The 72,089-nt window shown below is 37.5% G+C and overlaps 2 protein-coding genes and 1 long non-coding RNA gene across 5 annotated transcripts; 2 read left to right on the plus strand and 1 right to left on the minus strand.

Annotated features, from left to right (window-relative positions):
• Window positions 1-589: 589 nt before the first annotated feature.
• LOC109102824 (GTPase IMAP family member 8-like) lies at window positions 590-55,996 on the minus strand. 3 transcript variants are annotated; one of them, XM_042722404.1, is made up of 5 exons: window positions 55,843-55,996; window positions 37,137-37,731; window positions 32,332-33,627; window positions 25,883-25,942; window positions 590-1,369 (listed from the first exon to the last, which is right to left on the minus strand). In XM_042722404.1, exons 2-3 carry the CDS (start codon window positions 37,708-37,710, stop codon window positions 32,660-32,662), a joined length of 1,542 nt encoding a protein of 513 aa, XP_042578338.1. In that variant the 5' UTR covers window positions 37,711-37,731; window positions 55,843-55,996; the 3' UTR covers window positions 590-1,369; window positions 25,883-25,942; window positions 32,332-32,659. The 3 variants fall into 3 exon arrangements, with proteins under 3 accessions (XP_042578338.1, XP_042578337.1, XP_042578339.1); XM_042722403.1 differs by lacking the exon at window positions 590-1,369 and adding an exon at window positions 24,025-24,485; XM_042722405.1 differs by lacking the exons at window positions 590-1,369; window positions 25,883-25,942 and adding an exon at window positions 30,718-30,776.
• LOC122137224 (E3 SUMO-protein ligase ZBED1-like) lies at window positions 46,781-50,039 on the plus strand. The gene is made up of 2 exons (XM_042722977.1): window positions 46,781-47,681; window positions 49,006-50,039. The coding sequence occupies exons 1-2, from the start codon at window positions 46,781-46,783 to the stop codon at window positions 50,037-50,039; spliced, it is 1,935 nt and encodes a 644-aa protein (XP_042578911.1).
• Window positions 55,997-67,826: 11,830 nt separating the features above from the next.
• Window positions 67,827-68,125, plus strand: LOC109093358. Its single transcript, XR_006154573.1, has 2 exons — window positions 67,827-67,960; window positions 68,088-68,125. It is a non-coding gene; the product is annotated as an uncharacterized LOC109093358 (long non-coding RNA).
• Window positions 68,126-72,089: the final 3,964 nt, after the last annotated feature.

The following is a 72,089-nucleotide window of genomic DNA, read 5'->3' on the forward strand; positions in this document are numbered from 1 at the left end:
AACATACCAAAATTTTATTTCAAAGTGAACTATTCCTTTAAGAACCACTCATTTCCATTGCTTCAAAGTCTCCTAATCAAATTCTTCATGGTCCTCCAGTATCTCCTGGGGCCCATCCTCTAGCAGAGAAGCCGTGTAAAAAGTGGATACACAGTGGATCTCAAAGTGAGTGTGCTTTTATTGTCGTATTTGCTATTCTCTGATCATTCAGTTGATCCATGACTTTTTAATCACTAAAGGACAAAGGAAAGTAATTTGAGAAAGTAGTAAAAATCCTGAAATCCTGTGCTTTATGGAGACTTTTGTAGCCCTAATTATAAAAACCAATTTCAAGTCTCTAGGCATTTGGCTGTTTTTCACCTTTTTTTCTCTCTTTGTCAAATTTTGACCCAGAGAAAATAAAATAAAAAAGACACATTAATCAAATGACTACGTTCATAAAAAGGATATATAAGAGTAGTCTCCCCAAAAGCTTCACACAGCAAGAAGGTATAAGAAAAGTTAGTTTCTTCCCACTGTTTCTGCCAGAAGATTTCATGATGTTCCCAGCCAGCTTTCTGAGGTAGGTGCAGTGCTGTACTCATCTCCCTCATCACAGTCATTCTTTCCTCTTGAAGCCGCACTTTTGACATGTACACATCAAACATCATCTTCGTGGTAAGGAACATAAATAACATCTCTTCAATACAAATTTGACCTGTACATTCTGAACAGCAGGCGTGTAAAACAGAAGTAGTGTATGTACCTCCCAAATCCTGGTGAAAAACAGATTTAAAAAGTCAGTATATTAAGGTATAAGACGTTAAGAAGGCCCCCACATACTAAAGATCTCCCTTGTTCTTTATTTCAAGAACGCCTCCTCAGCTGATTAAGTCTTTAAACACATCAGTCTACCTCACAAGTGGTGTAGGCCTGATGAAGATCTGCTGGTCAAAATGACTTGTCCTAATAATGAGTAATCCTTAGTGTAGCACTGTCACAAACCACTATGGAGACGGAGGGATAAGTGCAAGTGAACAGTTTATTTACTATTGTTTCAGTGACAAGGTGTTGTTGGGTTGTTGAGAGGTTAACATCCAGAGCTCTGGGGATAATCAGATGGAGAGTCAGCTTATGTAGTTCACAGGAGATCATCGTGAGAATATCTGAGGACATAGCAAAGACAGGTCAGTAGAAACCAGTCGGGCACCAGTTCAATGGGTAGTTAAATGTAGACCGGACACCAGAGTACTGAGGTGAAGGTGTCTTTATCCTGGTGAGTGAGTGATTACTGGGTGCAGGTGCAGGTGCTCAGTACTCCGGTGATTGGAACCGTGCTTGATGAGAATCAGGTGCAGGTGATGATTGGGGTGGCTGTGACGGTGAGTTCCTGACAAGCAAAATGTAAACAAAAAACTGATTAACTAAAAATACACGAAATCTGTCCTGGAGCAATCTATAAAAGTAATGGGTTGAAAGTCAAATGTCTCATGAGTTTCTATTTCAAATCTGTAAGGATCCACCCGCCAGCCCAAAAAGAGAAAACCAGCGGCCTGGTCAAAGGTTTAATGGATATTCGGTCTTTTATTTGCGCTTCTGAATTTATCAGGATTTAGTTTGAATTTTAGTCTAGCTCCATGTTTAATCTGACTCCAATTTCACATGATCATTAAATTTGGGCAATATTTCTATCAAAAGCTGATCACAGATATCGATTGTTTATTAATTTAGATATTTGAGTATTCTGAAAATCCCATACTTTCGATTATTCGTTCACTGCAGACCCGGTATCGCTTTAGAAGTAGCATTTCGGCCGACTGAATGCTCTTCCCGGACACAAACTCGTCAGTTCTGATCTTTAACATTGGATCCAGGGTAAATATCTACCTTTAAGTCGGTCGCGCCCTGCTTACTCGTAACAAAAAGCATAGTTTTTATACATTTACGAAAACTGCAACTTATTTAAGACAGTGATAGTCAGAAATCGAAATGGACTCAATTGATGTGCCCCATGCTCCATCTATTAAACCTTTCATATGAACAATCCTGAACACAGATTTGAGGTAATACCTTCGCTTTAATCTATCTCTAATGTAATCTATTAATCTCTAATTTATCATGCCAATTACATAATGAAAATAATTAGAAGCCAATTTAGAAAGGATAGTGTAATTGTAAATCACATTGTAGTTGTGTTGCAACTTTGCTCCTTCACAAAGACACTGTAGCCATATTGGGAATGGCCAAGTGATCCATGCAGGAGGCACACAAATTTAACATAGTCACACATGTAACAGTTATCCTAATTTAAGACACATGGTCTAAAATGCATAGCAAAGCACTCAGGTGTTTTAGAGAATAAACTTAACTAGCCAATGTGTACATGTAGTAGCACAAAACAACTATACAGTGTGCTCTGTAGGCACAATGTGTTTAACACAATTACATTTTTGAATAAATAATAGTATACCTGACTTCAGAAAGATACATAGTATGGAGCATATGAAATACACTCCACACTATGGGCTTTCTGGCTACAGAATCGTGCAGTAGTGTTTTGTCACTTTCCTTAAATACTCAGACCAGACAACAAAGAAATCTTCAAATCAGCTGTAAAAACATAAAAGACCTTCTGGTTTTTTTAGGTTCCCGTGGTCACATCAAATCAACACAACACAATACAACAAAATTCTCAAATACCCCTAAAAATACAAACAACCACCTCAGCAGAACACAATTCTACAAAAGTTTTCAATCTTTCTTATAATACAAGTGACTACTTTGAAATTGAGACCATTTTACCAATCGCACAAAGACCTTTAAAATGACACCAAACATGAAAAGTTTACAATCATGAATCCTGAAGATATAGTAAATGTTTTATGTGAGCGTAACAACTTTTAGTTGCTTGGACCATGTGCCCTGGGGGGAAGGATGGGTGAAGGTACCAAAGAGCAAATGGTCTTTCTTCCAGATCTTCCTATCTGTTTGTTTGGCTCCACGAGGAGATCAAAGCCCATTGTCTTGTTGCATTTGCATTTGCATTGCGGGAGTTCCTGAATGTTTGTCTTCACAAAGAATTAATTTCATAAGGAAATAATTTCACTCCTTACAAATCTGAAGGAGATACCATGAAAAATGAGATTCCTGCAACCATTTTTCTGAGACTATGTCTAGTCCCCCCCCCCCAGAAAAAAAACATTTACCAACTGTATTGAAGGGTTCTACAAACTATTTTAGTCATTAAACATACCACTGCATAGTTTTTTCAATTATAAAACAATAGACAGAAACTTAGACATCAAATAAGTGATTTATTTGAGCACTAGAAAGCTACAATAAGAATAATTTGAGTAAGAAAAATAAGAAAAATAAAAAAGATTTAACTATGTATGCCAATTACAGAACATCCTGAGATTGCTAGAAATGCAGCATTTACAATGAATTCTGGTCATATAGTCAATTATCACGTGCTGATGGCCAGTTATAGAGATGGTAATCATATAAATGCGGCATAAAGTCAATAAATCGCACTCTATTCATATAGACGGCGTTCACATCGATACCCGTGATTACACAGCAATAGCGAGCTGATTTGCACTCAAACAGATGGTAATCATGCAGATACAGGCACATTCAACATAAAACACACTCACACATATATAAAAAATGTTGAAAAATAAAAAAAATTAAGAAAAAGGCGATCGCTAAGTTCCGCCTCTGTCGGGGGTGGCGGGTTGATGGTTTCCCTGTCCGGTAGTAGTTGCAAAACAGACAGAGGTGTGTGGAGTGGAAAGGAGAAGCGGAATTTGAAGGATGTTGAGCACGACTGTTCCGTGAATGGATTAGAGGTAGGTGGGCAGAATAATATGGATTATAATGAAGGGGAAGAAGATGAATGGGAAGAAAATAGGAGACGGGTGGATGACAAAAGAGCTAAAGGGAATAAAAGAGTAAGAAATGAGCAAGATGATAGCGCAGAAAGTGAGGATGGACAAGCTATGGTCCAGAGAGAAAGAGAGGAAAAATATGTAGTCATTATCAGATTTAATGAGAAGAACCAGGGGAGCATGAAGAAGGTTAACCCACTGGTGTTAACAACAACTCTGGCTAACAAGATTGGGGATATAGAATATGCAAAGGTTCTTAACGATGGCAATCAATTGGTGAGGTGTGCTGATCCAATGCAAATGGAGATAGTGCTAAAAGTTAAAGAAATTGGAAAATGCAAGGTGGAAAATATGGGAAGAGTGGGAGCTCGGATAGGAGGCGGAAGCACTGGAGTGATAATAGGGGTGCCAATAAGTGTTAGTATGGAAGAATTAAAAAGAAATATAAAAGGAGGGAAAGTACTTAATGTACAAAGACTGAAAACAACAAAGGAAGGAGTGATGAGAGACAGTGAATCAGTGTCTGTAGAGTTTGAAGGAAGTGTTGCAGCTGTGGAGGAGCCCACAATGTGGCATATGGAGGATGTGAAACTATGAAACAGGAGACTAGAATTCAGAAGTTAAAAATGAAGAGAAGGATATCCTATGCTGAAGCTGTAAGTGCATCAAAAGAGAAAGAAAATGGTGTAAGAGAGATAGAAGGTATGGTAGCGCAAGAACAAAATCAGAGAACCAATGAAAGAATGTACGTGGAAAAAAGAGATTTAGTTACATTCATAGCAGGGGTGATTAATAGTACGGCAGAAGTTAAATCAAAAAATGAAAAAATTCAGTTGGATAGTTAAAAGCTGCAGTTAACCACTTAGGACTAGTAGGACTGACATGGGAAGAAGTGAGAGAGAACCTCACTATTCAGTCAAGCCAAGAAGCACCATGGGTTGGGTAATAATTCTAATGGTAATTATTTTACAATGGAATGCTAGAAGCTTAATGGCCAATGGTCAAAAATTTAAGCATTTCATAAATGAATTAGAAGAGAAACCAGATGTGTTATGTATTCAGGAAACATGGCTTAAACCAAATCTTGATTTTGTAATACATGGGTACACAGTGTTAAGGAAAGATAGAACTAATGGAGTAGGAGGAGGAGGATGTGCTACATGTATTAAAATGGGATTGCCATATAGGTTACTAGAAATTGGGTGTAAATCAGGAATACATAGTGGTGGAGGTGTGGGAAAAGGGGGAAGCGTTATCAACTATTATAATCCATGTAAAAGGTTGTTCCTTGATAACTTATTAAGCATTCAAGGTCAGGATAGACAAAAAGTAATTTGGTGTGCAGATTTCAATGCTCATAGCTCTATGTGGGGGGGTGTACAAACAGATGCAAATGGTAAGACTATAGAAGAACTGGTGGATGAAAGAGGACTGGTCAGTTTGAATGATGGAAGTGGAACTAGGATAAACTTAGTAACAGAAATGGAATCTGCATTAGACTTAACTTTAGTGTCTAACACTTTGGCTGGAAGGAGTAAATGGGAGGTCTGGACATCAAGTACACTGTGTAGTGATCACTAACCAGTCCTATGCAGAGTTGTTGGGAGACAAGAAGTAAGGGTAGAAGAATGAATCCCAAGGTGGATATTTGGAAAAGCAGACTGGGATAAATTTAAGAAGATAAGTGAAGAAACAATGACAAGGATTGATATAGCTGGAAATATAGAAGATGTAAATAAGCAAATTACATCAGCAACTATTATGGCTGCAGAGAAAGCTATTCCTAAGGGGAAAAACAGAGGTAATCGAAAACAGGTGCCCTGTTGGAATGCCACAAAGCGGTAAGAAAACGAAATAAAGCATTCTGACTAGTAAAAGGGAATCATAACATGCAGAGTCTAATTCAGTACAAGAAGGCACAGGCATAAGTGAGAAGAACTATACGACAGGCAAAAAGGGTAAGTTGGAAGAATTTTTGTAATGAAATTGGAAGATCAACACCTGTGGGCGAGGTATGGTCGATGATAAAGAAGATGGGTGGATATAGGAGGCAGTGGGAATATCCAGTGTTGATATTAGAGGAGGAAATGAGTGTCACTAATCTGGAAAAGGCAGAGATTATGGCAAAATCATTTACAAAGATACACAGTTCAGAAAATTTGTCAGAAGATGAGAGAAGGAGAAGGTCAGTAACTTTGAGCCAACATGTAAATGCTCTAAATAGGAAAGAAGAGATTGGTGGCATTATTGATGAGCCTTTTTCTCTGGCGGAAATGGTTAGAGCGATTAGTAGAGCAAAACCTACTTCCCCAGGGAAAGATCAGGTGTGTTATGTAATGTTAAAACACTTTGGGGAAGGATCACTGTTAAAGTTGCTTGAGTTATATAATAAAGTGTGGAATGAGGGAAAACTGCCAATTGCATGGAAAGAAGCAGTAGTGATTCCTATAAGGAAACCTGGCAAAGATCCAACTAAACCCACAAGTTACAGACCAATTGCCCTTACATCTAACTTGTGTAAGATAATGGAGGGTATGATAACAGATAGATTGTCATATGTAATGGAGAAAAGAGAGGTTTATTGGTAAACTGTCAGAGTGGTTTTAGGCAGAGGCGTGTCTACGTGGTGGCCAGGGGTGGCACCGGCCCCCCCTGAAATTTGGCTGGCCACCCCAGGTGCCCCCCCACCAGATGTCTTGCGATAGACTTGTTTTTAGTAAATTTCTAACTGCATCAGGCAGTGGCGGATCCTGGCATGTGTAGCTGCCTAGGGCCGCTTTCTTCTCCTCTTTATACTTAATTTTAGGCGGTTTCTATAGTGTGATATTTGACATATCGAGAGCGCATAATGTTACGTGATCCATGTAATGCGCGAGCACGAATCTCCACTCGCAAGTGGATTTCCTTCACTCACACAAAACTGGATGTGTGCTTTTAAATATACATTGTTCTTCTATGAATTGGCTCTGCTTTTGCTCAGAGATTACGTGTATGCTCAAACGTTCTTGCATCACTGAAGACTAGAAGCGCTTTTTTTTTCTAATTCAGATGAGGAGTAGGCTTATCTCATTAAATGGAAGCAAGCTGATTATAGTCAGCCTTCACTAGTTATTTATTTTATTAATAGCCTACTTATTTTAGTTAAGTGCTTAACTTATAAATATGCATTTATTCAATTGTTTTATTAAGTGCATTTATATTTTGTTGTTTTTGTATATAGTTTTGCAATAAAAGCGTATTAATCAGGTTCCATGAATAATCACTGAGGGTGCTTTTAAAATTAGCAAGGGTGCTCTACCCAACAAACATGAGACGTCTATACGACGTGCAGATCAAGTCTAAATTGCGTCGGTCATCTGAACAGGTTCAGGAAATCGACATAACTTTTTTTATATACATATAAACTCGACAAAGCAATCCTTTGATTTCTGATTTAAATATCACATGTACCCTATACTCTTAAAATGATGTAATATATAAATGTTTAAAAACATTAAACATTTATATATATAATTACATAATGTGACCCCCCCCCCCCCCCCCGGCCACCCTCTTTTCAGCCAGTGCCCCAGACTGGCCACCCCATTTAAAATGCTCTAGACACGCCCCTGGTTTTAGGAAGGGAAGGAATACAATGGATTCAGTAGTAAGATTAGAGACTGAAATAAGGAAGGCACAAACTAATAAAGACACCGTAGTGGCAGTATTTTTGTGATATTGAAAAAGCCTATGATATGATGTGGAAGGAGGGGTTATTAATCAAGCTAAATAAAATGGGGATAGGTGGGAAATTATTTAATTGGGTAAAATGCTTTCTGTTTGGCAGGAAAATTCAAGTGAGAATTGGGGCAGAAATGTCAAGCCAATATGAGGTTGGGAATGGAACACCCCAAGGAAGTGTAATAAGTCCACTGTTATTTATTATTATGATAAATGATGTCTTTGTAAATGTTACAGAAGACATTGGAACATCTTTGTTTGCAGACGATGGAGCAGTGTGGAAAAGAGGAAGGAATACAGAGTACATAATTAGGAAGGTTCAGAAAGCAATTGATAAAGTGGTAGAATGGGGATATGAATGGGGATTTAGGTTCTCAATAGAAAAGACTCAGACAGTCTTTTTTACCAGAAAAATAATTCAGGAAGATAGATGGTTAAGAATGTATGGCAGAGAATTAGAGAGGGTAGGATCCTTTAAATTTTTAGGCTTGACATTTGACTCGAGGTTGACATTTGCAGAGCAAATAAAGAAAAATTGAGGATAAATGTAAAAAGGTAATTAATATGATGAGATGTTTGACAGGAAGAGAGTGGGGAGCCAGTCGTTCATCTCTTAAAAGGGTATATGTGGCCTTGATAAGATCGGTGTTGGATTATGGGAGTATAGTGGTTGGGTCTGCAGCGAAGTCTCTTTTAAAGAGATTAGAGGTCATTCAGACTCAAGCACTAAGAATTTGCTGTGGTGCTTTTAAGACTTCTTCAGTACCTGCTTATACAAGTGGAAATGGGCGAAATGCCACTGGAATTAAGGAGGATTCAACTGATGGCAAATTATTGGACAGGACTGCTGGGACATGATGACTCTCATCCCACAAAAGCAGTACTGCAGGACTGCTGGAAAAATGGAAGAAATTTTAAGGAAAACTTTGGTCGAATTGGAAACAACATAGCAAAAGAGTTAGAAGTGTTTAACTTGCAAATAAGCCCTACAGTAGTTTGTCCTGAGATTGCCCCTTGGAAGATTGCATGGCCTGAGGTAGACTGGTTTGTGCTTGAGGAGAAAAAAGAAAGCAAAGGATGAAATTAATTTGAAAAGTATATTTAACAATCGAGTAGGAGGTAATTATAGTGAATTCATACAAATTTATGCAGATGGTGCAAAAAAAAAAAAAAAACAGAAACAGGAAAAACAGGGTTTGGGGTGGCAATTCCAGGAAAAGAAATAGAAATTAGCAAAAGAACATCTTATAAATTAGGGGTATATACAGTAGAGATGATGGCAATTTTAATTGCTTTTGCAATGGGTGGAAAGGGAAGGGCTGGGAAAGGTATTGATATGCTCTGACTCTTTATCAGTTTTAGCGAGTTTAAGGTCATTCCATTCAAAAGCTCGGCAAGATATCCTGTAGGAAGTGCTTCAATCAAACACAAGAATAGTTAATAAGGAAAATCAGGTAAGATATATGTGGGTCCCAGCACATGTTGGGATTAGGGGTAATTAAAAGTCCCACAATCATGCTAAAAGGGCACTAACAAAAGAGAACATCGAGATGCAGGTTAATATAAGTAAAACAGAGGTCAAATGCATAGTATGGGAGAAAATCAATAAAAGGTGGCAAGATAGGTGGGAAAGAGAGGAGAAAGGGAGGCATTTATATCAAGTTCAGAGAAATGTTAAAGAGGAAAGGGTGGAAATTGGAAATAGGAGAGAAGATGCTGTGATGACTAGGTTAAGGTTGGGACATTGTTTACTGAATAAAACACTAAAGATGATAGGGAAGCACCAGACAGGATTGTGTGAGGGATGTCGAGAAGAGGAGTCAGTGGAGCACATAATCATGACTTGTAAGAGATATGAAACACAGAGACAGGTAATGAAGAATAAACTAAGGGAGATTGGGGTCCAGGAGATCACATTACAGGGGTAACTAAGCACAGTAAGTAGGGCATAGAGTAGAATATTGATTACCTTTTTAAGGGAAGCAGGGGTTTTAGGCAGGATTTGATGCATGGTGTGTGTGTGGATATTAATGTTAGGGGACAATGTGAGTGATACGTTGTAGTACGAAAACCTATAATCTGATCCACACTCCGGAACAGAAGGGGGCGGTAATGCACCAATAAGCTGGATGCCAACCACCGTTAAACTGAAAAGAAGAGAAGAAGAAGTTCCGCCTCCATCAGCTGACAGGTGCGTCAGAGCGAGCGTCACGAGCTGTCACGAGAGAGCGCCAGAATTCAAATAAACAATCTTCCGCCTATCTTTCACTTTTTTCTTTGTGGATCGTCTCATTCTTTTTGTGACACTGTACGCTACATAACCATGCCGTTTTTTTACTACAAAGGCGCAGTTTCTGAGCGTGAGTTATTCCATAATGGACACAAAACAATTCTGTCCCTGAAGAACTGAAATGTAAACAAAGGAATTATCATCTATATTACAACGTTATTACTCCGTTGGACTAAACGTGCTCCATGAGATTTCGTTCAGTGGACCATTACCTTTCTAACTGAACCAGGATTTACAGCTGTGGATGTGTTTATGACTCGTTATTACAACGAATCCAGTATGTACTGTGTTTTTATTCTTCATGTTTTGATGTGAACTGCTTACACAAATTTAGAAAATACATTCTTTAAAAGCTTTCCATTGAAAAACAGCGATCTGTCGTTGATGCTTGAGGCTTAGATCTTATTAATGATATATAGTTTGTCGAGATTACATTTGTCCCATTTCATTTAATCTTTTCGTAAATATTTACACGTGCAAACAAGGGGAGTTGAGGACGCTGGCATCTAGGTGCAGGCTAACAGGTTTTAAAAGGCATAATCGGCTTAATATCTGTAAAATGAAGAGGAAGACATTTTAAAGTTAAGGACCTGAAAATATGTTAATTCCAAAATAATCCAGATAATACATCTGCAAGTCATACACATAACAAATATATTAGATGAATTGTCAACATACCAGTCTGATTATAAAGACTGGGTTTTTTTTTTTTTGATGAACACCAAGAAACATTTGCTCAGTTGATTTCTGAAGGTTATGTTGGTCATTAATCTGGTACCTACAGAATCTTAAAGCAACAATAATACAAGTACACTGTAAAACCCGACAAGTAACTTAACTCAAACCGTTTGAGTCATTCATCTAAGGCCGTGTCTAAAGTCAGTTTTTTAAAACTTTGCAATTAAGTAATCAAGTGATTAACTAAGTGCTGATTGTGAATTAGTGATGAACAGCTGCTGTTAACAAACAGAATCACTGAAGAAAAGAGAAACACAAGAACTACTACAACTGACTTCAGACACAGCCTTAGATAAAATAAACTGAAATAAAATACATTAAATCTCTCAAGATCTGATTAAACAACCCCACAAACAGCATCACCAGCTCCACTTATTAATAACCAGACTGACTTTATTTCTGTCAGACGTCTACAGAAGATCTGATTAAGAATTAACTAAGGTTTAGATGTTGATTTATTGTTTCATTTGAAGTAACCATGTTAGAGATCAGTGTTTGCTTTAGTAGTATTTTTTCTCTGGTTCTTGTAATAGTGGTTGGGTCTGTAGCGAAGTCTCTTTTAAAGAGATTAGAGGTCATTCAGACTCAAGCACTAAGAATTTGCTGTGGTGCTTTTAAGACTTCTTCAGTACCTGCTTATACAAGTGGAAATGGGCGAAATGCCACTGGAATTAAGGAGGATTCAACTGATGGCAAATTATTGGGCAGGACTGCAGGGACATGATGACTCTCAACCCACAAAAGCAGTATTGCAGGAGTGCTGGGAAAATGGAAGAAATTTAAAGGAAAACTTTGGTCGAATTGGAAACAGCATAGCAAAAGAGTTAGAAGTGTTTAACTTGCGAATAAGCCCTACAGTAGTTTGTCCTGAGATTGCCCCTTGGAAGATTGCATGGCCTGAGGTAGACTGGTTTGTGCTTGAGGAGAAAAAGAAAGCAAAGGATGAAATTAATTTGAAAAGTATATTTAACAATCGAGTAGGAGGTAATTATAGTGAATTCATACAAATTTATGCATATGGTGCAAAAAAAAAAAAAAAAAAAAACAGAAACAGGAAAAACAGGGTTTGGGGTGGCAATTCCAGGAAAAGAAATAGAAATTAGCAAAAGAACATCTTATAAATTAGGGGTATATACAGTAGAGATGATGGCAATTTTAATTGCTTTGCAATGGGTGGAAAGGGAAGGGCTGGGAAAGGTATTGATATGCTCTGACTCTTTATCAGTTTTAGCGAGTTTAAGGTCATTCCATTCAAAAGCTCGGCAAGATATCCTGTATGAAGTGCTTCAATTAAACACAAGAATAGTTAGTAAGGAAAATCAGGTAAGATATATGTGGGTCCCAGCACATGTTGGGATTAGGGGTAATGAGATGGCGGACAGGCTGGCTAAAAGGGCACTAACAAAAGAGAACATCGAGATGCAGGTTAATATAAGTAAAACAGAGGTCAAATGCATAGTATGGGAGAAAATCAATAAAAGGTGGCAAGATAGGTGGGAAAGAGAGGAGAAAGGGAGGCATTTATATCAAGTTCAGAGAAATGTTAAAGAGGAAAGGGTGGAAATTGGAAATAGGAGAGAAGATGCTGTGATGACTAGGTTAAGGTTGGGACATTGTTTAGACAAGGTTGGGACATTGTTTTGACAAGTGATTAACTAAGTGCTGATTGTGAATTAGTGATGAACAGCTGCTGTTAACAAACACAATCACTGAAGAAAAGAGAAACACAAGAACTACTACAACTGACTTCAGACACAGCCTTAGACAAAATAAACTGAAATAAAATACATTAAATCTCTCAAGATCTGATTAAACAACCCCACAAACAGCATCACCAGCTCCACTTATTAATAACCAGACTGACTTTATTTCTGTCAGACGTCTACAGAAGATCTGATTGAGAATTAACTAAGGTTTAGATGTTGATTTATTGTTTCATTTGAAGTAACCATGTTAGAGATCAGTGTTTGCTTTAGTAGTATTTTTTCTCTGGTTCTTGTAACCACATGTTTGTTGTAACTCAAAAACCCAGAGAAAATATTATCAGGTATTGGTTATTATACAGCACATTGGTGATGACAATCATCAATTATGGAGCTGTTCAGAGTCTATAATCTGACTAAATAGGTGTTGTATAATTAGTTTGGTTGATTATAATGAAAGCCATTCAAAGTGTCAGTGGTTCTGTAATAATCAGTTAATATAAAGGACTTTCTGAACACTTTGCGTACATACATCTTTCTTCTATGGCAGCAATTAGTCACACACAGACATCAATAATCAGAATATGAACCTCAACAATGGTGACGAAAAAAAAACATGCTGCAATGCATGCTGGGTACTATTGTAGTACAAAACTCATCCATGGCTCCCAGCATGCTCTGCTGCATATGAGGTTCATATGCAAATTGTTGAGGTTCATATGCTGATTATTGATGTCTGTGTGTGACCAATTGACACCATAGAAGACCAAACTGTTTGAAAAGTCCTTTATATTAATTGATTATCACAGAACCACTGGCTCTTAGAATCAATTTTACTATAATCAATCCAACTAATTACACAACACCTATTTCATCAGAGATTAGACTCCAAACAGTTCAATAATAGATGATTGTCATCACCAACATACAGTATAACAACCAACACCTAGGTAAAAAATGTTAGCCTGAAGGCACTGTTAGTTGCTTTGGATAAAAGCAGCTTCTAAGTGTGTGTGTGTGTGTGTGTGTGTGTAAAACACCTGATAATATTTCTTCTGGGCTTTTGAGTTACAACAAATATGTTTTAGAAACATATGGTTACAACAACCAGAGAAAAAATAAACTAAAGCCCTATTCGGACGGGACTAGTTTTACAGGGCGTCGTTAGAGAAATCTGTGTTTCACAGACATACTTGGTGATCTTAATCCTGTCCGAATCTGCCACGTCTGTGTTTCTCTCACACAACCTCTGTTGTAGTACCAGAGCAAATTACCTACTGTTTTTCAGAAAACTCAGTGATCCTCTGAGAAAACGAATCCCGTCCGAATGCAAATGTCTGTGATTGCCGGTAATACTTTATTTCACAACGCGTTTCCTTGTCTGTTTTGGCCAGCGTGAATTACCGTATATGCTCTTACCGTGCGCATGTTTGATATATTTGCTTCCCGGCAAAGAAATGATAATAATAATAAAAAAAATAATAAAATCAAGAGCCAGATCACGTAAACTGTTAATACTGGCTATTGTAATATCAGCATTAGGTAAGATTACTCACGTTCATTATGCACTCAGTTACATAATGTTTTAATTACAGATGTACCTTTATGAAAATTAAACGTGGGTTTAGCCTACTACAAAAACAAAAAACAAGTTAAACTAAAGAAACCACACATTAACATGGTTTTGCTATACTAGCTATTTAGTATTTATTGTGTAATAATACTAATGGTAATCAATCCGAATGACTAACGTTATATGCAATACACGCATACAGAGCGCGTGATCTCTGTGACGCCCAGATGCACAAAACAGACCCTCCTACCTCTGTAATAAACACAGAGATGTTAGTCCCGTCCGAATTGGTACATGAAAATCGCAGACGTCAGGTGGTAAGAATCGAAACTCAAACGTAGTTTAGAAAACTAGTCCTGTCCGAATAGGGCTTAAAACAGAAACCAAGGGTCAAGAGCCCAACTAAAGCAAACACTGATCTCTAACATGGTTACTTCAAATGAAAACATAAATCAACATCTAAACCTTAGTTAATTCTCAATAAGATCTTCTGTAGACGTCTGACAGAAATAAAGTCAGTCTGGTTACTAATAAGTGGAGCTGGTGATGCTGTTTGTGGGGTTGTTTAATCAGATCTTGAGAGATTTAATGTATTTTATTTCAGTTGATTTTATCTAAGGCTGTGTCTGAAGTCAGTTGTAGTAGTTCTTGTGTTTCTCTTTCCTTCAGTGATTTTGTTTGTTAACAGCAGCTGTTCATCACTAATTCACAATTATCACTCAATCACTTAATCACTTAATTGCATCTCATCCCATCTCTTTTAGAGAACTACAGTCCAGTTTCCCTTCTTCCTTTCATTGCAAAAACACTTGAACGAGCTGTATTCAACCAAGTATCTACCTTTCTCACACAGAACAACCTCCTTGACAGCAACCAATCTGGCTTCAGAAGTGGACATTCAACTGAGACTGCCTTGCTCTCAGATGTTGAAGCCCTAAGACTGGCAAGAGCAGAATCCAAATCTTCAATACTTATCTTGCTTGATCAATCTGCTGCTTTTGACACGGTTAACCACCAGATCCTCCTCTCAATCCTACTGACAAAGGGCATCTCAGGAACCGCACTCCAGTGGTTTGAGACTTACCTATCAGATAGGTCCTTCAAAGTATCTTGGAGAGGTGAGGTGTCCAAGTCACAACATCTAACTACTGGGGTGCCTCAGGGCTCAGTTCTTGGACCACTTCTCTTCTCTGTCTACATGGCAATCATTAGGTTCTGTCATTCAGAAACATGGCTTTTCATACCATTGCTATGCTGATGACACTCAACTCTACCTCTCATTCCATCCTGATGATCCGACGGTAGCTGCTCGCATCTCAGCTTGTCTAACAGACATTTCTTACTGGATGAAGGACCATCACCTTCAACTCAACCATGCCAAGACAGGAACTGCTTGTGGTTCCAGCAAACCCATCGTTTCATCACAATTTCACCATCAAGTTAGGCACATCAACCATAACTCCTTCAAAAACAGCCAGAAACCTTGGAGTTATGATTGATGATCAGCTAACTTTCTCAGACCACATTGCTAAAACTGTCCGGTCCTGCAGATTTGCTTTATTCAACATTAAGAAGATCAGGCCCTTTCTTTCGGAACATGCTGCACAATTCCTTGTTCAAGCTCCCTCCCTGTCCAATCACCACCACAACAACTCAATAATCACATAAAAACAAACCAGTTCTATCAAGCCTTTACAATTAATCCAGAACGCGGCAGCAAGATTAATTTTTAATGAGCCGAAAAGAATACACGTCACATCTCTGTTTATTAATTTGCACTGGCTACCAATAGCTGCTCGCATAAAATTCAAGGCATTGATGTTTGCATGCAAAACCACCACTGGCTCTGCACCCCTTTACCTAAATTCATTACTTCAGACTTATGTGCCCTCTAGAAGCTTGCGTTCTGCAAGTGAATGTCGCTTGATTGTGCAATCCCAAAAGAAGCACAAAGTCACTTTTACAGACTTTTAAATTAAATGTTCCCTCCTGGTGGAATGACCTGCCCAACTCAATCCGAGCAGCTGAGTCCTTAGCCATCTTCAAGAATCGGCTTAAAACACATCTCTTCCATCTTTATTTGACCCTCTAACTTTTGCACTCACTATTCTAATTCTATTTTAAAAAAAATAATCTAACTACCTTTCTAATCTTTTTGTATTCTATCTATTTTCTTTTCATTTATTATACAATTATAAAAAAGACCTCTAACACTAGCTTGCTCTATTCTTTTTCTATTCTGTTTTCTTTTTATTTATATTATTTAAAAGCCCTTGCTATGTGTACTGCGTTTAAGCTAACTGAGACTTGTTATAGCACTTATATATCATTGCTCTTTTGTTGTTTTTGATTGCTTCCATTGTCCTAATTTTTAAGTCGCTTTGGATATAAACGTCTGCTAAATGACTAAATGTAAATGTAATTGCAATGTATATCTTCTTTCAGTGAACTCAACTGAATTAAGTTCAGAGTACTCATAACTGTTAGTCTTAAAACTTAAATGGTTTAAGGCAATCGGTTGCCTCAAACAGTTTGAGTTAACTTGTCAGGTTTTAGTGAAGCTGTGTCTGAACTCAGTTGTAGTTCCTTTCTTTCTTTGCTCCCCGGGTGCCGCAGCATAAATGATACCCACTGCTCCGGGTGTGTGTTCACGGTGTGTGTGTGTTTACTGCTGTGTGTGTGCACTTTGGATGGGTTTTAGAGTTTAGCTCCAACCTTGATCAAATTCACCTGCATTTACCTCTTTAGTAATCCTGAAAACTTTGATTATCTTATTCAGGTGTGTTTGATCATGTTTGGATCTTATGGGCCAGAGATGAGAAACCCAGTAATACAGTGTTTGTATAGTGAATTAAAGCTATAATAGACATGACAATTTAGCATTTCTAACAATTCCATTGCTCTCTTAAACGTTTTTTTCCCCTCATAATCTGCAGATAATCTGGAATTGTTAGCAGCTTTTAGTTTACTAACACAAAAGTGAGAGAAAACTTACAGTAATGGAATATTCTTACTGCATGTTTAATGGATCAATAAAGTGAAATGGAGGTTATTCTTCAATCCACTTAACAGAAGAACAGGAGAACAATGGGAAACAAAATCCCTGCTTCAAATTCTGTATGAACATATCCCACATGAAAAAATACTGTAGTAATTTATAGTAAATACAGTGTTTTTGAACAATACTGTAATAAAGTACTTGAATTAATTTGCTGTGGTAATTCTATAGTTGCTGTGGTAATATTACAACAATATAGTAATATAAACAAATTACTTTACCCAATGCTGTACTAAGTTTATATTTTATATTATACTTCAATACACTACAGTTTACAGTGGTAAAAACTAAAGTATACTATAGTATTTATTACAGTTCATCAGTTCACTATAGTTAATACTACAGTATTAAAAGAGCTGGTTGTTTTCTTGCAAAGGTAACACTAGGTAGAGGTAACACTAGGTGGAGGTATACACTAGGTGGAGGTAACACTAAGTGGAGGTATTTACTAGGTGTAGGTATACACTAGGTGGAGGTAACACTAGGTGGAGGTATACACTAGGTGGAGGTAACCCTAGGTGGAGGTATACACTAGGTGTAGGTATACACTAGGTGGAGGTAAACACTAGGTGGAGGTAACACTAGGTGGAGGTAAACACTAGGTGGAGGTATACACTAGGTGGAGGTAACACTTGGTGGAGGTATACACTAGGTGGAGGTAAACACTAGGTGGAGGTAAACACTAGGTGTAGGTATACACTAGGTGGAGGTAACACTAGGTGGAGGTATACACTAGGTGGAGGTAAACACTAGGTGGAGGTATACACTAGGTGGAGGTAAACACTAGGTGGAGGTAACACTAGGTGGAAGTAAACACTAGGTGGAGGTATTCACTAGGTGGAGGTAAACACTAGGTGGAGGTATACACTAGGTGGAGGTATACACTAGGTGGAGGTAAACACTAGGTGGAGGTATACACTAGGTGGAGGTAACACTAGGTGGAGGTATACACTAGGTGGAGGTAAACACTAGGTGGAGGTATACACTAGGTGGAGGTAAACACTAGGTGGAGGTATACACTGTAGAGGACTAAACTGAGAGGCCAGGAAGGAGTTAGGAAGGCTCAGTACACCAGGGTAATTTTCCAGTTGCTCAAATTTATTAGAGACATGCCACAAATCAGTGATGATTTCAGAGTGATATTTCAAAAAGAACAAAAAGAAAAACAAAGAAAGTAACAAAAAATACAACAAAACAAGCACTGAAACTACAAAACACAAAAGAAAATGCTGTCAGCAGCAAAACCTACAGCTCAAACCACTTGCAGGGGTACTTCTTTCAGTTCATACACATCTCACAGCAGACATGTACTTCAAGTCAAACAGTTTCTGACTTCTGCCCCCACCCCCTTACAACCACAAACACACTGATTAATAGGATATTTTCCCGCCAGACAATAATGGCACAAACCAATCATGGGGGAGCACCTATCCCAATGTACATCTCACAGAACACATTCCCTCGAAACAGAAATACAAAAAGAAATGACATTAATACAAAGAAAAATACCTCTTATATACCGCATAACTACACTGAAACAGACTTATTCATATAACCGATATGTTACCACATCTCCCAGCAGCCCCCCATTTAGAAAATGGAATGATACAAAATACATCATGTCACTCGCTACACCCGCAAACGGCACACTCCATGTTCAAACTGGAACTGACAGGTAAGACTGGTCTACACATCTTCAACAACTATACTTATAAATAAATGAATAAATTATGCTATACAATAAAGTACTGTGAAACAAGCCATCTCGTTATTATTGCCTCCACCACTTACAGGCAACACTTACAATATGCTAGCCACTAGGGGACGTTCACACAGCTCTTGATAATCACAGTCCATGGGACATAAACCCTACACATTTTGTCAATGAACACTTAAAAACACATTGCTTCCTCCCCCATAGCCACAACACAGTCAGATATTAAGTGGGCGCTTTGGTGATGTCATCCTCCCGATCATCATCACAGAGGTATACACTAGGTGGAGGTAACACTAGGTGGAGGTAACACTAGGTGGAGGTATACACTAGGTGGAGGTAACACTAGGTGTAGGTATACACTAGGTGTAGGTATACACTAGGTGGAGGTAACACTAGGTGGAGGTATACACTAGGTGGAGGTATACACTAGGTGGAGGTAACACTAGGTGGAGGTAACTAGGTGGAGGTATACACTAGGGGGAGGTATACACTAGGTGGAGGTAACACTAGATGGAGGTAACACTAGATGGAGGTATACACTAGATGGAGGTAACACTAGATGGAGGTAACACTAGATGGAGGTATACACTAGATGGAGGTAACACTAGGTGGAGGTATACACTAGGTGGAGGTAACACTAGGTGGAGGTATACACTAGGTGGAGGTAACACTAGATGGAGGTAACACTAGGTGGAGGTAACACTAGGTGGAGGTATACACTAGGTGGAGGTAACACTAGGTGGAGGTAACACTAGGTGGAGTTATACACTAGGTGGAGGTAACACTAGATGGAGGTAACACTAGGTGGAGGTATACACTAGGTGGAGGTAACACTAGATGGAGGTAACACTAGGTGGAGGTATACACTAGGTGGAGGTAACACTAGATGGAGGTAACACTAGGGAAAGGTGGTGTTTAAGACCAGGAGCTGTAGGACGAAGGAAAACAAAAACAGTTAAAACTCTTGCAGCAAGGCTTGCTGGATTTGTCATATATTGTACATGCAAAACTGCAACAAAATAAAGAAGGTAATTGTGATGCTGTTATTGCACAATGAATATTTCGTAAGTAAACCGGATGAATGAAGTTCATCAGAATTCATAGAAATGACTGACATTATTGTTTAGCCTATAGAATAATTATCTAATTACTGCAAGCTTATGACACTTTTAAATAGGACTGCATACCAGAACATAAAGTACACTGGATGCAGAGAAAGATTGTAACTTTAATGGAAGTGCGCATAACATATCAAGCAGCGGGGAAAATGAGATGGGCAAATAAATAACTGTAATATTATATAAAAGATTTCGATTACAGGGCAAAACAAAAAAACCTGTGACTATTCATTCACTGACGCGCTTTATAAACAGTGCTAAAAACCGGCAGTGCAAAATAGGTTACTATTTTATTTAATCAAAACACAATAATACTATTATTATTGTTGATTTATTTTGTGTTATATTTGCAAAAAGCTTTACAGTCCACACATGTAAATATGACGTTAGCTAGACACTAGTTAATAGAGTCTGAGAACGTGACGTCAGCAACGCAATGCATTTTGGGACTTGGGGATATGGACGCTGCTGTATGTACAGTCGTGGCCAAAAGTTTTCAGAATTACATAAATATTAGTTTTCAAAAAGTTTGCTGCTAAACTGCTTTTAGATCTTTGTTTCAGTTGTTTCTGTGATGTACTGAAATATAATTACAAGCACTTCAAATGTTTCAAAGGCTTTTATCGACAATTACATGACATTTATGCAAAGAGTTAGTATTTGCAGTGTTGGCCCTTCTTTTTCAGGACCTCTGCAATTCGACTGGGCATGCTCTCAATCAACTTCTGGGCCAAATCCTGACTGATAGCAACCCATTCTTTCATAATAACTTCTTGGAGTTTGTCAGAATTAGTGGGTTTTTGTTTGTCCACCCGCCTCTTGAGGATTGACCACAAGTTCTCAATGGGATTAAGATCTGGGGAGTTTCCAGGCCATGGACCCAAAATTTCAACATTCTGGTCCCCGAGGCACTTAGTTATCACTTTTGCCTTATGGCACGGTGCTCCATCTTGCTGGAAAATGCATTGTTCTTCACCAAACTGTTGTTGGATTGTTGGAAGAAGTTGCTGTTGGAGGGTGTTTTGGTACCATTCTTTATTCATGGCTGTGCTTTTGGGCAGAATTGTGAGTGAGCCCACTCCCCTTGGATGAGAAGCAACCCCACACATGAATGGTGTCAGGATGCTTTACTGTTGGCATGACACAGGACTGATGGTAGCGCTCACCTTTTCTTCTCCGGACAAGCCTTTTTTCAAGATGCCCCAAACAATCGGAAAGGGGCTTCATCAGAGAATATGACTTTGCCCCAGTCCTCAGCAGTCCATTCACTATACTTTCTTTCTGCAGAAGATCAATCTGTCCCTGATGTTTTTTTTGGAGAGAAGTGTCTTCTTTACTGCCCTTCTTGACACCAGGCCATCTTCCAAAAGTCTTCGCCTCACTGTGCGTGCAGATGCGCTCACACCTGCCTGCTGCCATTCCTGAGCAAGCTCTGCACTGGTGGCACTCCGATCCCGCAGCTAAATCCTCTTTAGGAGACGATCCTGGCACTTGCTGGACTTTCTTGGAAGCCCTGAAGCCTTCTTTACAAGAATTGAACCTCTTTCCTTGAAGTTCTTGATGAACCTATAAATTGTTGATTTAGGTGCAATCTTTGTAGCCACAATATCCTTGCCTGTGAAGCCATTTTTATGCAACTCAATGATGGCTGCACGTGTTTCTTTGCAGGTCACCATGGTTAACAATTGAAGAACAATGATTTCAAGCATCACCCTCCTTTTAACATGTCAAGTCTGCCATTCTAACCCAATCAGCCTGACATAATGATCTCCAGCCTTGTGCTCGTCAACATTCTCACCTGAGTTAACAAGATGATTACTGAAATGATCTCACCAGGTCCTTTAATGACAGCAATGAAATGCAGTGGAAAGGTTTTTTTGGGATTAAGTTAATTTTCATGGCAAAGAAGGACTATGCAATTCATCTGATCACTCTTCATAACATTCTGGAGTATATGCAAATTGCTATTTTAAAACTTAAGCAGCAACTTTTCCAATTTCCAATATTTATGTAATTCTCAAAACTTTTGGCCACGACTGTACTATATTGGATTGATAATAAACAGTTTTGTTTGCTTTGTACAGCTAAAAAAAATATGTTACAATGGCGAAAGCTTGTGTAATTAACTGCCATACTCGCACTCATGAACGGCATGGGAAAATAATTTCAAATGGAGTGCGATTGTTCAGCTTTCCCGCCTGGAAACAGCACCTTGATCTCAGGTCTCCGAGCTAACAAAGCGGTGTCGCATGGCTTGGTTAGCAGCAGTAAGAAGGAAAACCATCAGCTTCAACAACAAGATCGTGACTGTATGCTGTGCCCTGACTAATATGTGCCCCTGCGTTGTCATGAAACCATAAACTATGGCTGTCAAATTATCTGATCACAATTAATCACATCCAAAATCAAAGTTTGTGTTTATCAATGTTTGTGTACTGTGTATATTTAAGTGTATATATAAATACACATGCATACCTGTGTATAAATAAGAAATATTAACATGTACTGTATACACACACACATGTAAATACATACACATGCATATCCTGCATTATCAGTGTTATGCATATTGCATACCACCTGTTACAATAATAAACGGCAAAATTTATCAATTCTGTATCTCTTTATTTGTGCATCATAACAGACTGAGGTAAATGTGTACAGTTTACAGTAACACATATAAAACAGGTAAAAGGGCAGTGTAACACATAAAAGATAATTAGGTAAACAAGTATCAAGACCACAGGTAAGGCAATAAGTAAAAAATTAAATAGAAAAACAATTATTTAATTTATACATTCAGTACACTTGTAGTGCTAATACAACAGGAGTAACGTGTATCAACAGTGTAACCTTCAACTATCAAGAACATAGATAATGCAATAAGTTAAATGGAAAAACAATTGCAAGTGTAGTGCAAATACAACAGGTGTAACATGTAAGTAACCTTCAAGTATCAAGAACATTGTTAGTAATAAGTAAAAAGTTAAATAGAAAAACAATTAAAGTTAGAAGTTCAGTGTAAATGTTGTGCAAATACAACAGGTGTAACATGTAATAGTGTATCCAAGTATCAAGAACATAGATAATGCGATAAGTAAAAAAAGGTAAATAGAAAGACAATTATTAAAAATAATTAATTCAAGACAACTATAAGTACAAAAACACACTCCAATGTGTCAGTGTGTACAGGAGGTACAAAGCCATGACTCAGTTTCTGAAGGTGCCTGACTGAGTCCCACACAGCTGAGGTGGAACCACTGGACTACACAATTCTCATTGTCACAAGCCACCATGTCATCCTGGTCTTCAGGCCCTTTCCAAATGCACCAGAGTCTTTGCATGTTCTCATGTGTATGCGTTCTTGTTCTTTTTGTGTGAGATGGCTGTAACTCTGTTGAAACAGGTGTCTTTGTGGAGGCTTGTTGAGTATAGTAACAAGACACAAGCTCAGGTAGTGAAACTTTGTGGAAGAACTCCTGTGCCCTCTTTAGAAGTGTTGTCCAGTAGTCTACATCTGGTAAGACCTGAACCACAACACAGTCTTTCTCTGTCCACACAACAAAGCCACAAAACTGTGACCCATTAACGAAGATCTGTGTTTGTACTTGGCTGTAGTACATGTGTGTCTGTTTCAAGTGTAACTTCCCATCAGTTACCTGGAGACTGAAAGTGCTGTCATCTGCACAAGCCTGCAGGATGTTGTTGCGGTGCTTAAATGTGCATTTGATTTCCAGACACAGCCTTTCCCACAACATGTGCAGTGAATGAGGCCATCAGGTGATGCCCCAACCTCAGGAAATAATGGATTTATGATAAATCCACATTGCTCCACTTTTAGGTTTGTGTGGTGAGGTGGTGCTATTTTGACATAGGCCTGCCTTGCTGTTCCTTCATTGTCTATACCCCATCTGATGGCAGCTGAGGTTGCTGTTTTTTGGGGATAGCACACTATTGACACAGTTGATGTGGCTCGTTTCTCAACACTAGCGGACATAACGGCATGCATATTTGAAGCTGTTATTCTTCCTGCTCTTGATGTGTACCAGACAGATGATCGATGTTGCAGTCTCGTCTGAGCTTCAATTGCAGCTGCCTGTGTCTCTGTTACTGCTACCAGGTGTGTGAGGGTGTTGCAATGCTGGAACAGGATGGGCAGATCGCATCCATCCTTTCCTGGGTCACGAAGATGCTGTAGGGACTTTGGCACTGCATGTGGCTTAACTGGGTCGATATAATGATGGTAATACTCTTCCATCCCAGAAAGACAAACGGCCTTGCTGTGAGTGTGCAAAATCTGAAGCAGGGGTGACAGGTCTGAAAGTGTGGGCTCATGTGCACAATGACTCGTGGAGCCTAAACGAGTACGTATCCCTGACATTCCCCTCTCTCCACTGATGCACTTGTCAAGTGCCACTCTCTTTGCTGCACCAGTGGTGAAGTCGATCTTGTGGCCCACCTCTGTTTGGACCTTATCAACATTAGCGGGCATCATCCAGTAGGCTGGAACATCAGTGACAGTCTTGGTCCCCCGTATCCGAACTGCTGCTTCGATTTTAAAAAGGAGAGCCCCAACATGTGTGCAAGAATCTGCTATGCCAGCCATGCATGTGCAGTGTGCACACTCTACTTGGCCACTGGAGCCAAGGATTACCCATGGCTTGAGCGGAGGTTCATTAAGGCGTTGAGAGTGCAAAACCTATGATATATAGAAAACACTAAGATAAGTACAAAATGAATGATTAATAAGACAAATATCTCTAGGGCTGTGCAATTAATCACATGCGATTGTCATGCGCATCTCATCAGTAAAGCCGGTTCCGTGATTAGTAGTAAATCTCCATCACCTGCTTTCAGAGGGAGCTGCATTTACTACACAGAGCCATAGATCACTGACAATTAGGAATTTATTGCGTTCATTACCGCAGATTGAATCGCATGTGATTAATTGCACAGCCCTACCAACCCACACCGTAAACACACACACCCCATGGGCAGCCAGCCAGACATAAAATCAAACTCATGACTAACATGTGCTGCTGATATTAAGAGTGACAGAAATGTGTGTTTTATTACATAACGTACCTTTGTGCGAACAACCGTTTTCTGCTCATTGGCGCGGAAAATCTGAAGGTCCTGCACCCATACATTTGTAAATTGCAGGTGGGCCTCGAGATTTATAATTTTTTAAAATTGCTCAGATGTGTACGCACTGACACTACAAACAAGGTAAGAAAATACATCGGGGAAGGTTACGTGCGGCAGCTCGTTAAGATCATCCGACCACTCTTTGTGTTCATACGGATCGAGTTCGTTGATTGTCTTGATTTTTTCTAAGTACCGCTACTTTGCTTCCTTGTTGAGGTTTTTCTTTATATGTAATCTTACACTTGATCATTGTTCGAAGTCCATTGTTATTCCTGTTTATTACCGCTGTGTACTAATATGACGGCTGAAATACGTGTGCCCAAACATGGCCGCGACTACCCAGAATACAATGCGCAGTGACGTAGTTTCCCAAGTTACAATAAAGACCTAATACCGACAAAACAATCATATGCTTACCTTGCACGTGAATTTTTTGAGAAAGCAGTAAATCGCTTCTATTTGGTCCGTAGAGTTGTTGGCATTGAGAAAATGATCGCCCCTGCTGGTACTCTATTGGTAACTTCACCTTCATACATGCGTGTAACTTTCACGCCTAGAGGAGGCAAAGCGTGACACTTACATGCATCCTCAAGTGGACCAGTGTGTCTGCTACATACTTTGGCATGATACCGGGTTGTCTGATAAGACTAAAGACTCTTCGGCTCTATTCATACTCAAGATTAACATGAGATTGGCAGAAACTGTGTGTGTTATGTCCTCTTTAAACTGTAAACTATCAGTGATGGGTTCACTTTTGATCGCAATCATAAGCATTTTGAAAAATATATATATATAAGAATGTTGGTAATTAAACAGTTGCTAAGCCCAATGGACTTCCATAGTAGGAAAAAATAAATAAATAAATACTACAGGACTCAATGGATTGGTCAGAAACTGTTGGTTTGGTGAACTCTCTCTTTAAGTAGATCATAAAGATATAGTACAAACCTGCATCTTATTTCAGCTTGAGATCTGTTTCCTCTCACCTTCTGCACACTTGAGTTCTACCTGAAAATAAATTACACTGATTTTAGAAATAAACAAGTAGCATTTACTAAAGCAAATGTTTTTGTGGTTTAAAAGCAGCAAATGCATGAGATGTTTTATCCTCAATAAGAATGAGGACCGTGATCATAATGAACAGTAAGAGAAGTTAATTAACATGAGTAGGAGAGAAGAAGGTCAAACAGACGTCTGAAAGCATGGAAGCTGATAAAAGATTGCTGGAGAACATTGTTACTGCTTTAACAACAGCAGAAAATTAAGAAGAGAAGCAGTAAAAATGCATCCAGAAACACTGAGACTTGTGTTTAAATGTGTTGAATAGCTCTGATAGTGATTGGTAAAGACCTGTAAAGTCTGTGGACACAGATTACAGTGAAGGACTGTAAGGAACACGTTAAATAGAGCCCGACCAATATGGGTTTTTTGACGCCGAGGCCAATACCGATATTAGGGAGTAAAAAAAAGGTTGATATCGGTATACCGGTCAATATTCTATGTGTATATCATAAGTACAGTACCAGACAAAAGTTTGACACGTTCCCATTCGTGTGTCCAAACATTTGACTGGTACTTCTTTTTCAATGATCAACATGGTTGTTTAAGAAATGAAAAGCAACACTGCTAATATACCTCTGTATATAAATACAATTTAAATCGCGCACTGTAATGTCCTTCGAATGTAACGTGTAAGTATTAGTTTAACAGGGTTCGTACAGAAACTGCAAAATGAAATTCCACGATTTTTAAGAACATTTCAAGCACTACTTTTTATCATTTTTAAGGACTAAAATCAGACATCACAATATAGTTATTAATTTTCAAATTCTAATAAATAAACTAATAAAACTAAATGTTACAAATAAAGTGCCGCACATGCAAAGCCAAAGGCTGTGGCAACTTCAAAAGGTACTATGACAAAGATATCACTTTCCCTATTCAAAGCGATTTTTTAATGAATATATGATTGACCTGAAGAGTAAAACCTCAAGTCAAGTGAAGTGACCTTTATTTATATAGCGCTTTAAACAAAACAGATTGTGTCAAAGCAACTGAACAACATTAATTAGGAAAACAGTGCGTCAATAATGCAAAATGACAGTTAAAGGCAGTTCATCATTGAATTCAGTAATGTCATCATTCAGCTCAGTTCAGTTTTAAATAGTATCTGTGCAATCATTTGCAATCAAGTCAACGATTATCACTGTAAATGAAGTGTCCCCAACTAAGCAAACCAGAGGCGACAGCAGCAAGGAACCAAAACTCCATCGGTGACAGAATGGAGAAAAAAACCTTGGGAGAAACCAGGCTCAGTCTGGGGGGCCAGTTCTCCTCTGACCAGACGAAACCAGCAGTTCAGTTCCAGGCTGCAGCAAAGTCAGATTGTGCAGAAGAATCATCTGTTTCCTGTGGTCTTGTCCCGGTGGTCGTCTGAGTCAAGGTCTTTACAGGGTATCTTTGGCTCATCTAGTTGTCCTGGTCTCCACTGTCTTTCAGGGCTGTAGAGGTCCTTTCTAGGTGCTGATCCACCATCTGGTCTGGATACAGACTGGATCTGGTGGCTACGGTGACCTCAGAATAAGTGTGAATCAGACTAATATTACAGTAGAGTGCAGTTGATTCCGGTTCCGGTTTACCTAATTAATGCAGCCTAAAAATCCTTTAACGGATTTGGATATTAGAAGTGTATTAGTATGTTATGTGTAAGCCAGGTTAAAGAGATGGGTCTTTAATCTAGATTTAAACTGCAAGAGTGTGTCTGCCTCCCCCGAACAATGTTAGGTAGGTTATTCCAGAGTTTTGGGCGCTAAATAGGAGAAGGATCTGCCACCCGCAGTTGACTTTGATATTCTAGGTATTATCAAATTGCCAGAGTTTTGAGAATGGAGCGGACGTGGAGGACTATAATGTAACAAGAGCTCGTTCAAATACTGAGGTGCTAAACCATTCAGGGCTTTATAAGTAATAAGCAAGATTTTAAAATCTATACGATGTTTGATAGGGAGCCAGTGCAGTGTTGACACGGACCGGGCTAATATGATCATACTTCCTGGTTCTAGTAAGAACTCTAGCTGCTGCATTTTGGACTAACTGGAGTTTGTTTTACTAAGCGTGCAGAACAACCACCCGATAGAGCATTACAATAGTCTAACCTTGAGGTCATAAACGCATGGATTAACATTTCTGCATTTGACATTGAGAGCGTAGGCCGTAATTTAGATATATTTTTGAGATGGAAAAATGCAGTTTTACAAATGTTAGAAACGTGGCTTTCTAATGGAAGATTGCTATCAAATAACACACCTAGGTTCCTAACTGATGATGAAGAATTGACAGAGCAGCCATCAAGTCTTAAGTAAGAAATAACTCGTCATCCAAGTTTTATATCGACTATGCATTCCGCTAGTTTTTCAAATGGGTATGTTTTGCCAGGCTGCGAAGAAATATAGGGCTGAGTATCATCAGCATAACAGTGAAAGCTAACACCGTGTTCCCTGATGATATCTACCAAGGGTAACATGAAAAAGTGTGAAGAGTAACGGCCCTAGTACTGAGCCTTGAGGTACTCCATACTGCACTTGTGATCGATATGATACCTCTTCATTCACTGCTAAGAACTGATGGCGGTCATATAAGTATGATTTAAACCATGCTAATGCACTTTCATTAATGCCAACAAAGTTTTCTAGTCTATGCAAAAGAATTTTGTGGTCAATAGTGTCGAATGCAGTACTAAGATCCAGTAGCACTAATAGAGAGATACGACCACGATCAGATGATAAGAGCAGGTCATTTGTAACTCTAAGGAGAGCAGTCTCAGCACTATGAAACGATCTAAATCCTGACTGGTTAATCCGTTAAAGGATTTTTAGGCTGCATTAATTAGGTAAATCGTAAACACTTCCCATAACACCCAATGTACTTGCTACATCATTAGAAGAATGGCATCTACGCTAATATTAGTCTGTTTCTCTCTTATTCCGAGGTCACCGTAGCCATCAGATCCAGTCTGTATCTGTAGAGGGTGCAGTAACCCGGATGCAGTACGTATCCAGTCTAGATGGTGGATCAGCACCTAGAAAGGACCTCTACAGCCCTGAAAGACAGCGGAGACCAGGACAACTAGAGCCCCAGAGACAGATCCCCTGTAAAGACCTTGTCTCAGACGACCACCAGGACAAGACCACAGGAAACTGATGATTCTTCTGCACAATCTGACCTTGCTGCAGCCTGGAATTGAACTGCTGGTTTCGTCTGGTCAGAGGAGATCTGGCCCCCCGACTGAGCCTGGTTTCTCGGTTTTTTCTCCATTCTGTCACCGATGGAGTTTTGGTTCCTTGCCGCTGCTGCCTCTGGCTTGCTTAGTTGGGAACACTTCATTTACAGCGATATCGTTGACTTGATTGCAAATTATTGCACAGATACTATTTAAACTGAACTGAGATGATGACATCACTGAATTCAATGATGAACTGCCTTAAACTGTCATTTTGCATTATTGACACACTGTTTTCCTAATTAATGTTGTTGAGTTGCTTTGACACAATCTTTTTTGTTTAAATTGCTATATAAATAAAGGTGACTTGACTTGACTGGAAATCCTCACAGATACCATTTTTCTCTAAGAAGGGATATAATTGTGAGGATACTACATTTTCTAGTGTCTTGGACAGAAAAGGGAGATTCAAGATCGGTCTATAAACACAGTGTTAGCTTTCACTGTTATGCTGATGATACTCAGCTCTATATTTCATCGCGGCCTGGCGAAACATACCAATTTGAAAAACTAACAGAATGCATAGTCGATATAAAAAACTGGATGACGAGTAATTTCTTACTGCTAAATTCTGAAAAAACAGAGGTGTTAATTATAGGGGCCTAAAAGCTCTGCATGTAATGACCTAGAACGCTGTCTAAGATTTGATGGCTGCTCTGTCAATTCTTCGTGATCAGATAGAAACCTAGGTGTGCTATTTGATAGCAACCTTTCCTTAGAAAGCCACGTTTCTAGCATTTGTAAAACTGCATTTTTCCATCTCAAAAATATATCTAGATTACGGCCTATGCTCTCAAATGTCAAATGCAGAAATGTTAATCCATGCGTTTATGACCTCAAGGTTAGACTATAGTAATGCTCTATTGGGTGGTTGTTCTGCACGCTTAGTAAACAAACTCCAGTTAGTCCAAAATGCAGCAGTTAGAGTTCTTACTAGAGCCAGGAAGTATGATCATATTAGCCCGGTTCTGTCAGCACTGCACTGGCTCCCTATCAAACATCGTATAGATTTTAAAATCTTGCTTATTACTTATAAAGCCCTGAATGGTTTAGCACCTCAGTATTTGAATGAGCTCTTGTTACATTATAGTCCTCCACGTCCGCTCCGTTCTCAAAACTCTGGCAATTTGATAATACCTAGAATATCAAAGTCAACTGCGGGTGGCAGATCCTTCTATTTAGCGCCCAAACTCTGGAATAACCTACCTAACATTGTTCGGGAGGCAGACACACTCTTGCAGTTTAAATCTAGATTAAAGACCCATCTCTTTAACCTGGCTTACACATAACTAATACACTTCTAATATCCAAATCCGTTAAAGGATTTTTAGGCTGCATTAATTAGGTAAACCGGAACCACTTCCCATAACACCCAATGTACTTGCTACATCGTTAGAAGAATGGCATCTACGCTCATATTAGTCTGTTTCTCTCTTATTCTGAGGTCACCGTAGCCACCAGATCCCAGTCTGTATCCAAGTCAGAGGGTCACTGCAGTCACCCGGATCCAGTATGTATCCAGCCCAGATGGTGGATCAGCACCTAGAAAGGACCTCTACAGCCCTGAAAGACAGCACGAGACCAGGACTAGAGCCCCAGAGACAGATCCCCTGTAAAGACCTTGTCTCAGACTACCACCGGGACAAGACCACAGGAAACAGATGATTCTTCTGCACAATCATATTCCCCCACACCCTAAAATAAAACCTCTTTTCTCCTCTTCACAGAGGAGAACTGGCCCCCGACTGAGCCTGGTTTCTCCCAAGGTTTTTCTCCACCATTCTGTCACCAATGGAGTTTTGGTTCCTTGCCGCTGTCGCCTCTGGCTTGCTTAGTTGGGGACACTTCATTTACAGCGATATCGTTGACTTGATTGCAAATGATTGCACAGATACTATTTAAACTGAACTGAGCTGCATGATGACATCACTGAATTCAATGATGAACTGCCTTTAACTGTCATTTTGCATTACTGACACACTGTTTTCCTAATTAATGTTGTTCAGTTGCTTTGACGCAATCTTTTTTGTTTAAAGCGCTATATAAATAAAGATGACTTGACTTGACTATAATTAACTAGTTCTTTGGGGTAAAGTTGTGTTTTTTTGATGAGAGACTTAAAAGCCAGTTTGAAGGTTTTGGGGACATTAATAATAGTCAGAAGAGAATCTATGACTTCTGGAAGCACCTCTTTTAGGAGCTTAGATGGCATCATACACTTGAAAAATTTAGAGCTATATCATGCTCATAGACACTAGGGGTGTGACAATACATTTAGCTCACAAGCGGAGACAAAATACAGATACTTGGTTTACTAGAATGAGACAATATTTTAATACTGTCTTTTAAATCACAAAAAGCAAAACAACGTAGTTGTATTTTGAAGCATTTAAATAATCTAGAGCCGCAATTAATGATTATCTTGGTAATCAAGTAATCTAAAACTACTGATTATTTTTGACAACTGAGTAATCTGATATTTTCAGTAATAAAATAGACCTAAGTGAAATACAGGCTTTATATACTACATTTATATCTATTTACCTATTAGACAATAATTACTTGATTTTGATACTTTATTTGAACCAGTCATGACATGGATTTATTGAAAATCACTGTTATAATATGTAATATGCCTATAAATAATATGAACATAACCTACTTAAGTACATTATGTATTATAACAAACACCTGCAGAGGGCACCTGGCGAAGTTACACTTTACAGCTTGATTCAAGGACGTTTAAATCCATGTAATTTTAATATTTGGCTACCTGCAAACTCAGAGCGAGGGTTTGAACTTTTATTTTGGAATTGCGATGTACAACAAATCACACAGGCTTAACAGAAATATATTAATGTATTCTCCTGTATTTGCATAGTTTTATAAATGATTTACATTAAATAATACAAAGTGTTTATGAATGTTAAGCAACCCAAACACTTATTTTATATATACTGCCTTTTTAAACATTCAAGTACTTTTCAAGTACCTTTTCAAAAATATGGCCATTTTCAAGGGTTTTCCAGGACTTAAATTTCAAAAAGTCAAATTCAAGTACTTCAAGCACTTCCTTGTATGAACCCTGGTTTAATACATTGAGTCTGCATGTTCTTACCGGACTGCCTCAGATCTCTTGTGTCTCATCCCCTGGAGGAAGCTGTTCATTTCCAGCTGTTCTGCTGCATGACACGCTTTTATTCTGCATTGCTCTGCAGTTCTTCAGCAGCTCTCTTACTGCTCCTCCGTTCGTCTCTCTCTCTCTCTCTCTCTCTCTCTCTCCTGGTCTTTATTCTTCATCTCTCTGCCTCTTCATCTCAGAGCTCTGCTCCTGTCTGCCTCTGCTATATGTGTGTCTCTTCTGTCTCTTCTTTCACGACAAAAGTGTAGAACTCTGTCATTCATTTATCAGCTTTTTAATTGAAGTGCTGAACAACCCAGGAGTATCAACTACAGACACAGGCCTCTTTTTGTTTCTCCCCTCTTCTTCTCTTCTCTTCATCTCTCTGTCTCTCTGCTCGAAGTCTTTCTCGTTCAGATCTCTCAGCTTCATACTCTGCTCTGAATCTCTCCTCCATCTCTTTTCTCACTCTCTCCATCTCCTCTTGTATTTGTTTCTCTTCTCTTCTTCTCTTTTCCTCATCTCTCTGTCTCTCTGCTCTAAGTCTTTCTTGTTCAGATCTATTAGCTTCAAACTCTGCTCTGACTTTCTCCATCTCATGTCTTTGTTTCTCCTCTCTTCTTCTATTCTCTTCATGTCTCAGTCTCTGCTTTTCTTCTTCTCGTCTGAAGTTCTGAGCATCTTCGTACATCTGGTTACTGTAGTGTCCTCCTCCATTCTGTGCTATCATTGAGTCAATCTTCTGCAGGAGATCATTCACCTGCTCTCTGTTATTCAGATCTCTGTTGTTGAAGATGTGATATCTGCCTCCACACTGCTGAACTAGATGTCTTAATCTCCTGTTCTCCACAATGAGGTCCTCTATGGGCTCATCTTCCAGCAGATCTCCATGAGTGAAGAGAATGATGGAGTATTTAAACACCTCCTGACCCAACATCATCTCAATCATCTGAGGAATCTTCTGCTCCTGTTCAGTGAATCTGTCTATTACTCTTAACACAATGAGAAAAGCGTGTGGTCCAGGACTGGATAAATACACACTTCTGGCTATCTCTGTGACTAACTCTTCAGGTCTCATCTGTGTGTCAAAGAATGGAGGAGTATCTACTACAGACACAGATCTGCCTGAAACAGTGGCGTGTACTTCTGAACATACACGGATAACTGAACTCATACTCTGTACAGATATGAACTCTCTCCATCCCAGGATTGTGTTTCCAGCTGCACTCTTCCCAACTCCAGTTTTACCCAGAAGAACAATCCGTCGGGATGAGAGACGGTCAACAGGAGCGTCTGGTTCAGGACAAAACCAGGAAAAGAAAAAACATGTGAATAAACTTGATGAGTCTAAAGATCAATAATTCACTAACTCTACTCTAACACACACTTTTAGCATCTGTTTCATTTCATATAACAAAACCATTCCATACTATGTGTAAGTAAGTTGATGTTTTTTAGCATGTTTGGCAGTGTTATTTTTTTAGGATTATGTAGTTTGCTTTGTATTAGTTATTTGATTTTTTGTTGAATTATTTACATTTACATTTAGTCATTTAGCAGACGCTTTTATCCAAAGCGACTTACAAATGATGACAATAGAAGCAATCAAAAAAAAACAAAAGAGCAATGATTTATAAGTGCTTTAACAAGTCTGTTAGCTTAAATGCAGTACACGTAGCAAGGGCTTTTAAATAATATAATAAATAAAAAGAAAACATAGAATAGAAAAAGAATAGAGCAAGCTAGTGTTAGAGGTCTTTTTTTATATAATTTTATAATAAATGAAAAGAAAATAGATAGAATACAAAAAGATTAGAAAGGTAGTTAAAAAATTTTTTAAGAATAGAATTAGAATAGTGAGTGCTAAAGTTAGAGGGTCAAATAAAGATGGAAGAGATGTGTTTTAGTCGATTCTTGAAGATGGCTAAGGACTCGCTGCTCGGATTGAGTTGGGCAGGTCATTCCACCAGAAGGGAACATTTAATTTAAAAGTCCGTAAAAGTGACTTTGTGCTTCTTTGGGAAGAACAATCAAGCGATGTTCACTTGCAGAATGCAAGCTTATAGAGGGCACATAAGTCTGAAGTAATGAATTTAGGTAAAGGGGTGCCAGAGCCAGTGGTGGTTTTGTATGCAAACATCAATGCCTTGAATTTTTTATGCGAGCAGCTATTGGTAGCCAGTGTGAATTGATAAACAGAGGTGTGACGTTCATTCTTTTCGGCTCATTAAAAATTAATCTTGCTGCCGCGCTCTGGATTAATTGTAAAGGTTTGATAGAACTGGCTGGAAGACCTGCCAAGAGAGCGTTGCAATAGTCCAGCCTGGACAGAACAAGAGCTTGAACAAGGAGTTGTGCAGCATGTTCTGAAAGAAAGGGCCTGATCTTCTTAATGTGGAATAAAGCAAATCTGCAGGAACGGACAGTTTTAGCAATGTGGTCTGAGAAAGTCAGCTGATCATCAATCATAACTCCAAGGTTTCTGGCTGTTTTTGAAGGAGTTATGGTTGATTTGCCTAACTGGATGGTGAAATTGTGATGAAACGATGGGTTTGCTGGAACCACAAGCAGTTCTGTCTTAGCAAGGTTGAGTTGAAGGTGATGGTCCTTCATCCAGCAAGAAATGTCTGTTAGACAAGCTGAGATGCGAGCAGCTACCGTCGGATCATCAGGATGGAATGAGAGGTAGAGTTGAGTGTCATCAGCATAGCAATGGTATAAAACGCCATGTTTCTTAATGACAGAACCTAATGATGCCATGTAGACAGAGAAGAGAAGTGGTCCAAGAACTGAGCCCTGAGGCACACCAGTAGTTAGATGTTGCGACTTGGACACCTCACCTCTCCAAGATACTTTGAAGGACCTATCTGAGAGGTAAGACTCAAACCACTGGAGTGCGGTTCCTGAGATGCCCTTTGTCAGTAGGGTTGACAGGAGGATCTGGTGATTAACCGTGTCAAAAGCAGCAGATTGATCAAGCAAGATAAGTATTGAAGATTTGGATTCTGCTCTTGCCAGTCTTAGGGCTTCAACAACTGAGAGCAAGGCAGTCTCAGTTTAATGTCCACTTCTGAAGCCAGATTGGTTGCTGTCAAGGAGGTTGTTCTGTGTGAGAAAGGTAGAGACTTGGTTGAACACAACTTGTTCAAGTGTTTTTGCAATGAAAGGAAGAAGGGAGTCTGGTCTGTAGTTCTCTAAAAGAGATGGGTTGAGGGTTTATTATTGAATTATGCCTGAATAGATCTTTTATTAAGTTTTAGTTTTATTTAATTTGAGTTATTTTAATACTTCAACCAACTAAATGGAAATGAAATTATATATATATATATATATATATATATAATTTATAAATGTGCATGTTTATATGTAAGTATGTAGTTGTACATGTAGTTTTTTTTTTTTTTGTCGTTAAAATCATCATTATACTTATACCTTTTGTACTTTAATATTTTGAATTGTTTTTAGCTTTATTTTTAATTTTTCATTTAAATGTTAAGTTTTGAAATTTTGTTGTATGCATTTGTCATTTTTATTTAATTTCTTTATTTTTAAAATGTTTATAGGTAGTACTTATAAAGTTTTAGCTTTTAGTTTTGGATCTGTTTTTAGTCATTTTAATACTACAATTGATTGCTTCTGTTGTCCTCATTTGTAAGTCCCTTTGGATAAAAACGTCTGCTAAATGACTAAATAATAATAATAATAATAATAATAATAATAATAATATGCCAACACATGATGTTCAACTGACTTAATTTAACTTTAACTGCAAGTTTGCTTGTGTAGCGGTCTATATCTGAAACTCAAGAGTCATTCAGTGAAAAAATGCAGATAATAATGAATGTAATCCACTATTTACCTAAAAAGTCTCTGGAACATTTTAATAGGGTACAACGGGGCTAACCTTAAGTTTTAAAACATAAAAAAAAAATTGCTATTCACTGCATCTAAAATGTATAATTGCAGAAAAAAGATATATGTTTGTATTGAACATTAATGGAGCAACAGATTTTGTGTGAAAATAAATCATTTGTTTAAAAATCTTATAAATGTATTAGGAGGCATGAGGGGCCTTTAACCACACACACTGTATTAATACAAATACTTCAGCTAAAATAATGGGTTTAAAAAAATAATATCTAAGTGAATACTTGATCAAAACAACCACTTTAGCAAAGTTTGTATTATTTTCTGCTTATTTAGAAAAATATAATTTTTTTTTGCTCAATATATATACTTTCATTAAAATATGTTAATATAAAACATACTTTAAAATACAGAAACACAATGTTTTAATAAGTAAAGATTCTGAAAGTATTGAAGGAGATCCAATAATAACTGAATATGTTTACAGTAGTAAAAACAAATTATATTATATATCATGTTTTTCTCTAATACAGGGGTCTCCAACCCTGCTCCTGGAGAGCTACTGTCATGCAGATTTCAGCTCCAACCCCAATCAAACACACCTGAAGCAGCTAATCATATGATAATATGATAATAATATGAACAGCCAACATAATATATGTTATTTACCATCTGAATCGAACCATGTCATGTCAACAAATTTTTGCGATTCTCATTTGCTACTTAAATCTACAACATTTTAAAAAACAGAATAAACTTTGCGCTGCTGTGCGCGACTGCGTCTAGGTTCAGACAAATATAAACGTGCATCTTGAAAAGAGAATGTTTTGGAAAGTGCTACGCCACGTTTTTGTGCCACCTAGTGGTTTAGAGGAAAATAATGTCAAAGGCACCTTTAGCCTCGTTGTACCCTATCTGATTTTAATAACACTGACCTTTTAAGCTCTGGATACATTTTTCAAGTAGCAGTCTAGCTTGCACACTAGGTTGTTTCGTCTTGTTGTTGAACACATGGTATCTCTTGTCATATTTCTGAACGACTTTCTTCAGTGGCTCAGACTGACTAATATATTCTTCTATAGTCATGTTTTCATCCTCCAGTTTGTCTCCTCTGGTGAAGAGAATCCAAGTTTTCTTCAGGCGCTCGTCTCCCAGCAGCTTCTCAATCTTCTCCACAGCTTCTCTCTCTTTTCCTGTGAATCTGTCAACTTTGATAACTAGCAGAAACACACAGGAATCTGATTCACATTGCTGAAAAGTCTTTAGAAATTTCTTCTGAATCTCATGATCACTCAGCTCTGTGCTAAACAATCCTGGTGTGTCAAAGACAGTGACCCATCGTCCACAGATCATCCCAGATTCCGCAGCTATGTCTCGTGTGACTGAAGTAGAGCTTTTCTTTGATTTGAAAGCTTCTTTTCCCAGGATTGTGTTTCCTGAAGCACTTTTCCCAATTCCTGATCTTCCCAGTAACACCACATTCAAACCTCTGATCTTTCCTGCCATCATCGATAGGTGGCCTAAAACATGCTGCAAGACAAAAATGTACACACAATTGTGTTAGTCAGTAGATGAATCTAACTGCTTACCTGTTAATGGGCTGTCAATATTTATAGTGTGGAATAAGGAAAAAAATATATTCTGGACAAGAATACATCTCATATGACTAAATTCTGACCACAATGTTATTCATCTGCTCCCGCCAGTCCAGTAAATCATAACTAAGGTTTAGGGATGCCCCCTAACAGTCGACTAACCATTAGCTGACAAGAAGAGGCTTAGGTGACCAGAACTGCATTAGTTAATTAGTCAGAGATTTAAAAATAAAACTCTCTACAGGATGTGGTGGAATAACGCAGTCAATGACTGACAAACTGTTAACAGCACGTCTTTGTGGTAATGGTCTTCTAGTGGTCAGCTGATATATCACCAAAGCCGATATATTGGCCGATAAAAGGCAAAGATTATAATATTTTCACATTTGCCGTCAGCATTAAGCAATTACCCATTTACATCACTTAAACAAATCTTTGAATGACAAACCTTGCAAACTTCCAATCCAGCTGTGGGACCTTGTAAAGTGTGCATGTGTGAGATATCCAATGATCATTCTAGAGAACGCTTCAAATTTGTTAATTATATTAACTTAATATATTTTGATTATTCACTGGTCTTACAGCAGATCTTTGCATTCTCTGCTAAACTAACATTCTCTGTCTGCTATTCCAGTAGCTACTAGTCCAGCCATCTACAGGTGCTGGTCATATAATTAGAATATCATCAAAAAGTTGATTTATTTCACTAATTCCATTCAAACAGTGAAACTTGTATATTATATTCATTCATTACACACAGACTGATATATTTCAAATGTTTATTTCTTTTAATTTTGATGATTATAACTGACAACTAAGGAAAATCCCAAATTCAGTATCTCAGAAAATTAGAATATCGTGAAAAGGTTCGATATTGAAGACACCTGGTGCCACACTCTTATCAGTTGATTAACTCAAAACACCTGCAAAGCCTTTAAATGGTCTCTCAGTCTAGTTCTGTAGGCTACACAATCATGGGGAAGACTGCTCACTTGACAGTTGTCCAAAAGACGACCATTGACACCTTGCACAAGGAGGACAAGACACAAAAGGTCATTGCAAAAGAGGCTGGCTGTTCACAGAGCTCTGTGTCCAAGCACATCTATAGAGAGGTGAAGGGAAGGAAAAGATGTGACAGAAAAAAGTGTACAAGCAATAGGGATAACCGCACCCTGGAGAGGATTGTGAAACAAAACCCATTCAAAAATGTGGGGGAGATTCACTGGAGCTGGAGTCAGTGCTTCAAGAACCACTACGCACAGACGTATGCAAGACATGTATTTCAGCTGTCGCATTCCTTGTGTCAAGACACTCTTGAACAACAGACAGCCTCAGAAGCGTCTCGCTTCAAAAAGGACTGGACTGCTGCTGAGTGGTCCAAAGTTATGTGCTCTGATGAAAGTAAATCTTGCATTTCCTTTAAAAATTAGGGTCCCAGAGTCTGGTTGAAGAGAGGAGAGGCACACAATCCATGTTGCTTGAGGTCCAGTGTAAAGTTTCCACAGTCAGTGATGGTTTGGGTGCCATGTCATCTGCTGGTGTTGGTCCACTGTGTTTTCTCAGGTCCAAGGTCAACACAGCCGTATACCAAGAAGTTTTAGAGCACTTCATGCTTCTTGCTGCTGACCAACTTTATGGAGATGCAGATTTCATTTTCCAACAGGACTTGGCACCTGCACACAGTGCCAAAACTACCAGTACCTGGTTTAAGGACCATGGTATCCCTGTTCTTAATTGGCCAGCAAACTCGCCTGACCTTAACCCCATAGAAAATCTATGGGGGTATTGTGAAGAGGAAGATGCGATATGCCAGACCCAAGAATGCAGAAGAGCTGAAGGCCACTATCAGAGCAACCTGGGCTCTCATAACACCTGAGCAGTGCCACAGACTGATCGACTCCATGCCACGCCGCATTGCTGCAGTAATTCAGGCAAAAGGAGCACCAACTAAGTATTGAGTGCTGTACATGCTCATACTTTTCATTTTTATACTCTTTAGTTGGCCAAGATTTCTAAAAATCATTTCTTAGTATTGGTCTTAAGTAATATTCTAATTTTCTGAGTTACTGAGTTTGGGATTTTCCTTAGTTGTCAGTCATAATCATAAAAATTAAAAGAAATAAACATTTGAAATATATCAGTCTGTGTGTAATGAATGAATATAATATAAAAGTTTCACTTTTTGAATGAAATTAATGAAATAAATCAACTTTTTGATGATATTCTAATTATATGACCAGCACCTGTATATAAAAATAAATAAATAAAAAATAAAAATAGAAACTTCTTTGATAGAAGTGGGTGCTTAACTAACAAATTATTTTGAAACTAAGACTGGATTTAGGATAGTGAGGGTTACATCAAAAGCATGATTTAGGGGAAACACTAAGCATGATTTAGGGGAATAATAAATTATTCTGTGGCAAAGAAAAATGATGGACAAGTGTCTAAAGAAAAATATAAGAACTATAAAACAGTAAAATTGGTCACTCCATCTTGTTTAATGATAATTTTGTATAGCTTAGTTAAATCAGATAATGAGAAGGAATAATTCCAAAAAGCCAACAAAAATTAATTCAGAAATGTTCGTCACTGGGGGAATGAGATCTCCAATTTTCTTTAGCTCATGAGTAAAAACAAGAAAAAATGACAATTAAAATGACACAAAATGAAAAAATGCATTTGAGAAATTACAGCTGGCCGTCTCAATTGCACCAGGATTAGGTCAAATATTCTAAAACAGTTATATTGTTCATGACAACAAAAATAATTGTGTGGAACACTTCTTGTTTCCCATCTGGAACAGTATGCAAGGACATGATGGCCTGTGTGAGAATGATGGCCAGTGTGTGAATGGAGTAAAATATAGTCTCTGAAGAGACACTAAGGCAAATCAACAAGTTGCCAAAACAGCGGTTATCTAAATTTTGATAATGTCCAAGTTTGAATATGTGGGCCCACATGGACGATTACGGCCACTAAAATAATGAACATGGGGGAACTTGGATAGTTGTTGTGGGAGGAAGAAAAAAAAAACAATGTCACACTTGCGCAGCGTAATTGCATGGAAAAGCAGATCAAACAAGCTTAATCTAATTTTATTTTCAGTACATCAAGATGAAGCTGATTCTTGTCCAAAGTATAAAATGTTGGTTTGTAACTATTAACTTGAGCAAAAATGAGCTGAATGCTTTCCAGATGCCTAAGAAATTGTGTTGAAAGTAGATTGGTTGAAAGTAAAAAAATAATTTTCACATTTAAAAATGCTAATCATATAATAAAAATCCAAATTATATGAAACAGAAAATAAGATTTAAGCCCTGGTGATAATGAAAATATGAAAACCCCCTGAAATTCAGCCCACAAATACTTTCCACAGGTGACGCCAAGAACGAGAGTGGGTCATATGATGGTCAGATGATGGAATGTTGTCACTAACAAAAACAGTTTAGGTCTCATTCACAGGTGACTACAGCTCAGTTCCAGGAAGGTTTTGCTCCAACAATAAGAACCTGTGAGAATGTGTTGAGATCTCAGAAGAGGACTGTTCATTGATCAGAAGTATAGTTGCAGATAGGGGTGTGCGATATGATGATTTCTGATCGTGGATGATTGAAGGAATATTGTAGTATGTTGCTACAGCACACATTCTATCAGCCGTAGTGCTGGCACCTCCGTCATATACTCTACAACACCACATGCATTCACAGCACTGTTAACTCAGCGCTAGAGCTACGCTCTCATTATCTGCTTGTGCTTTTAAATGTTTTGACCAGTGTTGACCAGTGCTTTTTCTGAGCGTCGTATACACCCGAAGCGCACACGCTAAAGCCTGTCAAACAGCGCCTGATTATTGAACTAAGTTATCTTTTGTGCTAATACTGACAAAACACACAAGGTTTACATGTAGACTCAAGTTGGTTATGTCTAAAATGAAAGTAAACAGTTGAGAGAAAAACATGTAAGTGCCTATATATCAGATGAGTGCAGGTCTTAAAGGGACAGGAGGCCTATTAAACATGTGACTGTCATTAAAGGGATAGATCACCCTAAAATTTAATTTCTGTCATTATTTACTCACTGTCACATTGTCCCAAACCTGTATTAATTTCTTTCTTGTGCTGAACACAAAAGAAGATATTTTGAAGAATGTGTGTAACCAAACAGTTGCTGGTCCACATTGAATTGATAGTAGCAAAAAATACTCTGGAAGTCACTGTGGACCAGCAACTGTTTGGTTTTCCACATTCCTCAAAATAGCATTTATGTTCAGAAGAAGAAAGAAACTCATTCAGGTTTAAACCACTTTTGAGTGGGGACTTCTGGTATGGCGTCGGGATGAGTGTACAGTGAGAGCTCCCAGACAAACGTGTTATTCTCCCTGAATTTAATTCATAATACTCTTTGAAATTAACTAGTAAACATGGAAGGGGAGAAGCAACGAAAGGCTAGAAGCAAAGCATCCCAAAAACCCAAAAAAAATGAGAAACAAACAGCGGAAAATGAAGACAACAATGGGAAGCACGAAGCCGAGGATACTTTTCAAAGTAGTATCAGTGCCATATACGCTGAAATTCGTATATTCGTATAATATCCGATCGGACATAAAAATGGAGTTAAACAATTTTCACGAGATTCTTTCCAGAGACATGAAAACTGATTTGGCAAACTTCAGAACAGACATCAACTTGAAATTGAACGAAATCGCCACAGATTTGAAAGACACGATGGGTAGATTGCAGGAGGCTGAACAGGGAGTGGAGGATTTGGAAGAATGGAACACCGAAGCTAAACAAGTGCTGTGTTGAACCCTCGACATCCAGCAAAAAATGCAAACAAAACTGACAGATCTCGAAGAAACAATATATGAATGTATGGAATTCTGGAGGAGATCTGAAGGGGACAACATACAGGAGTTTATTAAAAGTTTCATCAAGACGGAACTAGTCCTCTCCGACACTGAACTTGGGATTCAGCGCTGTCACACGGCGCTCTGCCCCAAACCACCGCCGAATGCTAATCCCCGATCAATTGTGAACTACTTCCTAGAATATAAAATCAAAGAACTGGTGCTTCGTTCGGTTTGGAGGAAAAGGGAAGTTCACTTGAAGGGGAAACGAGTGTACTTTGACCAGGACTACCCCGCTGAAACTCAAAAGAAGAGGAAGGCATCGCAGTAGAGGCGACGGAGGATCTAAAGAAGAAAGGATTGACAACAGCTAGCATCAGAGAAGATCGTACCACCGCATCGGCATCCATGGAAAGGCTGAGTAAAATCTCTTGGCAAATGGCGGGAGCAAGGCGACGACACAGCCGAGAGACCCATCAAGGGAGAGCGCGGAAAAGACTCCAGGATTTCCGCTGGGACAGTGGAGATACTGATTGACTTTTTTTCTCGGGGTAAAATAAGTTAAAAATAACTTAATAGCCAAGATTGAACCAGAACCAGAATGATAGTTTAATATAAGAAGGATAATATTTATACAAAGGCTATGAATCTTGAGTTTGGATAAAATTATTTTCATTATGGGTTAAATTAAGTTTTTAGTTTAACAGATTCATAAAAGAAAAACGTATTTCTTGGAGTTCTAGGAAGAATTATTCTACTAAGTGCACTGATTTATAATATCAAATTGCACTGGGGAGGCCCTTCGTTAATCGAAGATTTTCCTTTCCAAACAGAAGTTACTTAACCCTCTGGAGTCGATTAACGCGTATACGCGTTTTGGGGTATTTTCTCCTGATAACCCCGAAAAGAACTTAAATTACACTTTCAGTTTTGATCGTACAGATAAGTGCAATACATCAATCGAATCTGTAAAGGGTCTACTTTTTTTTGTATACAGACATAATAACAACAAAACTTTGTGCACTTATAAAATAAAGATAACAAACAAGGAGTGCTGTCTGCAGCCTTTGTCTGCGCTGATCTTCAGATACAAATGCGTCATTAAAATGAACTGTAACTCAGTGAATACTCAACGAAGAGACATGAGAGAGATATCTATAGAAAGCCTGACATGTCTACTTTTAAACTAAACAAGTGCTGCTGAAAACAAATATTCTGTGATAAAGTAATCCATATGAAAACAACGCGATGTCCGTTTTTCACGTCTCTCTTCATTATCTTCTAATGCGACCACGCCCCCGCGCCGAGCGCGCTTTTGAGATTCAAATGTTTTTTCACTGAAGCGCGCGGCTTTTGAATACGCCCACACAACAGAAGACAACGCAGCGAGACTGTTCTTCAAGTTTTTATTATTTTACTGTTTGCTTCGCGATGAGAGGAATAAGACATAATTCACCCCAAAAAGATGTGATGTGGTTGAGGATTTGAGATTTGGATTTCCTCAGAAAAAAGAATGAAGCACTTTATTCAGCAGAGTTCATAAACATGAGTAAGTCTCTTTTTTAATTTATTTATATACTTGTACTAGTTTTCACATAACGTGTAAACATTTTACTGGTTAGACTTTTTTCCAAAGACTTTTTCCAAACTATAATTCCTGACTAAATGTATAATCAAGTGAAATATTATGAAGTTTCAATAACAATATACACTACTATACCATTCAAAAGCTTGATGTAAATAATATAAATGTACCAATAAATGTAACTGTAACAAATGTAACAATCATTGCTGTTCTTTCAATTTATCCCCCCTAAAAAAACCTAAAAAAAAATATTCTCAGCTCTTTTCAACATTAATAATAATAATAATAATAATAATAATAATAATAATAATAATAACAATAAATGTTTTTTTGTAGAAAATAAGATTGTTAAAAGGATTTCTGAAGGATTGTGTGACTGGAGTAATGATGCAAAAAATTCAGTTTGAAAGTCAGCTTTGATTTTTCCTAATAAACTGTTTAACTGCACTCACAAGTGAATATTAAATTATGTTGTGGGATAATTAAATATATTCTAAATAAACTACAAACATAAAATTATATAGATTTTTTTTGTCCTCACATTCTTTCTTGTAACTCATCCCTCTCAGTGACACACCTGGCTGAATGGCTCATTATGCAGCTCATTATGCAGGCCTTTGTCTTCTCAGGTGTGAATTCATGATAGTTGACGCCTACTCGCATATGACTTTTACCAACAAAAAGTGTCTTAGAAAATTTAAATCAATATATTGTTTCCTGTAAGTGAGTAAACAAGATGATTTTCACATCATTTAGAAAAAAAAATTCTAGGCTACAAGCTCCAGTTCTCAAAATTCCTGGGAACCAATTTTCTTTATGTGTTTTATTGCCTTTTTCAAGTGATTTAACATTTTTAGTTTTTTCACTAACCACGCATAACATTTTTTTTTCTCAAAAACACAATCATGTACATACATGCTGCTCACATATTATTATAGCCTAGTTTGTGCTGATTACAGTGAGATTAGACTTTAGCCATTTAGATATTTATAAGAAACTGAAAAAAGCACAAATGTCAGGGCATGACAAAACTTCTCCAGGCCCCAAAAATACCCTTAGACTCCAGAGGGTTAAGAAGAAACTTTGATCATGGAAGTTACCGTTTTTTTTTTGCACATTTTATATTTTTCGATGCTGTGTTAAATGTGTTATGATGTTAAGGTCAACCAGGGCTTACAGTATGAAAGTGTACATGATGATAAATGCTGATTTAACAAAGACATTGGAACAAAAACATACTGAATTAAATGAGCCTAAATTTAATATATTTAATATAATGTTTCCAACTCAATTACACTGGAGCGGCGATGTCGTCAGGGATGCCCCTTAAGTCCAACGCTTTTTGCACTATTCATAGAGCCATTAGCTCAGGCAATTAGAGAAGATACAGAAATTCTAGGAATTCCAATGAAAGAGACCGAACACAAAATATGTCTGTATGTGGATGACATTCTCATGCCAGGTTCCAGTTTACCTAAACTCACGTCTTGTCTTGAACAGTTTGGTTGGTATTCAGAATATAAACTAAATTTACACAAAACCCAAACCCTCTCTTTTAATTATTCACCGCAGGAAAACATATGTACAAAATGTCATTTTAAATGGAAAACAAATAGTATTAAATGCCTAGGGGGTTATCATACCAAAGAATGTTTAAAGGCTAAAATGTATATTTCTAATTATGGATCTATTACAAAGGAACTGAAAGCAGACTTGGATAATTGGACACCTCTAACTTTTAGTTTGTATAATCGAATAGAAATTATAAGGATGAATGTTTTACCGTGATTATTGTTTTTCTTTCAATCACTACCTGTAGAGATACCAAAAAAAAACAATTTAATGACTGGAACCCAATGATCTCAAGATTTATATGGAAAAATAAAAAACCCAGGGTAAGACTCAAAGCAATACATTTACAGAAGGAAAGGGAGGAATGTCTCCTCCCTGTTTGGAAGGTTATTATAAAGCAGCACAATTACAAAATTTAGTTTGCTGGTGTATTGACGATTATGATGCAAAATGGAAAGAATTAGAATTCAACCAGCTAGACTTTCCTCTCCCAGAGACAGAGACTTCAAACCTGCACAGATGGATGTGCGGTTTAAACAATGGATATGGAATGGCATTACATCATATTGTACAGTTTCATCCAAGATTGGTTTAGAATGCTTCCAACATCTTATTGATACCTATAATTTAGAGAAACACAATTTCTATAGATATTTACAGCTTAGAAATCACTTTAATAAAAATATTAATAATGAGGCAGCTGAATTGAGTCGTATAAACATTTTTGCTGAGGCATATAAAGGTGGTATTCACAAGAAACTGGTGTCAAAAATATATTCATGTATACAGTCCTCCAAGTCTCACTCAACTAGGGCTGGGCGATATGACGAAATATATCGTCTGGACGATAGAAAATGTCTATCGTTTTATATAAGGCTCTATCGTTTACGCCACGATAAGGCGTTTACGGCAGAATTTTACGTCAAGATGCACCTCACGCCACGGCATGCCCATGCACACTGCAATACATAAACAAACATGGAGGAAGACGGTAGTACACGCGGTTCAGACCAGGGTAATTCTCAACAAGATGACCAGCCAACCCAAACCGAGGAGCTTGTACCTAAAAGAGGGGCGACTTCTGTTGCATGGACGTGGTTTGGATATAAGAAGACCGACGTACACCAGACAACAGTTGTTTGTAAAGTTTGCCGGCTCCCAGTGCCAACAACGGATTCCAACACTACTAATTTATTTTATCACCTGCGCAAGAACCACGAAAAAGAATACAGAGAGAGTCAACGAGCAAAAACTGCAAAAGCAGCGTCGAGTGATGGCGTAAGCGCTCAAAACAAACTCCAGACACAGACGCTGCAACAGGCTTTTACGCGTGGCACACCATATAGCCATAGCTCCCGCAGATGGAAGGAGATCACTTCTGCTGTTGCCAAGCATATCTGCAAAGATATGGTTCCAATCTACACGGTCGAGAAACGCGGGTTTTGTGAGTTGGTGCAAACACTTGATCCGAGATACGAAATGCCCAGCCGAATACACATTACTAAAGTTGTGTTACCTGATTTATATGATGCATGTCGGGCCAAAGTGGAGGCAGAGATTCACAAGGGGATGTTCTACGCTACAACTACAGATATGTGGTGGAGCCGAACGACACATCCATATATGAGCCTGACGGCACACTTTATTAACCACGATTGGAACCTCTGCAGCCGCTGTTTACAGACAAGTTATTTCCCGGAAGACCACACTGGAGAAATGCTAGCCAAAGGACTCAGAGAATCTCTTCAATTGTGGGGACTGCAAGAGGATCGCCTTGTCTGTGTCACCACTGACAATGCCACCAACAACATCCTTGCCCTTCAGCTGAATGAAATGACACGCCTACAGTGTTTTGGCCACCGTCTTCATCTAGCTATTGGTGAGTGCTTAATCTCTAAATCAATATAAAAATAATACAAATATATTTCAGTACACAGTCAGTAACCTTAGAGCAGTGGTTCCCAAACCTGTCCTGAAGTCACCCCAACACTCCGCTAGTTCTCCGCCTACGGACGTGAGCGCTCTAAAGCGGCACTAAAATAATGTTTTAAAACTTTCACAGAAGAGACTTCAAACTGAAAGCACAAAGTCTGTCTTTAAATTTAATTTCGTTTTTTTATTAATTGTATCTTAATTTTAATCAATGTTTCATCAACAAATTGTCTGGATTTAATAAGAAGTAGGCTAAATATAGGCTATTAGAAAATAGATAATCAGGACACGGAGGCGCTGGCGAACCTGGAGCTCGTCTCATAATGAACCGAAACTCAGCGTATGCCTATAAGGTAGCCTATTGCCTCACAGACCTGAGACATATAGATAGCTTGAAATGTCTACTTTTAGGCAGAACAATTCAAAACTAAAGAAAGCAGACTACGCTGCTAATGCAATTCGTATGAAATGTGCATTTCTCTCTGATGGCGCTGCGAAGATCGCCAGTCGTCAACTTCATCTATCTAGCTGACAGACACTGACATAAAAAATAACTGTTTTACCGTATTAGTAAACAATTAAAATGTCTCCTGCTATATTTTACATATTGCCTGTTCCTTAAAAACACGGACAGTGGGGTTTTTGACTTGTTTTTTTTTTTGAGCAGCTGCGGACAAATTCTTTCGACACACACACACACACACAATATTAACACTCTGCGCTTGTTTTAAAAACATAATTTAACATATAAATAACAATTTTTAATTAGCCCGCTTAAAGTGTTTATTACAAATAAATGACTAAATGCTAAAAATTCAAACATTTTAATGAACAAACATATGCATTGCATTTACAATTCTGTCCTACTCTGCCACTCCTCATTATGATGTATTTGCAGCTGTTTCTATAGAAAAATCCTGTCACTCGCACAAGTGCGCCCAAATATTTTTCCACGTTCGCACGCCGAAATATTTACTCGCATATGCGAGTGAAATGGGCGCACTGTAGCATAATTATAAAAACTATAGGAAGATGAAATCAAAGTTATGGAATACAAATGTCATAATCATAAGATACAATGTCTTTTTATGTGATAGAATTGCACAGGTTTTAAAAAATTGTAACTGTGAGATGAAAAATCCACATTATGCGATATATATAAAATAATTTATAAAATGTAATTAACTAATACATTTTACTAGTCCTGTAGTGTACACTGTCATGTTAAAAAAGTACACAATCATACATTTACCTCTCCTTTATATACACAGAGAGGAGTGTGAAACTAAGGGAGGTGGAACGAGCAGTCGGCGTCTGCAAGAAGATTGTGGCTGCCTTCTCCAATTCATGGAAAAGAAGACGGGAGCTGGCCAAGGCTCAAGCAGATCAAAATCCACCCTTGCCGCCTCATCAGCTAATCACAGAAACCCCTACGAGGTGGGGCTCTATGCAAGCAATGGTTGAAAGGGTGATCGAGCAGGAGAAAGCTCTCTCACAAGTTCTCCGTGCCGACAAAAAAACACGTCACCTGGTCCCAACTTGGCAGGATATGGACGTTCTGGAATCCATGAACAAGGCACTGAGTCCTCTCAAGGAGTTTACAGATGCCTTGTCTGGGGAGCTTTACCCAAGTGTTTCCTACTTGAAACCCATCCTCCATCTGTTCAACAACCAGATACTCAAGCATCAGGATGGCGACACTGAGCTCACCACGACTATAAAAGAGGGCATACTAAAATACTTAAATGAAAAGTATGATGACCAGACAACCCAGGACCTGCTTGACATTGCTTCTCTTGTCGACCCTCGATTCAAAACAACATACATCAAACAAGAGAGGGTGGATTACATCAAAACAAGAGCTGCTGCAGAGCTACAGAAGCTGGTGGCTGAACAAACAGAGGCAGTCCCTCTATCAGCTCCATCAGTCACTGCCGTAGGTCAGGATGAGCAAGAGAAGGTTCCTGCTAAGAAGAAAAAGAAGAGTTTGAGCAGCTACTTTAAAACATCAGCAAAGCCAAGCCAAATGGCTCCACTTTCAAACAGAGAGTCAATTGAAAAGGAGCTAAGCCTCTATCTCCTAATGGAAGCAGGTTCAGACACAGAACCACTGGAATGGTGGAAGAGAAATGAGGTACATTTTCCCCTAGTGGCCAAGCTTGCGAGGAAATATTTATGTATCCCTGCCACAAGTTCCCCATCAGAGCGGGCTTTCAGTGCAAGTGGGAACATTGTGTCATGCCAGAGGTCAGCACTGAAACCAGCAAGAGTTGACCAACTTGTATTCCTCGCACTCAACCTGTAGAAGCCTTAGATTTGGCAAATCTTTATGTTCTCATACCCATCCTACTTGAAGTTCTTTGGTTTACCTCTTAAATATTCTAATCATTGTGCAGCTACACTTTAAACTTAAAGGCTCCGTGTGTAGTATTTTATAACCAACATTTATTTTAGGGACTAGGACTGTAGGCCTGTATTATTTTTGTTTGCTGTTACCATTCAAAGTTGAAAGTTTTTTTTTCACTTGTTGGATTTTGTAAAATTATATTGAGGCTGATTTTGTGGCTGCTGCACTTTAAACTTAAAAGGCTCCGTGTGTAGTATTTTATAACCAACATTTATTTTAGGGGCTAGGACTGTAGGCCTGTATTATTTTTGTTTGCTGTTACCATTCAAAGTTGAAAGGTTTTTTTTTTCACTTGTTGGATTTTGTAAAAAATATATTGAGGCTGACTTTGTGGCTGTTGCACTTTAAACTTTGAAGTTTACGTTTGGTATTTTGCCCTGCACCATGCTCTTTAAACCTCAGAATTTTTCAGTTTGTTACTTTTTTATATATAATAGGAATAGACAGGCCATTATCAATATTTGTGGTTGCTTTCTATTGCCTGCTCTATAAGAATACTACTTGGAAACATCTTTACACCTACATGATGCTGCAAGAGAAGTCTGGGTGGTGTTACTGTTAAAAGTTGGCTGCTATATGTTGAAATATTTTAATGTCAGGTGTTAACATTACCAACAGTCTTGCTTGAAAAAAAAGGTTCTAAATAAAAGAAAAATTTAGTCCATACTACCTTTATTTGTTTTGTATATCATTTCAAACTGCATTTCCACATTGCAATTTTGTATAGACTATTCATAAACTGAATTAACAGAAAAATTGCTATATCGTTATGTATATCGTTATCGGGATATCAAATGAGCTATATCGGGATATGAAATTTTGGCCATATCGCCCAGCCCTACACTCAACCTTATATATGTTAAAGAAAAATGGGAGAAGGAAACGAATATAATTCTAACGGAAGAAGATTGGTTCAACATATGTAAGTCACAGCATGCAACCTCCAGCTCTGGTCAGTGGAGAGAATTATCATGGAAAAACGTTATTAGATTCTTTATTACTCCAAAAAGAAAATATTTACAGAATGGTAATCCAGAATCTGCACTTTGCTGGAGATGATGTAACAACTCAATGGGGGATTATTTTCATATATTCTGGAATTGTCTGGCAATCCAATTATACTGGTTAATGGTAATCACTGAAATAGAACCAATACTGGGTTTTGAGATTGATCGTAGCTTTGGTACTATACATTTATGAAACATACCAACTGATTTTAATACTCAAGACAAAGTACCTTCTCAGAATGTTATTGGTTGCTAGTAAAAAAGCAATAAAACAAGAAATGGCTAGCTGAGAATCCACCAACAAAAGAAGAGTGGTTAGTGATTGTAAAGGATATGTTTGATATGGAGAAAATGACCTTTTCTCTAAGACTAAGTATGGACACATTTTATAAGAACTGGTCGAAATGGTTAATTCACAGGAAAATAGTTAGCACATAAATAGATGATGTGTTTTACAGGGAAACACACTTTTGAGTGAGTAAATGGTGGTATAAATATAAAACACTACGACAGAATTGACAGACAGCTGACAGAATTTTTTTATTTTTATTTTTATTTCATTTAACGTTAATAAAACAAAACACAAAGAGAAAAATCACTCGCTGCTCTTGACTGAAGAAATTTAATACAGTTGCTTTAGGAATCAGTTCATATAGTGTTTTATTTGTATATTTCTTGAATGCTCTGCTAAATACACCTATTGTACCTGAAAATAAAGCACTGTTTGTTTTATTTGTATATTATGTGTAGTTGTAATGTGTATCTCTCTCATTCTTTTATCTTTGTTATTAAAAAATAAGAACAAAGATTTTTATCTCCGCCCACTTTGGCCTAAATATCCGACTTTTTTTTTTTAATATTTTGTTACCTTGAAAGGTTTTGTCTTTATAATAGGGAAATTAGTTTGGGTGTAATGCTCAGACAACTTGCAGAATATTAAAACCAACATGACAAAGAATTGTGATAAAATCGTGAATCGTGATATTTCTAATATGATATTTTTTCCATATCGCCCACCCCTAGTTGCAGAGTGACACCCGAGACCACGCTTCTTGTCCTAAAATAAACCAACCAACTATGGAATGAGGAACCATCTCTAGCCAACAGGGGAAGACCATGACAAAAAATAACTTGTGAAGATGAATGAATGATAAAATAGCTAACAGAATGATCAAAACACATGTGGCAGATGTGGGCCAACAAATGGGAATAATGGAAAATAAAATAAAAAAAAGATAACTTTGAAGCTGACAATAAAGTAAAGAACAAGGACACAGGCTAAGAAGATGCAGAATCCAGTAAAGCTCAGAAAAAGTTGTCTAAAAATGACAGAGAGTGAAAGGAAACAAGAAAGCAGCAGCCTAAGAAGAAAACAATAACTACTCTAAAAAACCCACCAGACCAACTATAACATATAATAATAATCAAAAAAAAGTGGAATGATCCCAGGAGAGAGAACCCTACAGAGTATTGACAACTATTCCAACAGAAGCCCAAGTCAAAGGAAACACACTGCTATTATTACAATCAGTGCACGAAAGTACCCTCAGTAAAGGAGAAGTCCAGAGAGGAAAACAGCCCGATATCCCTTCAATGAACTTTTCAGACCTTAAACAAAACTGACTCAGCAGAACAAAAGACGCCTAAATAACGTGGAAACATTGACTATGTTACCCAAGATGATGAAGAAATTAGTCAAGATGATGAATTATGGGAAAGAGCACAAAAATAATGAGTGGTACAGATGGGCGATCTTTACTGCAAGAGAAACCCGGAAAAAGAAAAATTGCTTGCTGTGCTCCAAATCTCCATTAAACAAAGAAATAGCCATATCACATCCACATGATTATCTAAAATGTGCTGAATTTGGTAGAAATCTTTGTCATTTTGTCATCAAGCTCCCCAAGAGTGACCCCTCGGCGATGCACAAAGTGTCTGGGTTGAACACATCTTATGCATGGTCTATGGACTGATTTCTGAGTTTGTGTGATATATTATATATGTTAACAAAAGTGGACTATTGATCCTACCCCCAATATGTTTAAGAAGCTAGGGAATCAGAATCTTTTACTCCCGTCTGCAACAGATCCAGTTCAGAACTGTGCGGGCGGTTCTGAGCGTGACTGTGCAGTTGAGTCTGTGTGACTTCATTTAGTCCCTGTGGTACTAGAGCTGAGAAACATAACTTATGAAGTAACGCTCTGGGAAAGTTAGGGGAGTGAGGCTTAATACTGTACACCGCCACAGCTGACTCTGCACTCACAACAAACAGCGTCTCTGTTGAGTGTCATGTGCACTTACAAAAGATTTAGCAGATTTGAGTCATCCTTGAAGGCGCCACATGACGGTTAAAAAAAAAAACGATTATTTTCTACATACTGTACTTCGTGTCTCCTCTACGCCCCGCCTTCCACAGTGACGCAGACATGTGGGTGTGGTTACACGAGGAGTTGTAGGAGGGTGTGGACGAGTCTTAACTGTACACTGTAAAACCTGACAAGTCACAGTAACTCAAACCGTTTGAGTAAACAGATTGCCTTTACTTAAACCATGTAAGTTTTAAAACTTTGCAATTATGTAATCAAGTGATTAATTAAGTGCTGATTGAGCTTTAGTGATGAACAGCTGCTGTTAACAAACAGCATCACCAGCTCCACTTATTAATAACCAGACTGACTTTATTTCTGTCAGACGTCTACAGAAGATCTGATTGAGAATTAACTAAGGTTTAGATGTTGATTTATTGTTTCATTTGAAGTAACCATGTTAGAGATCAGTGTTTGCTTTAGTTGGGGTCTTGACCCTTGACTTCTGTCATAGATATTTTTTTTGGACGTTGTAACCATGTGTTTTTGAAACATGTTTGTTATAACTCAAAAAACCCAGAAAAAATATGATCAGGTATTGGTTGTTATACAGCATATTGGTGATGATAATCATCAATTATAGAGCTGTTCAAAATCTTACTAAATATGTGTTCTATAGTTAGTTCAGTTGATTACAATGAAAGCCATTCAAAAAAATCAGTGGGTCTTTCCAAACAGTTTGTCCTTCTATGGTGTCAGTTAGTCACACACAGACATCAATAATCAGAATATGAACCTCAACAATGGTTACGAAAAAAAAAAATCACATGCTGCAATGCATGCTGGGTACTATTGTAGTACAAAACTCATCCATGGCTCCCAGCATGCTCTGCTGCATTGTTTTTTTTATGGTCACCATTGTTGAGGTTCATATGCTGATTATTGATGTCTGTGTGTGACTAAGTGACACCATAGAACACCAAACTGTTTGGAAAGTTCTTTATATTAACTGATTATCACAAAACCACTGGCTCTTAGACTCACTTTTACTGTAATCAATCCTACTAATTACACAACACCTATTTCATCAGAGATTAGACCCCAAACAGTTCAATAATCAATGATTATCATCACCAATATACAGTATAACAACCAACAGCTAGGTACAGGTTAGATAAAAAAAAAAATGCTAACGTGAATGCACTGTGAGTTGCTTTGGATAAAAGCAGCTTCTAAGAGTGTGAGTGTGTGTATAACACCTGATGATATTTTCTCTGGGCTTTTGAGTTACAACAAATGGTTACAACATCCAAAAAAATAAACTAAGACAGAAATCAAGGGTCAAGAGCCCAACTAAAGCAAACACTGATCTCTAACATGGTTACTTCAAATGAAACAATAAATCAACATCTAAACCTTAGTTAATTCTCAATAAGATCTTCTGTAGACGTCTGACAGAAATAAAGTCAGTCTGGTTATTAATAAGTGGAGCTGGGTGATGCTGTTTGTGGGGTTGTTTAATCAGATCTTGAGAGATTTAATGTATTTTATTTCAGTTTATTTTATCTAAGGCTGTGTCTGAAGTCAGTTGTAGCTCTTGTGTTTCTCTTTTCTTCAGTGATTCTGTTTGTTAACAGCAGCTGTTCATCACTAATTCACAATTATCACTCAATAAATCACTTAATTACTTAATTGCAATGTATATCTTCTTTCAGTGAACTCAACTGAATTAAGTTCAGAGTACTCACAACTATTAGTTTTAAAATTTAAATGGTTTAAGGCAATCGGTTTCCTCAAACGGTTTGAGTAAACCCAACTTGTCATGTTTTTAAGGATATTTGTTTACTCAAACGGTTTGAGTTACTGTGACTTGTCAGGTTTTACAGTGTAATAAAGAATATCTCTCTAGGTTTGAGACTTCAGGGGTTATTATCTATGTACAAACAGCTCGTTAAAACCAGAAATCGCATCACATGACCTCTTTAAATCTAAACCAGTTAGAGAGAGTCTATGACACGCTTACACAGTGTGTTGTGAAGGACCTGGATGCTCGGGCTAAGCTGTAGTGTTTATTAAAACATTGAGATGTCAGTATGAACGACAGTACACTGAGATCAGCTGTGTCTCTCTCGCTCTCTCTCTCTCTCTCTCTGACACACACCCGTCTCAATCACAAAAACACACCGGACACACACCCGTCTCCTGTCGCTGTGAACACTAACTGGATCCGAGCAACTGTGATCAGTTACAATCATATATATAATCGGACTTGGACTGACAAAGTGAAAGAACTTTCATACTCGTCTATATATATTCAACATCGTGACTTCACCACTATTAACACACGCCAAAATAAGAGCTAGTGAAGAAACATAACTTTAAACTTACCTTAGAGGAGAATATATAATGCTTGAATGTTTAATGTCTGAACTTCGCTTCCAGAGAAAGAGTGCTAGGCGTAGCTCAAGTGGACATGAAGAAGAAGAAGAAGAAGAAAGATCTGGTCATCCTCTTCTTCTTCTTCTTCTTCTGATGTGATCTGATCATGAGCTCACAGCTGCACTAGCGCCCCCTCCCGACTGGAGACAGAACGCTGTAGCCCGGAGTGAGTCGACTGTGTTTAACACATATGCGGTGTGACCACTCAGATCATACGAATAACAAACTCTAGACGGACAATTCATCATTCTTTTCTGACAAGTGTTTGATCTGTGAACATATCCGTTCGAGGAAGGCTTTAAGACCACGCGGAATCCTCCGCCGGATGCTCGCTCCCGCTCCACAGCCACCACCAACAGCAACCACGAACAGTACACAAGCAGCCCTGACAAGCAGTTTAGATGCTAAATTTAGCAACGTTTCAGACTATCCTAGCAACTTTTTCCTCCAAAAGCACCTAGCAACAAATTTACATTTAATTTATATTTATATTTTATAGTTAGGCATTTATTGGGCAATTTTTGATAAGTGGCACAACTTACCATTTAAATGACACAAAAAGAGGAAACCAAAGATGTCTAGCAGTACACACACCACAGGAATAAAGTTAGCTGCTATTGTTTCATTTAATAATAATAATAATAATAATAACTGAAGACTGTTATTGTGATCAGTTATGACACACTTTGTTAGTAGCTTGTACCTGCGATTGTTGATTGTTGATGAGTTAGTTACTAACCTATCAAAGATCTCAGGTTGGTGTTTTTTTTTATCACTTAACCGATGTACACTGGAAGAAAAATATATAGAGAAATGTAATAATCCGTTATCCGTTGTAACCGTGTAACCCGAAAACACAAAATAAATTGCGTAATTAAAAATGCATGCAAAATTCCTTCATATTAACACAGTAGACAGTGCACTATTTTTCACAGACTTTTCTTAGAGTGTAGCATACTAACTAACTACTAACACACATATTGTTCAGAATGTGTAGTTTTACTTGTTTACTAGCTAATAATAATAATAATAAAATTAATAGTAATCGTTCAAAAATGTGTTTTAGATAATACAACGTATTTTAAAATAGGTCTTTATATTTTAATATATTATGCATTATACTGTTACGAACTAATCTAAATTAACATATATAAAATATTTTAAAAATTTTTTTGAGACTTGACAAAATTTTGCGTTGTGATTACGTAATGACGTCATCGCGCAATGACATCACAACATCATTTAGCAACTTTTAGCAACAAATCAACCTTCCTGTAGCAGCTTCCCCTGAAAATTAGTTGGCAACACTGGACTCGTGCTAACGGAGGTAGGTTTTTAAAGGGTCCTATATGCTTCTTCACTTTTTGAACTTTAGTCAATGTTTGGGCATAAAAAGATGTACAAAGTTACAAATCTCAGAGTCCACTCCACACGGAGATATTTCGTTTTCAAAAAATCCCCAAAGTAAAAGTGAAACTAAAAATCAATTGTGGACTCAAAAGCAAAAAGTTTAAATGCAATGAATAAAAGGCTCCCCGATGGCAGCAATTTATATAATTACCCAGTGATATAACTGCGAGAGAGAGATGAAATATATATTTTCCTCCCATCTTTATCTTTATTTATTTATTCCCTAGGGGTTTGGGTTCCGTATACAGGTAATTTTATATCAGAAAATGGTTGGGGTTGGGGTTGGGGCGTGGGGGGGGGGGGTCACAATGCCGGTGTTACGGTTTAACTGGTTACCGTGTTATCTGGTGACCAACTTCCCTGGTTCAGGTCTCCGCTCCAGATGTGATGGAACGAACGCAGCAGATTCGCCGATTCTGAAAGCACAAACTGACGTGATATTAAGCTGTCTAATAAACGCAGACTTGATCATTGCATGATTTTGATATTCTTGTAAAGATTACAAGTTACTGGTATGATCGCCCGTAGCGGCTGAATTAAGTAGGATAAACAAAAAAATAAACATAAGGTAAGTCTGTGTTGGCGCGGGGTTCGAACACGCGCTAAAAGACGCACGCGCCGCGAGACGACAGAAATGAACCACCGAGCTACACTGATTCAGCTCCAGATCTCTGGATTGAACACAGGACTCTCGGCGTCACATTGTGCAGCTGCTGAATCAAGGAAATGTGACCGTGTTAACTTGTGACCTGTGTTTGCCTATTATGAAAATAAACTATAGTAGAACGCTGACTACATTTTATGGTTTATGATGTTAAAGAACATTTCATGACGTCTCAGACAACTGTAACGTAAATCTGTGGCTACTGTGGTTTAATTATAAACGCTATCTTTAACTTATATTTACCATAGTAAAAACACGGTACATTTTCTTTAGAGACCGCTGATGTCTCATCACATGAATGTAACTTAACGTTGTTTCCACGTTGCCGTTATTTTTCTCGTAGCATTACTTTGGAAACGTGACTTGATTTGAATGAAGTGTGAACGTATAAGATTATGCTATCTGAAATGCTGCGTATAAACATTACTTTATAAACGTGTTAACTGCGTCCACTAGCTGGTGTTTTATTTGATTATACAATTATTTGAAATATTAACTTTATTCTGTAATAGAAAATCTGTATCTAAATGCAATACTTTGTACCTTGAGACTTGCGTTCACTAGCCAATTACTTAAAAAAAAATAAACGGAAATATAAACGGCATTTTCTGCCTGGTGAATATATTCGATGTGAAGGCTAAATGATCACAAGGTTTTATCATACAAAAATATCATAAGTAAAAAAATAACTCGGCATCAGCTTGACACAGGATTCGAACCCGCATAAAACAGTTGGCCTATATAGCCTTATTATGCGGTGGTCACAACAACGTTGAGCTACCTAACGACGCAATTGAGTGATTTTTTTTTTACACAAGTCCCATCTTACGCTGTGTAAAGATTCAGTCTTTGATTCTTTGAATGTGGCTGTGTTAACTTGTGACCTCTATTTGCTAGCCAAAATCCAGTTTTACTGTTGCAATAAGTAAACACAATTTGCCAGCCAAAGCGATTCTAATGCTGCTGAATGAATAATGTTTTGATACGATCTGAAACATTACCTGTCATCTATCCAAGACGACATTTAAAGTGTAACTAAATGACAACAACTTTTAAAGCGCGTCAAAAACACTACTAGTAAAAAATCAGGATTTTCGAAATGGACCAATATCTGATGGGGCATTTTTTCCATGCAACCTCTTTTGTTAAAATAGATAAATGACAAATTTCCAAACCCTTTCAATCAATGCTCCACAAGTTCTTTTTCACAATCACAATCCCTTTTATTGTAAGACTTACATGTACAAAGAATTTGTCTTGGTATACTAGTCATTTGACAAAAATACAAAGAAATAAAAACATGAATAAAATAAATGTTAATGCTCAAATCAATCCTGCTACAAAAGACAGAGGACAGAGAAGTGGTTCATTTCACTGGTTCACAACCACACTGTAAAACCTGACAAGTCACAGTAACTCAAACCGTTTGAGTAAACAGATTGGCTTTACTTAAACCATGTAAGTTTTAAAACTTTGCAATTATGTAATCAAGTGATTAATTAAGTGCTGATTGAGCTTTAGTGATGAACAGCTGCTGTTAACAAACAGCATCACCAGCTCCACTTATTAATAACCAGACTGACTTTATTTCTGTCAGACGTCTACAGAAGATCTTATTGAGAATTAACTAAGGTTTAGATGTTGATTTATTGTTTCATTTGAAGTAACCATGTTAGAGATCAGTGTTTGCTTTAGTTGGGCTCTTGACCCTTGACTTCTGTCTTAGTATTTTTGTTGTAGTCATGTGTTTTTGAAACATGTTTGTTATAACTCAAAAAACCCAGAGAAAATATGATCAGGTATTGATTGTTATACAGCATATTGGTGATAATAATCATCAATTACGGAGCTGTTCAAAATCTTACTAAATATGTGTTCTATAGTTAGTTCAGTTTATTACACTGAAAGCCATTTAAAAAAAATCAGTTGGTCTTTCATAATCAGTTAATATAAAGGACTTTCCAAACAATTTGGTCTTCTATGGCAGCAATTAGTCACAAACAGACATCAATAATCAGAATATGAACCTCAACAATGGTGACCATAAAAAAAAAAAAACATGCTGCAATGCATGCTGGGTACTATTGTAGTACAAAACTCATCCATGGCTCCCAGCATGCTCTGCTGCATTGTTTTTTTATGGTCACCATTGTTGAGGCACAAAAGCTAAACAACAAAAAACCAATGTGACTAACTGACACCACAGAAAACCAAACTGTTTGGAAAGTTCTTTATATTAACTGATTATCACAGAACCACTGGCTCCTAGAATCAGTTTAACTGTAATCAATCCAACTAATTACACAACACCTATTTCATCAGAGATTAAACTCCAAACAGTTCAATAATCAATGATTATCATCACCAACATACAGTATAACAACCAACATCTAGGTACAGGTTAGATAAAAAAAAAGTCAACCTGAATGCACTGTAAGTTGCTTTGGATAAAAGCAGCTTCTAAGCGTGTGAGTGTGTGTGTAACACCTGATGATATTTTCTCCGGGCTTTTGAGTTACAACAAATGGTTACAACAGCCAAAGAAAAAACTAAGACAGAAATCAAGGGTCAAGAGCCCAACTAAAGCAAACACTGATCTCTAACATGGTTACTTCAAATGAAACAATAAATCAACATCTAAACCTTAGTTAATTCTCAATAAGATCTTCTGTAGACGTCTGACAGAAATAAAGTCAGTCTGGTTATTAAAAAGTGGAGCTGGTGATGCTGTTTGTGGGGTTGTTTAATCAGATCTTGAGAGATTTTAATGTATTTTATTTCAGTTTATTTTATCTAAGGCTGTGTCTGAAGTCAGTTGTAGTTCTTGTGTTTCTCTTTTCTTCAGTAATTCTGTTTGTTAACAGCAGCTGTTCATCACTAATTCACAATTATCACTCAATTAATCACTTAATTATTTAATTGCAATGTGTATATATTCTTTCAGTGAACTCAACTGAATTAAGTTCAGAGTACTCATAACTGTTAAGTTTTAAAACTTAAATGGTTTAAGGCAATCGGTTTCCTCAAACGGTTTGAGTTAACCTGACTTGTCAGGTTTTTAAGGATATCTGTTTACTCAAACGGTTTGAGTTACTGTGACTTGTCAGGTTTTACAGTGCACTAAGCTCACTGGTTCCACGATGCCATCACTAAATCAATAAACTGACTTTAGCTGGAAAATGACTGTTGTTCTCTGTTTTCCTGTTGACACTGTAAAGCTGCTTTGACACAATCAGTATTGTATAATAAACAAAGGTAAAAACAAATACATAACACTTCTACTGCACTTTTCACAGCTTTACCACACACACACACACACACACACACACCTAAACACAAGCAGGACAAAAGAAATCTTCCTCAGTGGGAGGCTGACCAACACAGTTCCAGTGAAACCATAGGTCACATGTGCTACACTGAATCTGGTGAAGGAAACGTTGAGGGAAAGTGTTGTCTACATATTTAGGCACGTGTTGAAACATCCTCATTTTTGGTTAAACTTACCCACTGCTCATGTATAGAATGTTCTCCACAAGCCCTACAGAGCTGTGACAGGTTATCTGTGTAAGAATGTAATTGTTGAATTAATGTCCAGAATAGCTGTGCACTCAAAGGCCAAAAAAAAAAAAAAAAAACAACCTTACCAGTCTCAGTGAGGAGCCTTTTGGCTATTTCCATTCTTATAGCAATTATGCCTTGCTCATTAGCTTGAAACATTGCAGGCTTATTTAAAAGCACACTTTCAGCTAGCTGTTAGGAGAAAAGTGTTTTTCACAATATAAAAGGATATAGCTCAAAAAAGTATGTGCAGTTAAACTTACCTTGCACACCAAAGCCCCACAAGATGTGCCATCCATCTGAAGTGGATGCCCTATCGTAGCACATGTCCACCGTGAAGCATTGACACCCCTCTGTCTCATGAAGGCTCTAAATTAGATGCAAATCATTAATTTACATGAATTCTCTAATCAGATATCAAAAAACTTGCCTTATCTGCACTCACCTAGTTACATCTCTGCATTTTCCTATATCCACTGAGTTTGCCCCAAATGGGTCCATGTAGAGGGATCGCTTTTCCATTGGATAAACAACCTTGACAAAGCAATACCACATAATGTAAAAAAAAAACAAAAAAAACAAGGATTGATCTTAATAAGGAATAGTTGATATTAAGATGCTCTGAGGAACTTACAATGAGTGTCCAGTGGTGGTTTACACACAAGGGTCCAACCAGCACGTCGTATTCCAGTGGATCCAGCTACAAAAAAGCAGGTGTCTGTCAAGATATAGACCTTTTCACATGGTCAGTAAAGGAGGATAGGATGCTTACCTTCCTCAGTCCTTTTTGACTTCCTTGCCACATGGAGGCCATTTGATATGAGTCTACTACAAAGCCTCTTTTGGAGTCAGTGGTGTACTGTTTCATCAAACTGGTGAGGCAGGTATTCATTATCTAAAAACAATAGCACATTAGTTGTCATCTTTATGTATACTTCTAGCAATACAAACCCATTTGCTAATAAGAACACAATAACCTACCTCCGCTTCTAGTTCCTTCCCAGGTGCAAGATGGTCCCTCAAATTTCTAGAAAAAATTTTATAGGGACCCATCTTACTCCACAAAACCCCCTGTTTTTTCCCAGCCCAGATAGCCTCTACTACTAAAAAAAAAAAATTATTATATATATATATATACACTGTAAAAAATAAGTGTCATTTTAACTGTACAATTTTGTAAAAACGCTACAAAAAAAAAGGTGTTAATAGGTTAACAGTAAGTTCCTGTACTATATACAGGGAAAAACTGTAAAAGATCTAACCAGACATTTCATGTAATTTTACAGTAAAATGCTGTTAATTTTACAGTTTTTAGAAATAAAAAAAAGAACAAATCAATGTATAATTTACAGTCAAAAACTTTAAACTGATATTCCCAGAATTCCCCGTGTGACACTCCACATTTGAAAGTATTTTTTGTTTAAATAATCATGTTTTTTAATAGTTTTTTTGTTATCAGTTGTACATTTGGGCTTTATGTTACATCTTCTGCTGTTTAATGAAAGTTTATTGAATTGTTTAAGTATCGTGTGTCACCATGATGGTGTTTTGTGTTTGCATGAATGACTTTGTGCACCTTCTATATATTAATATAAACTTCTGCTTGTGGCGAAGCTACTTGTGATGAACTTCGATTCTTCATGTGGCTTTCTCTTTTACCACCTGCATTATTATGGTGGTTGTCAGTATGTTAAAAGTACAAAACAGATTTTAATAGCAGTGTGCGTTGTTGAATTTACTGGTTTACATTAAAATTTTCTTGTTTGTAAATAACAGTTTTATACTGTAAAATTTACAGTTTTTTTGGCCGTAATTGTGTTTACAGTTTTTCTGTATTTTTTTACAAAAGTATTCTGGCAACCACAGCTGCAAAAATTATTTTTCAAAAACTACAGAACAAATCCAAAAAAACATATACATAAATTAGAAGATATATATATATATATATATATATATATATATATATATATATATATATATATATATATATATATATTGTTAGATTTTTAAAATAACATATATACGCACACAGTTCAATTTATTTAATCAACTTAAAAAAAAATACTTACACCTTTCTGAGGCATCAGTTGGCGACTGTGGAACAAGAAGAAAAATTTAATGTTATTTATTGCAGAATTTCAGGGAAACATTTTACATAGAATATATAGGACTTACATAAGAGTGCTGTAGAAAAGTGTCTGTTGGGGTCTCTTCAGGCTCATGGAATGTAGGTGGGGACTGGAGAGGGGTGCCTTTTGGGGTCTCTTCAGGCTCTACAGGGCATGTAGGAGGACACTGGACAGGAATGACCATGGTAGCGCCAGGTCAGCATCATACCTTTGGATGGTTCCATTCATTTTCTCCACAAGACCATTGGTTTGTGGGTGGTATGGAGAGCACAAGCTCCTTTTAATACCCAACCTCTGACAAAGGTCAAAATTAATCTGTGAAAATAAGTGTACAGTATACTGAAAAATGAGAATTGCCTTTTTTTATTTTTAGAACCAAAGCACATTAGGTGACAAAGATGTTACCTTATTCACAAACTCTTTGCCTTGATCTGTCAAAATTCTTTTTGGAGCTCCAAATTTATAGAAAAAATCTAAAATGCAGTCAGACACTTCCCTTGCACTTTTTGATTTTAGTGGGTAGGCCTCTGTCCACTTAGTAAAATAATCAATCATAACACAAATGTATTGATTCCCCTGCTTGGTTGGAGTCAATTTCCCAACCAAATCCATTCCCACCAGTTCCAGAGGCTCTGTGATCTTGGAAAAAATATGGTGTATACAAGGACAATATGCATTTTATCAAATTTTGGAACAGTTCTATCATTGGATATACTCACCTCTATCGGGATGTAGGCCTTCTTCTCCTTCAATGTAGACCTTCTGACCTGGCATTCAGGGCACTGGGATATCTACAAAATTAAATTTTCTGTGTTAAGTACATTCTAGTGATTTGGTGATTTAACTTTAAAATAATGAGCTACAAGTAGGCAAGAATAAAACTCACCCATTTGCGGATGTCCTCTTCCATGTCAGGCCAGTAGTATCTGGAACTGATGGCATCTCGAGTCTTTTCCATGCCACAATGACCCCCCTGATCACTGGCATGAAGGCTAACAAAAACATAATTTGCCTCCTCTGGTGAGGTGACCACTTTGGCCAAATGTTCACCTCGCCTACGCCTCCGACATATATAGTGAAGCAGGTCATCTGATATGAAATTAGACAAAGGCTAAGGTAATTATTTGCTGTACTTGTGCCACTAAAATGGCAATTTTAAGGCTTACCTTTCACTATATAGCTTTCAGCTCTTCTTTTAATGATGAACTTATCCTGTTTGGAACATCCAGGAGGATATGTGCCATGGAGAAGAAAATTCTCCAACTCTTTGACTTTTACAGGATCCATCTACTTACAATCACCTCTTGTCACTCTATTCACCACTATATGCGTTCTCTTACTAAACCACCACAACTCGCTACACAAAGTTGGGTGAAAAAGTGAAATATATATGCTTTTCAATTGACTGATTCATTTTTTGGTAATATGGAGCATCTGGATGGACTCGTCATGTGCACAGAATGAAACTAGCTTAACGGCTATAATGATTACCACTTATAGAGAGCTGATTTGAACACATGCAACTTTTCAATTGACTGTACATAAAATTGTCATTACAGACCCACATGCAAAGACCAAAGTTTTGATTAAAACAAGAACCCAGATGGCCATTCCCATTACAACCATTAAAGCTCATGAAAATGTGTTGGTTTTTTTTCCAGATTTTTCAGCAGCATTTAGATAATGTTCATATTTCATACATTCTTTATTAAACAAATTAGAAGATAAACAAGATATTTCAAGTTAACACAGGCACATTGTCTTTAAAGTGCAACATGCATTCTTCCCAGATTTATATCACATGTGACCTATGGTTTCACTGGAACTGTGTTGGTCAGCCTCCCACTGAGGAAGATTTCTTTTGTCCTGCTTGTGTTTAGGTGTGTGTGTGTGTGTGTGTGTGTGTGTGGTAAAGCTGTGAAAAGTGCAATAGAAGTGTTATATGAATTTGTTTTTTACCTTTGTTTATATAGCGCTTTATACAATACTGATTGTGTCAAAGCAGCTTTACAGTGTCAACAGGAAAACCGAGAACAACAGTCATTTTCCAGCTAAAGTCAGTTTATTGATTTAGTGATGGCATCGTGGAACCAGTGAGCTTAGTGGTTGTGAACCAGTGAAATGAACCACTTCTCTGTCCTCTGTCTTTTGTAGCAGGATTGATTTGAGCATTAACATTTATTTTATTCATGTTTTTATTTCTTTGTATTTTTGTCAAATGACTAGTATACCAAGACAAATTCTTTGTACATGTAAGTCTTACAATAAAAGGGATTGTGATTGTGAAAAAGAACTTGTGGAGCATTGATTGAAAGGGTTTGGAAATTTGTCATTTATCTATTTTAACAAAAGAGGTTGCATGGGAAAAATGCCCCATCAGATATTTGTCCATTTCGAAATCCTGATTTTTACTAGTAGTGTTTTTGACGCGCTTTAAAAGTTGTTGTCATTTAGTTACACTTTAAATGTCGTCTTGGATAGATGACAGGTAATGTTTCAGATCGTATCAAAACATTATTCATTCAGCAGCATTAGAATCGCTTTGGCTGGCGAATTGTGTTAACTTATTGCAACAGTAAAACTGGATTTTGGCTAGCAAATAGAGGTCACAAGTTAACACAGCCACATTCAAAGAATCAAAGACTGAATCTTTACACAGCGTAAGATGGGACTTGTGTAAAAAAAAAAATCACTCAATTGCGTCGTTAGGTAGCTCAACGTTGTTGTGACCACCGCATAATAAGGCTATATAGGCCAACTGTTTTATGCGGGTTCGAATCCTGTGTCAAGCTGATGCCGAGTTATTTTTTTACTTATGATATTTTTGTATGATAAAACCTTGTGATCATTTAGCCTTCACATCGAATATATTCACAGGCAGAAAATACCGTTTATATTTCCGTTTATTTTTTTTTAAGTAATTGGCTAGTGAACGCAAGTCTCAAGGTACAAAGTATTGCATTTAGATACAGATTTTCTATTACAGAATAAAGTTAATATTTCAAATAATTGTATAATCAAATAAAACACCAGCTAGTGGACGCAGTTAACACGTTTATAAAGTAATGTTTATACGCAGCATTTCAGATAGCATAATCTTATACGTTCACACTTCATTCAAATCAAGTCACGTTTCCAAAGTAATGCTACGAGAAAATAACGGCAACGTGGAAACAACGTTAAGTTACATTCATGTGATGAGACATCAGCGGTCTCTAAAGAAAATGTACCGTGTTTTTACTATGGTAAATATAAGTTAAAGATAGCGTTTATAATTAAACCACAGTAGCCACAGATTTACGTTACAGTTGTCTGAGACGTCATGAAATGTTCTTTAACATCATAAACCATAAAATGTAGTCAGCGTTCTACTATAGTTTATTTTCATAATAGGCAAACACAGGTCACATTTCCTTGATTCAGCAGCTGCACAATGTGACGCCGAGAGTCCTGTGTTCAATCCAGAGATCTGGAGCTGAATCAGTGTAGCTCGGTGGTTCATTTCTGTCGTCTCGCGGCGCGCGCGTCTTTTAGCGCGTGTTCGAACCCCGCGCCAACACAGACTTACCTTATGTTTATTTTTTTGTTTATCCTACTTAATTCAGCCGCTACGGGCGATCATACCAGTAACTTGTAATCTTTACAAGAATATCAAAATCATGCAATGATCAAGTCTGCGTTTATTAGACAGCTTAATATCACGTCAGTTTGTGCTTTCAGAATCGGCGAATCTGCTGCGTTCGTTCCATCACATCTGGAGCGGAGACCTGAACCAGGAAGTTGGTCACCAGATAACACGGTAACCAGTTAAACCGTAACACCGGCTCAACAACGTGATGTCTATCAGCCATCGGCCCAACCCTAGTTACCGCTCTAATATGTCTTACAATATCCATGCGTGCAGAGGTTCTTGTTTAATGTCATTGGGCTCTGAAACCAGCTCAAATTGATACATGAAACAGGCATCTGAGTGATGTGTGTGTGCTATTATGTAGAATTCACTGTCAACACTGCTTTAGATGAGTGTAAGTCATGTAAACAAACAAATCTACATACAGTAACTAAACACAAGTTATCTATTTTATTTGTCCATTTGCACTATTGATAATTTAAGGAACATTTGTGTTGGATAAAAAGCGAGTTACATCAGTTACTAGCTCAACCTGTAAATGCAGTACAGTATATCACAGATAAATCACAGAGGAGACTCGAATCTTGTCTGGATGTTACAGGGACACATGAGACACACGTGTGTTTATCTGCTGAAGAGTAACTGATGAAACAATGCTGCCATCATAGACTCTCAGTGAGTACACTACACTCATCAATAAAACATCTTTTACATCTTAAGTTGTAGTTTATTTTAATTAGTACAATTTTAAACAACTATTACAGCACTTTTCTTATTCTTGATTTCTGTGCATTTGCTGCAGATCTTTTGTGGCGGAGCAAGACCTGCAAGGAAAGGTGACATTTGTGGAAAAAAGAGAAACCCTGAAACAAAAGGATAAAGTAAGAACATTTTGTTACTTCTAATACAGCGATCAGATGACATTATGCTGTTAAAATGACTGCTTTTGTTTTGTGTGTGTGTATTTTTCTATGATCTGAAATGTCTGCAGACTGGTGTATGCACTGAGGATGGAGAAGACCACAGCAGCATCCTGGAAATGGTCGAGTGACACTGATGAGACGCTCCATCTCTCCAGCTCTTACTGTCTCATCAGGACCAGATGCTGCTGTGGTCTCTTCATCCTCAGTGAGCCCAGAGCAGCGAGAGCATCTAGAGAAACACCAAAACACACTGAGGGTGTGATTTTGGTAAAGTTTGTTCTGCTGATTTCTGTTTATACAATGAAGGCTGACTTTCAGAAGCTTCAAACGCATCATCACAAAATGTGATGAAGCTTTTATCTGAAGTGATTGACAGTGCTCTTATTACAGGGGCCTACAATCCCCTGATCAACCTGGAGAAAAGAGCCGTGCTCAAGCACACACTGGTGGTTCTGAACCAGTTCAGTGGTTTAGCCCACTACAAAAGTAATAAAGCTACAACAAAACAATGCATGTAATTGTAAACATGAAATGAAATTTGGCAAGAAATTGAAAGCTGACGACGTGAGATGTAACATTTTTCACTCTGTGTAAATGTTTTCCAGGTAGTGGTGCTCATGGAGAGCAGCACATGATTGTTTGGAGCAGACACAGCAGCAGTCAGATTGTCCCGCACGTGTTCTTCTGCTCTCGCTTCAAGGTTGTGTGGTTCAGAGAGCCGTCATCAAGGTCTTCCTCATCCTGTTGCTCAACGACATCCCCATTGAGAAGAGTGAGATTGTGAAGCACAGCGCAGTGTATTAATTGCTTGACTGAAAATGTATGTATTCACATCAACTGCATTTGTTCAACTAGTGTGTATTCATGTATAGTTATGTCACGACAAAAAATACATTTTGCTTCTTTTACTAAAATGTCATTTTAAGAAAAAAAAAGTGATGTAATTATTGGTTGGCATTTATCATTATTATTGCATGTAAGTGTTGGGGTGAGCAAACGATGCAATTAATTCTGGGGTAATCTTAATTTTCAAGTAGTAATACTTACGTTTTTAGAGTATAAAATCAACAGTCTTTTCCAAAGGCAAGATCTTCTAGCAGCTGATCGACGTACCCTTTGTGCAGATATTGCAGTCGCTGAGGAAAACTGTACTAGACTGTTGAGTTAGTGATGCTATGAGGTCCTCTTTTTTATTATTATTGTGGAGTTTGTAGATTTATGTGGATTTTGCGCATAAAATAATAGACAAAATATTCAAGAGATAACGATTTGGGGTTTTCGTATTAAAAAAATGCTTTAAGTGCACTGTAAAAAGTGATACTCTATATTTACTCAATAAAATTGTGGCAACAGATTACAAGCAATATTATTAATTAAATTGAACACATTAGAATTAATTAGAATTAATCAAATGAGATGCTTACAAGCAATCATTCAAAATGAGTAAAATAACATGAAAAAAATAAGTAAGATGTATACAAAAATATTGGTTTTGTTGGACAAAAAACGAGAAGCACCTGGCTGCAGCCTGCATATAGAGGCGGGGTTGCACATGTTAACCCGCCCCATACCTACTCTGATTGGTTCGATCGTCTTTCATAGGCATACATGATACACTGTAAAAAGTGATACTCTACACTGTAAAAAGTGATACTCTATATTTACTCAATAAAATTGTGGCAACAGATTACAAGCAATATTATTAATTAAATTTAACACATTAGAATTAATTAGAATTAATCAAATGAGATGCTTACAAGCAATCATTCAAAATGAGTAAAATAACATGAAAAAAATAAGATGTATACAAAAATATTGGTTTTGTTGGACAAAAAACGAGAAGCACCTGGCTGCAGCCTGCATATAGAGGCGGGGTTGCACATGTTAACCCGCCCCATACGTACTCTGATTGGTTCGATCGTCTTTCATAGGCATACATGATAGGAAATGTGTGTGTAGTTGGTGTACACTGTTAAAAATAATACACTATATTTACTTAATAAAATTGTGGCAACAGATTACAAGCAATATTATTAATTAAATTTAACACATAAGAATTCATTAGAATTAATTAAATGAGATGCTTAGAAATTAACCATTCAAAATGAGTCAAATAGCACACAAAAAATAAGTAAAGTTTAAACAAAGCAAAACAAAAAACATTTCTTTGAGAAAGAAAAACAAAACACTATGCTAATGAATACTATGTTATGCATACCAGGCCAGTAGTTGGCGATTAAGAAACACAGCGCAAAAATGTAATTCACAAATTCATGTTTTTGTTGCTTACATGGAGATGATACAGGCATAGTGTTCAAAAGCTTGTGTTTTCAAGCCCCCAAATCAGAGTTATTGAAGACACCTGATGTTAACAATCAGAATCACTGAAGGAGCATAATCTACATTTTGGTTACCATTACGGTGGTCAGTGTTTGCTTTAGTTGGGCTCTTGCCCCTTAAACTTTTAAACAAATTTTTTGGTTGTTGTAATTGTGATACAGCAGTTAGACAAAACAATAAAGAATACGATCATCTGGTGTTGTTTGTTTTGACATCATTTGATCTGGATTTCTGAGTTGGTTGTGTCTTATCAGCAACAGGCGTCCTTAGGCTGTACAGTATAAGGTCTGGTATTTTCAGCATAAGCAGAGAGATTGTAAGAAGCATTTCTGATCAAAACATTTAAAAAAAAAGAAAATTTCTTTCATTTAGGCAACAGACATCAAGAATCAGGCTGAGAACCTCAACAATGGTGACCATCAAAAAGCATGTTGCACTGCATTCTGGGTGCCACCAATCAAAACTCATTTATGGCTCCCATCATGCTTTGCGGCATGAATAAATTATGAGATTAATTGTTTTAGGTTTATTCTTAATATTTTCTTTTATTTTTACTTTTTTATGTATTTTTTTAGTAGCTTGTTTTGTGATGCTTACAGTTAGTCTGTTAATCTGAATATGCTGTTCGTCACCATTCTTGAGATTCATACGCTGGTTCTTGATGTCACTGTGTGCCTAAAAGGTTTCCCTTCCCCACTACAATTTTTTTTTCTTAATCAGAATTCTTAAACTCTGGATTTTACAGAAAATTTCAGGTCTTCTATTGTTGAATTACAGGGGCTGTTATATTGAATGTTAACTTAACTCAGAGAACAGGCTCTATTTATAACACTCAGGCCAAACAATGATTATGTAAAATCATAACCAACACCGCCTGAACAGCTTTACTCTTGGCATACCTAGCTGTTATAATTCAATTACAACAACCATACAAAATGTAATATTAAAAAGTCAATGGTCAAGAGCCCAACTAAAGCAAACACTGACCACTATAATGGTAACCCTATGTTAAATGTACCCTTTTCTCCTTCAGTGATTCTGTTTGTGAACTTTAGGTGTCTTCAATAACTCTGTTTTGGGGGGACTGAAGACACAAACTTCTGAACATGATGCCTGTATCATACCTATGTAAGCAACAAAAATGTGAATTTGTAAAAAAGTTGATGTCATGTGCATGCATATAATGTTTTCACAGGGTGTTTCATGATCGCCAACTACTGGCCTGGCATGTATAACATAGTATTCTTTAGTGTAAATTTTACTTAATTTTTTCATGTTCTTCTACTCATTTTGAATGGTTGCTTGTATGCATCTAATTTTATTATTTCTAATTAATTCTAATGTGTTAAATTTAATTAATAATATTGGATATAAAATTTTAAACAATTTTATTGAGTAAATAAAGTGAATCATTTTTTACAGTGTAGGAAATGTGTGTGTAGTTGGTGTACACTGTTAAAAATAATACACTATATTTACTTAATAAAATTGTGGCAACAGATTACAAGCAATATTATTAATTAAATTTAACACATAAGAAT

This window comes from Cyprinus carpio, chromosome B4 (assembly GCF_018340385.1).
Source record: "Cyprinus carpio isolate SPL01 chromosome B4, ASM1834038v1, whole genome shotgun sequence".
NCBI lineage: Eukaryota > Metazoa > Chordata > Actinopteri > Cypriniformes > Cyprinidae > Cyprinus > Cyprinus carpio.

Coding starts and splice junctions, on each gene's coding strand:
- LOC109102824 (XM_042722404.1), bottom strand. CDS start 37,710: ATGATGGCAGGAAAGATCAGAGGTTTGAATGTGGTGTTACTGGGAAGA. Junction 33,628..37,136: donor ATGTATCCAGAGCTTAAAAG/GTCAGTGTTATT, acceptor GTCCTGAACCAG/ACGCTCCTGTTGACCGTCTC.
- LOC122137224 (XM_042722977.1), top strand. CDS start 46,781: ATGGAGGAAGACGGTAGTACACGCGGTTCAGACCAGGGTAATTCTCAA. Junction 47,682..49,005: donor CCGTCTTCATCTAGCTATTG/GTGAGTGCTTAA, acceptor TTATATACACAG/AGAGGAGTGTGAAACTAAGG.